Genomic DNA, 72,089 nt, shown 5'->3' with positions numbered 1-72,089 from the left:
TGACAAAAATTTCATTTTTGACTGTCTGTTGACTTTTTTGGTCAAACGGGTCGTCTGTTGACTGTTTGAGCTGCTGACGGTGCGTCTGAGTGAATTGAAGTTTGAAAATTTGTATGATGGTACTTTGAGATATATGGATGTGTATGAAATCCATTTGAGGTCTCAAAAACTTGTTGCTCCTGTAAAAACAAGAAAAACCCTGATTAGGGACTGTTTGTGTAGGATACAGTTAAACGTACCTGATTTTTGTGCAGTGTTGAGTTTCTGCTAATCGCGTGATATTCAGAAGACTTCTAGCACAAAAGATCTTGGAATTTTGAATTGTGAAAGATTGATTTTATTGATGGTACAAAACACTGAGAATTGTACTGCCAGCAGTTTGGCTGTCGACTGACTGTCCAGGTATTGATGTAGCAGTTAGAGTGAAAAATCAACAGTCAAAGTTAATTTTCTTTTGTTGTTTTTGTTTTATGTGAAAAATGAAAGTTTATTTACATGACTTTTTAAAAAACACAGACATAATAAATAACTAATATTTACGGTATGCGGGCAAAATTACCGATAATAACCCTGAAAATCATTTAATGCACCGAAATAGGAATATTTGACAGGCAGAAAACACACAAAATATTATCTTAGTAATTAAGCAATATTATGACAAGTAATACAACATTTAATACTGACAGTACAAATATTACATACTATATTGAACAGTACGACGAATAAATGGTACATTTAAGAAATAAGAAATACGGCAAATTTTAAGAATGATGGTTAATGACCCATGCTATGAACAATAACATGTAGATGATTGGGAGTGCAACCATTGCAGGTCCACACTCTTCAGGACTATGCAGGCAGAAGAAAGTCATGATCACCGTAGCAATGGTGATGACTGTAAGAAACAGTGTCTCTATCCACTTTGCCATTCTTGTTAGGGAAGAAGAGAAAATAGATATGAGGTAGGAATTTGAAAGATGAGTTAGAATTTGATGTGAGATTTTATAGAAGAAAATGAGAGGTATTTATAGAATGGAAAGAAGGATAGAGACGTTGGGGAATGATGTGATTCCGTACAAAAGGAAAATTTGAGTGAAAGTAAGATTTGAAAGAAAGTGGAGATAGTGTGGGGAAAAAGAGAGATTTGATTTTTGAAAAAGAGATTTGAAAAGATTTTTGAAAATAATGGAATATAGTACAAAAATTAGTGGGAAACAAAAGATAATAATAATCTACTTGTTACAAGTACAGTCTGAGTTTCCTGATTCTGCGCCTGCAAAAAGATTTAACTCTGCACCAATTGTGTCAGTACTATTTATCTGTAAATAAATAAATAGCATGTGTGAAGTAATAAACAGTATTTGGCGTTTGCGTAAGAATAAATTCAACTGCAAGCCAAATTACTGTATAAGAAAAATTCTAAAAACTAAGTGTTTCATATGTCAGGATATTTGTTGAAATAAAAATCCATGATTATATGAGACTCTTAATTTTCAGATTGGAGTTTTCTTGAAAAAAGATGCGGGCAAATTTTGGGGTATAACAGTTGCCCCTATTCAATCTTCTTAAACCTGAAGAGATTGTCTGAAATCTGAAGGTAGAAGATGATTGAATATTTAGATGCCCTGAAAATTTGCACTTACCTTGATCAGAAGAGATGTTGGAAGTTGCATTTGAATGTCGTCTGCGAAATGTTGTTGGCAGATTGAAACATTACCTGAGATGGGCTTTCAGATGCCACCTGGTGAATGGGTTGATGGTTTGTTCATCAGAATGAATCCATTGATTATATCTTGATGAAGGATTTGAAAGTATTTGTGTTGACTGTTTCGGAACCGTCCAAGGTTACCGCTTTAAGTCTTGGAAGATAATCGTTACGGAACTTGTCCAAAGTTTTTCCGATTTAGATTTTGGAAGTTGATCATTGTGGAACCATCTGAGGTATTGCTTTAGATCTGCAATGTTAAATCGTTCTGGAACCGTCTGAGGTATCGCTTTAGATCTGCCATGCTAGATCGTTTTGGAACCGTCTGAGGTATCGCTTTAGATCTGCAATGTTAGATTGTTTTGGAACCGTCTGAGGTATCACTTTAGATCTTGCAATATTAGATCGTTCTGGAACCGTCTGAGGTATCGCTTTAGATCTGTAATGCTAGATCGTTCTGGAACCGTCTGAGGTATCAACTTTAGATCTGTAATGTTAGATCGTTTTGGAACCGTCTGAGGTATCACTTTAGATCTTGCAATATTAGATCGTTTTGGAACCGTCTGAGGTATCGCTTTAGATCTGTGATGTTAGATCGTTCTGGAACCGTCTGAGGTATCGCTTTAGATCTGTAATGCTAGATCGTTCTGGAACCGTCTGAGGTATCAACTTTAGATCTGTGATGTCTGTTTTTGAGTTGGTAAGTGATCAGAATGAATCTTCGGCTTGATTATATCTGAGAGAACTGTTCATGGAGTTCAGGTGAACACTGCATGTGATTGAGAACATCTTTGTTGAAGATATCCGTCTGCCTGAAAAATCAAGTTAGTGATATGCAATGTTTATGATGCATGTAATGTGAGATATTCCCGAAGAAATATGCATGTGATGTTGTGTATGAATATGCGTATGAATATGCGCATGATGCATGATGTATGATGTATGAATATGAATATGTGATGTATGAATGTGATGTATGAATATGAATATGAATATGTAATGGTGAATGTGATGTATGAATACGAATATGATGCGTGTCAAGCTTCTAGTTGGAAAAATAAATTCCCACTAGTCATCTGGACATGAATGTATTGTGATCGTTGATGATCTTTTGTCTTGTTTGAGTACCCTCGGCTGGGGAAATTCTTTGAGAACCATGGTATTCTGTTGAAGGATCTTTGGATATCTCTTGGGAATGAAAGGTAGCTGGAAGCTCTGATGCCCTTTCAAATGGGAATGAGGAAGATGCATAATCCTCCGATGCACTATCTGACCAAGTCCGGGTGCGGGGATCACGCCTTCTGAAGATAGTAATCTGGAACAACCCTGCTGGGGGATAAGACTTCTTTTGAAGAGAAAATCTTTTTGAGAAATTTGCTGAGAAATGCGCTCCTCTTGGGGATTTTCTTCTGATGGAATGATGTCCAGATAATTGGGACATTTCCTGAATGCTATTCCTGTTTTTCCTGGTAAACATCAATCATATTCAAATGCACATGTTCATTCAAAATTATCATTGGGACGCTTACGTATTCAAAACAGAAAAAGTGAAAATGGTGATTTTTGAGCCTAAGCTGCATTGATTTTTGAAAAAAGAGCCATGATAGGCTGGTTAGCATAGGGAGACAACAATCCTAGAAGTAGGAAACTGTCAGAAAGTTTTGGAAAATATTTATGAAGATAAATAGCTATGTGAAAATGATTCAGTCAAGTTTCAACTCTGCTATTGCCAATCTGTCTTCGAGCATCTCATCCCTCTCTTGTTGGAAGAAAGTGATTGGACTGATCGGTGTCTTTGAGGTGTTGAATCTTGATGGTGAGTAGGCAGCTGAACGGAACACAGTTGTATGCTTCATTCCCTAACTTTTGCCTAGGCGGCCCTTTCAGGTTTTCAGCCTACCGGGATAGTATTTGTTTAGTCTCTAATTTTTGCCTGGACCGCCCTTTCGGGTTTTCAATCCACCGAGACGCTCATTTTTTGCCTAAGTTGCCCTTTCAGGTTTTCAACTTAGCGAGCTGTTTTTTTTTCTTTTTAAGAGAAGTATTTTTTGACTATGTCAGCATTCACAGGGTGTGGGAAATCCTCGCCATCCATGGTGGTAAGCAACATGGCTCCGCCGGAGAATATTTTCTTGATTATGAATGGTCCCTCGTAGGTGGGAGTCCATTTGCCTCTGGGATCACCTTGTGGTAAGATGATGCGTTTGACAACCAAGCCACCAGTTTGGTATACTTGACTTTTGACTTTTTTGTTGAAGACTTTGATCATACGCTTTTGGTATAGCTGACCATGACAAATAGCTGCGAGCCTTTTCTCATCAATCAAGTTTATCTGGTCCAACCGTGTTTGAATCCAATCGTCTTCGTCTAGATTGGCTTCTTTCATAATCCTTAGGGAAGGAATCTGAATTTCAATTGGAAGAACTGCCTCCATACCATAGACTAAGGAAAATGGAGTTGCCCCTGTTGAAGTACGCGCAGATGTGCGATAACCATGAAGAGCAAAAGGCAACATCTCATGCCAGTCTTTGTAGGTTACTGTCATTTTTTGTATGATTTTCTTGATGTTCTTGTTGGCAGCTTCCACCGCGCCGTTCATCTTTGGCCGATATGGAGAAGAATTATGATGTTTGATCTTGAACTGTGTGCAAAGTTCAGTAATCATTCTGTTGTTTAGATTTGTGCCATTGTCCGTGATAATCCGTTCAGGGATGCCGTACCGACAAGTGAGATTGTATTTGATGAACCGGGCCACCACATTTTTGGTGACAAAAGCAAATGAAGCTGCTTCTACCCACTTTGTGAAGTAGTCAATAGCGACCAGGATAAAGCGATGTCCGTTGGAGGCAGTAGGTTTGATTTCTCCAATCATATCAATACCCCACATTGCAAAAGGCCAAGGAGGCGTCAGGACGCTTAATGGAACTGGAGGTACATGTACTTTGTCAGCGTATATCTGGCATTTGTGACATGTTCGGGAGTGATGATGGCAGTCTGTTTCCATGGTAGACCAGTAATAACCTGCTCTCAGGATCTTTTTAGCCATTGTATGTCCACTGGAATGAGTACCGAAGGCACCATTGTGTATTTCTTCCATGATCTGTTCTGCTTCCTCCTTGTTTACACAGCGAAGTAAAGTCGAGTCATGGTTGCGTTTGTATAGGGTTCCATTGCTTAGAAAGAATTTGGCAGCAAACCTCCTTAGAAACTTTCTGTCATTAATGGATGCCCCTTCAGGGTACTCCTGAGCTTCGAGATATCTTTTTACTTCATGGAACCATGGTTTTTCCTCGGTTCCTTCGGTATTGATCTCATTGCAATAGGATGGTTCATCTTGCCTGTAAATGTTGATCATAGGCGCCTCGTTGTCCCATCTGATTTTGAACATGGATGACATGGTAGCTAAAGCATCAGCTAGTTGATTTTCCTCGCGTGGGATGTGTTCAAAAGTGATTTCTTCGAAGTAAAGAATCAAACTCAGCACATATTCTTTGTAAGGAATTAGATTCGGGTGCTTCGTGTCCCATTCCCCTTTGACTTGGTAGATTACCAAGGCCGAGTCTCCGTAGACTTCCAGGAATTTGATTCTTAGATCGATTGCAGCTTTAAGACCCAGAATACATGCTTCGTATTCGGCTATATTGTTAGTGCAATTGAAGCATAATCTGGCAGTGAACGGTGTGTAACTTCCTGCGGGGGAAATGATCACAGCTCCGATGCCATTGCCAAGTGCATTAGAAGCTCCGTCAAAAACCATAGTCCACCGGGATCCTGGCTCGGGTCCTTCTTCTGGTCCTGATTGTTTGTAGTCATTGACTAGCATAATGTCTTCGTCTGGGAAGTCAAAATTCAATGCTTGATAATCATCCACTGCTTGATGAGCCAGATGATCAGCTACCACACTTCCTTTGATTGCTTTTTGTGAAGTGTATTGAATGTCATATTCTGTTAAGATCATTTGCCATCTCGCTATTCTTCCAGAGAGAGCAGGTTTTTCGAACACGTATTTGATGGGATCCATCTTGGAGATTAGGAAAGTGGTGTGATTTAGCATGTACTGTCTTAGTCGGCGAGCTGCCCAAGCTAAGGCACAACAAGTTTTTTCGAGTAGTGAGTATCTTGTTTCACAATCGGCAAACTTTTTGCTAAGATAGTAGATTGCGTGCTCCTTTCGGCCGGATTTGTCATGTTGACCTAGTACACACCCCATTGAGTCTTCTAACACAGTTAGGTACATTATCAGAGGTCTGCCTTCCACAGGTGGCAACAAGATTGGAGGGTTTTGGAGATATTCTTTGATTTTGTCAAAGGCTAACTGGCATTTGTCATTCCACCTTTCCACTTGATCTTTCTTCAACAGTTTGAAGATTGGCACACAAGTAGTAGTCATGTGGGCAATGAATCGGGCGATGTAATTTAGACGTCCCAAGAATCCTCTGACTTGTTTCTCAGTACGAGGTATAGGCATTTCTTGAATGGCTTTAACCTTGGCGGGATCAACCTTAATACCTTTGCTGCTGACGATGAAACCTAAGAGTTTGCCGGATCTTACTCCAAAGGTACACTTATTTGGGTTCAGTCGCAACTTGTATTTCTTGAGTCTGTCAAACAACTTGTGTAAATGACCCAGATGTTCTTCCTCGATGTTGGATTTTGCAATCATGTCATCGACATACACCTCTATTTCTTGATGAATCATATCATGAAATAGCGCTACCATTGCACGTTGATAGGTTGCTCCTGCGTTTTTCAGACCAAAGGGCATTACTTTGTAACAAAAGGTTCCCCAGGGTGTTGTGAAGGTTGTTTTTCCATGTCTTCGGGTGCCATCTTGATTTGATTGTACCCTGAGAATCCGTCCATAAAGGAGAATACCTTGCATTGTGCGGTATTGTCAACCAGTACATCGATGTGTGGTAAAGGGAAATCATCTTTGGGACTTGCCCGGTTCAGATCTCTGTAATCCACGCACATTCTGACTTTCCCGTCTTTTTTAGGTACAGGGACGATGTTAGCTATCCAAGGAGGATAACTTACAACTTTTAGGAATCCGGCATTGAACTATTTTTCAACCTCGTCTTTGATCTTTTTTGACATATCAGGCCTACTCCTTCGTAGTTTCTGTTTGACTGGAGTGCTACCTTCTTTGATTGGCAGGCGATGAACTACAATGTCCGTGTCAAGGCCTGGCATATCTTCATAGGACCAGGCGAATATCTCGACGTAGTCTCGCAGCATTTGAATCAGTCTTTGCTTGACGCTGTGTTCTAAATCAGCCCCTATTTTGACTTCTTTCTTTTCTTCGTCGCTGCCCAAGTTGATGACCTCAATTGGCTCCTCGTGAGGCTGTATGGCCTTGTCTTCTTGTTCTAGCAGCCTTGCAAGTTCTCTTGGCACTTCACAATCTTCCTCACTTTCGTCCTCAGTTTGGTAGATCGGATTTTCAAAGTCATGATGGGCAATAGCAGAATCGTTGTTGACTGGATCCAGAGTGTATGTGAATCTGCACGTTAATTATGTGAGTGTGTGTGAAGAAAAAACATAGCTATTAGAAAGCGAAGAAAGAAGGAAAAAGGATCACAAAATTTAAATATGCAAGCGTCCCGTGATTTTATTGAATGCACATGATCATGATATGATAAGCCCTTATAGAAGGACCAGTGTGCTAAGGCACACGGCTTTCAAGCTCATGGTTCGATTGTTCAGGAACCATTTTTATCTTTGCACAATATACACAAAGAAAACAGGAAATGGCATTTACTCCTGGTCAAAGGAGATCACATCCTCAGCTTTCCAGTTGTTCAATCCACTGTTGTGAGCAGGGGGTACCCAGCTGTTCCAGTTGTAGTTGTCTTTTTCATCTTCCACAACATTGATTTCATTAGTGGGAAAATGAGCCGGTGATCCTTCGGGATAAGGGATATACTCTGCTGGATACGAGAGCCCAGGCTGAGATATCTCTGTTGGCTGAGCGAGATGCTCGATAAGGCCGTCCCATGCAGTCGGGATGATGTTTTGAATAGAGACTTGTGCATCTTGAGGAGTGTATGCTGACAGAAAGCAACCCTCGTTATTTGGTATTTTCCTGGCTTCTTCGAAAGCGAAATTGTCATCGTAATGTTCATCCCATCCAGTCGGGACAATGTCCTCCATGGCAATTTGTGAGCTTGGAGGAGCGGAGTATTTCACCATATAGTCATATTTGCCGCTGGGTTCTCCTAGCGTGTCCCATACTTCTTTGGGTGGATTTTGATATTGCTCAGTGACGGGACTTGTGAAACTTTCGTCATTTCCAATTTGATCACCCCATCCAGTCGGGGTAAGGTCTTTCATAGCAATATAAGAATTCTGAGGTGCGGCATACTGATAATTATACTCGCCATTTGGTTCTCCCACAGCATCCCACATTCCCATGGAAATGGGTGGAATCTCATCTGGATATGGCTGAATGATATGGTTCAAGAACACTCCTTCATCCTCAATAGCGTTTACTTCTTGGCTAACAAAGTGTGACATCAATCCTCCAGAACGAGGACCTTGATCATTCTTTTGATTTTCACTATCATAGTCCAGACCTAGCTTGTCAGACTTGTAGGGTATATCGGGAAGCTGTCCCCATACTGTGCAATCACCCTGTTCAATCATGGCTTTGGCATCTTTGAGAGAAGCCATAGTTGTAGTTGGAGTAGCAGGAATATGCTTGGTGGTAGAGACATCTGGAGAGACCACCTCAAATGATTGGCATGGAGTTTCGATGAATTCGTCCTCCAACTCGACATATTTGGAATTGCTTAGGTGACTAACCACATATTCCTCTTCGCCATAGACTGTGACAATCTTTCCTTTTACTGGATATTTTAACTTCTGATGCAGGGTAGAAGTTACAGCGTTTGCCCCATGTATCCAAGGGCGTCCGAGTAAACAGGAGTAGGCTGGGTGAATTTCCATTACGTAAAAGATAGAATCGAAGATTTGAGAACCCACTCTGATTGGGAGATTCACTTTTCCGTATACCGTTCTGGTTGATCCGTCAAAGGCTCTTACCACAACATCACTTGGTTGTAACACAATTCCTTCGAAGTCAAGCTTTTCTAGTACTGTTTTTGGTAACACGTTCAAAGAAGAACCGTTATCTACTAGCACATGAGATAGAGTGGTGCCATTACATTCAATGGAGATATGTAAGGCTTTGTTGTGATTTTTTCCAGCAGGGGTTAGATCCACATCAGAGAAACCGAGACCATTGCTCACGGTTAGATTGGCAACACAATTCTCAAATTGGTCGACTGAGATCTCTTGAGGCACATGCGCAGCTTTCAGGAACTTCATCAGAGCTTTGGCATGAGCTTCTGAATATTTTAGCAGAGATAGCATTGAGATTTTTGAAGCAGTGTGCCCCAGTTGCTCAACAATATTGTAATCACTTTTGCAGATGATTTTCAATATTTCCTCCATTTCTTGCTTTGATGGATCCTCAGCAGTGATCTCCACCAGGGTTTGAACTTGTTCAACTTGTGGCTCTTTGCCTCGAGCGTTGTTATCTTGATTAGGAACTGGGACTCGGACTGGACCAGCAGCAACATTTGGAGAAATTTCTGGTGAAAAGATTCTTCCACTTCTCGTGATCTTGCTGGTACCCACAATATTACCCACAGTTGGAGTAGTTAACTTTGCGGTTTCTTCAGTCGAGGTACTCTGCTTAACTCCATGAACGTAAACATTAGTGTCATATCCCCATGGGACAGCTTTGTCTGAGGAGTATGGAAATGGAGTTGGACTAGCAATGACTACTGATGCCACTTTGAGTGTAGCAGAAATTTTGAATGGAGCCTTAGCAGAGATTTTGAATGGTAAGCTGGAGATCACTGAGGCATCCTCTATTCTCATCCCGTTTGCAAAGACTTCGCACAGCATGTCCATAGAAGGGAGCCTCTCAAACATAATGATACGGCGATCCATCCATTTTTGAATTCCCATCCTCAGATTTTCACAACCATTGGGCAGGCATGAGCAATAAAAGCAGTCGGGGTCACACCCTGGAAAGTAACCAGCTCGGATTAGCTTTCCTTTGACTTCGCAGAGTGGAGTTGATAATTCGTTCACATCATAGATGTAAACAGTGTCCAGGATAGCGTTGACAGTTTTGTCATGCTTTGGCATAGGTGCAGTGATGACATTTGGAGTTTCTGGAGGATCGAACTCAATTTCCCCAGCATCTATCATATCTTGTATTTTATTTTTCAGGGCCCAACAGTGATCTGCGTCATGTCCTGGACAGCTTGAGTGATAGGCACATGTCGCATCAGGGCGATAATTCGGAGAGGAAGTGTTGACATTCTTTGGAGGACCTCTTAAGGTGATCAGATCTGCTTTTAGCAAGTGCTGCAATGCCTGAGAGATTGGCATGTTGATTCTGGTGAAACTTCTTCTTGGTGCATCTGGTCGATGCGTATATTTTGGCTGTTGATCTTTTTGAGGTGCAGATGCGGAGATCAGAACTGCCCCTACAGATTGATGCTGCTCACTTTTGCGACTTTTCTGAATTTGTGTTGCATTGACCTCATTTCTCCCGCTGATGGGCCTTTTTGTAGTACCAGAGGAGGAACCTATTTGAATTTTTCCATTTTGAATGCCACTTTCGACACGTTCTCCGGTTAGTATCAGGTCAGTGAAGCCTGATGATGAACTTCCCAGCAAATGGCTATAGAAAGGGCCAGTTAAAGTGCCCATGAACATGTCAACTAGTTCGCGATCAGATAAGGGTGGTTGAACCCTTCCAACCATATCTCTCCACTTTTGTGCATATCCTTTGAAACTTTCTTTTGGTCCCATAGACATGCCCCTTAGTTGAGTACGAGTTGGCGCAAGATCAGCATTGTATTGGTACTGTTTGTAAAAAGCAGCAGCTAATTCTTCCCAAGTATGAACCTTGGTATTTTCCAGCTGGTAGTACCACTCGATATGTGTACCCGACAGACTTTCTTGGAAGAAGTGAATCCATAATTTGTTATCCGTTGTATGAGGTTGTATCTTCCTCACATAGGATCTCAGATGTAGTTTCGGGCAAGAAACTCCATCATATTTTGCAAAGACAGGAACTTTGAATTTTGGAGGGATAACAACATCCGAGATGAGCCCTAGATCATTGAAATCTAGGCCAGGTACTTTTTGTATCTCCATAGCTTTCATACGGTCTTCCAGCTGTTGGTATTTTTCATCATCCGGTTCGTCCCCAGAATGATCATTTTCTTCATTTGAAGAGAGAGAGGGTTTAGCAGAACCCTGGTTGCTTTGATTGCCTTCTTGTTCACCATCACCGACTGTTTTAGGGATCGGTGGCTTTTTGAACTTTTTGACTGGAATTTTGATTTTCCTTTTCAGGTGACTCACGCCTACAGATCCTTTGGGCTTCTTTTTCTTCTTGATTATCAGGGCTTTCAGTTCTTGTTTCCCCTTTGCCAGTTCCATAATTGCCACTTGAACTTGGGCATTTTGTGCTTCGAGATTCTTGATGCTTGTCTCGGATTCCATCTCTTCTGACTGAAATAAACAGCGAGAAGATGAGAAATCCGTCATGTGAACCTGTTACGCAATGTGTATGACTGGATGCCATGTGTATGCAATGTATGAAATGTTTATGCAATGCATGAAGTGAAATGTGTGTGCAATGTTTCAAGGATCTTAGAGTTTAGATTTGTTAAAGAAGAAACAAACGTTAGTTAATCAATTTATTTCTTTTTTTTTGCTTCTTTTTTTTTTGCCTCATTTGGGCTTACAAGACAGAAATAAAATAAATGATCCTTCAGGTCTCCCGTGGACGCTTTCTCTTTGCCCCCAGGAATGTGTTGATCTGCTGTTCTTCTTGAAGCTGTCCGGTGAGCTCCAATATCCTTCTCTCATAGTCTTGACAGTATGATTTGAAGGTGTCTCTTTCCTCTTTGAGTTGAACCCAAGATTTTTGCAACTCTTCTAGGTCAGTTGGCATGTCCGGGTGTAGAATAACTTGAGGTTCATATCCTTCGACCTCTGGTTCAATAGTCACAGGTAGAACAGCAGGATATGGCATAAGGAGTTTCTGAGCATGAGTGCGGACCCATCTGAGGTAAGGTTCCATAGGAATAGAATTCCATTGCCCCAGAGTTTTGCTTTCTATTCTATAGACACTGCCCCATGCATGTATGAACCTTCGTCGGTGTCTATGAGAATCATTCTCGTAATCAAACACAATGCCATGGATAATCATGTCATGAGGACCGTTGCTCCTTGCATATCCGAATTGGCGTAGAGCTAAAGAGGGATTGTAAGTGATGCCTCCTTTGATGCCAAGGAGTGGCACATTAGGGTATTCTCCATAATGATCAATGATAGTAATGTCTCTTTGAAAGAAGTTGTTCCACCGGATATCTGAATGAGACAAAGACATAATCCTGCGAGACCATTGTATTCTTTGTTCATTTCTCAACACTGATCGGGGAAGATGAGATGTAAACCACCTAGCCAGTAGTGGTATACAGCACATGAGAGTTCCTCGTTTCTTCATGGTACGAGTGTGTAGAGAATGTAGAATGTCTCCCAGCAATGTTGGTACCGGGTTACGGATTAGGAAAAGGTTGATGATGTGTACACTTATGAACTGGTCGGGATTTGGGAATAAAACCAACCCATAGATCAAAAGTGCCATAACTTCCTCAAAAGCTGGATAACTTTTGTTTTCTAGCAGTAGTCGAGCCTTTTCCAATAAGAACTTGGTAAGCAAACCCTTAACTCCACTCTTTGTTTCCCAATTGGACTCGATTTCTGATTTTCGCAGATGTAAAGCAGCAGCAATGACTTCAGGCTTTGGAATCCTTTCTAAACCAGTGAAAGGTAATTGATTTCGAACAGGTAATCCCATTAGTTCAGAGAATTCTTCCAAAGTGGGTACCAACTGGTAATCAGGAAAGGTAAAGCAATGATGTTCAGGGTCAAAGAACTGGAACAGGACCCGTATCATGTCTTCTTCAAATTTTGAGGTAACCAAATGGAGTAGGTGACCATGCCTTTCGGTGAATTGAACATTCCTGGGGAATTCTGACACTAAGTCTTTTAGTTCAGATGGTACCGTTGAGATGTTGATTCGGATGTAATCTCGAGTGGCGGGAGCCATTACCTGCAAAAACAAAGGTAAACTCTTTGATCCTTGAAGTGTTTGGTGCAAAAATGATATGCTTATGATGCAAACATGTGGCACACAAAAACAAATCAAACAAATAGCCTTAGGTTTAAAGGCTTGCATGGAGCTGATAGGTGATACCCTCCCCACTGAAGTTGAGTTGGTTAAAACCTGTCCTGGAATAGCATTCGGGTTCTATGATCCTTGGAAGTAACATCTCAATACGACGCTCGAGCGGCCGATCAAAATATTCCTCGAGGATAACTAACTTCGATCAATTTCAAAGCTAGCCACTTAATAGGCCACAAGTCAAGTTCAACTAAAAAGGTTCTAAGACAAATTAGTGTTTAATGACATTTCGGAAGCCTAATATACTCCTTGATCGTTTTCAAGGGACATCAGTATAAACCAAAGTATCGCACTAACGATGACTACCAGCTCAACCGTATCGGTACATGCCGTACAGTTTCCTTGGTCTATTGTCATATACTTAAGGTATCTCGAGATTCGGGTTAGAATCTTTCACACAAGCAAAATACCCCAACAAACCTTTGAAAAATAGAGCAATCAAGTCAAACAATTGAAAACATCGAAGTGATCTATTCTCTTAAGGTAACCCCTTTTGAAAACATTTTGTTTTTGAAAGTATCTCCCCAGCAGAGTCGCCAGTTCTGTGGACCTCCGATTTTTTAATCCCGGGCCATACCTCTGTTCTGTAGAGATACGTGAACTGACTCTTTTTTATCGTTTAATGCTTTCGCATTTTTGAAATTTCACAGAGTCGCCACCGACCTTTTATTTTATCCAATTAAGGAAAGGTTTATAAAAGAAACAGAAAAAAGACCTTTAAGAAATTCTGGGTAAGGGGGTAGGTTATACAAAGGGAAGGTGTTAGCACCCTTTGTATCCATGGTTATCCATGGGCTCTTAAGTTTGCTTAGCTCACTTGTTTTTCGATCACTTTTCAATTGCTCTGAAATTGCTCATATGTGGTTTCAAATGCTTTTGTAAATTGAATTTTGTAATGATCCGTGTGTGGATGTATACAAAATGCTTGTTTATCTTTCGAAAGATGTTTTGAAAAGAACGTTAACTTTGTAATAATCCGTGTTTGGATGTATACAAAGTATTGTCTTTTTGGAAAGTTTTGTTTTGAAAAACAACAGTGTATGAGAATTTTGTTTGTTTTGATTTGAGCAAGCAAACTAGGAGGTCTACCCTGAGTTGTAAGGTCTTTATCCTATTTCCTTTAAAAATCTATCCTTTCACCGGATATAAACGCAAGGTTCGATTTTGTACTCAAAACAGTAGAATTTTGACTTTTGATTTTGAAAAGAATGAGAAGGGATTACCTTAAGAGGTGCAAGTGTGATTGTGATTGGATTCAGATATTTTATCTTTGAAGTTAGTGATCTAACGGTTCAATTTTATCTTTGACATACACGCAGTTTATATTTGCTGGAAAGTAAAATGCGGAAATGTAAAGTGCGGAAAGTAAATCTACGCTATTACATCGATTGTGCAGGAAATGTAAACTAGCCTATTTACATGAATTTGACATCCTATACATTTATCTAGGAATTTAAATTGCAAGGAAAATAAAAGGCCTGTTTTTGGATTTTTATGATTGATTTTAATTATAATTAATGCATGATTAATTAAATTAAAATGAAGAAAAAGATGAAAATAGATTTAAACCTAGAAATTAAGTTTAAAATATGTACAAAATATTTGTTAATTAATTTTAAACAAAACTAATTTTTTTTGGAATTTTTGGAATTGATTTAAGTTAATTAAAACATAATTATGTAAATAATTATACAAATAATTAAAACTTAAAAAGAAAATTATTCAAAATATGTACAAAATTAGTTTATAATATATAAACAATATTTTATATAAAGAACAAATTTTTTTATGATTTTTTGATTGGTTAGAATAATTAAAAAGCAAATATATAAATATATACTAATTAATTATGCAAAATATTGAAATTTTAAAGAAAAATAAAATATTTTTATTTCAGAAAATAATATATTATTTTAGAAGTCTAAAAATATTTTTTGTGTATTTTTTGGATTTTTAAAACTATTTTTAATTAATTTAACAAAGAAATTAAAATAAAATAGAAAATAAAATAGAAAATAAAAGGATACTGATCCTGTGTGGTTTGATTGAGGGAGTATGATGTGCACGCGCGTTCTGAAGCGTTGGATGAGCTGTTAAGCAAGATCAGGTGGTCCAGAAATTGAGGCACGTGGTATACGTTACACCTGCAAAACACTGGATTAGTGGAAAGTTTTAAAAAGTACGCGCGCTGCTGAACCAATAGGAGGAAGACACGTCTTCGTCTTCAACCTTCAGACAAGGCCTTTAACAGCGCTTTTGTAAAAAAGCGCTATAGTAAGTGAGCCCTAATTCTGCAAAATAACGAATAGGGGTAAACAAGCAAATAAATTTGGCGCGATGGTACCATTCAACTCGTTTTGTCCATACGAATCTAATGGTACTATTTAGAACCTCTAATTTTGCCTAATTTGGAAAGCCCTAATTTTGAAGCTATGAACCCTAAAATGGTAGTTTCGTTTACACGTGTTCAAACTTCAATTAAGTTTCCAGAAATGATCTACACCTCAAACCAAACTTAATAGTATGTCTACATCTTGTTAAGCATGTGTGAATAACCAGATACGAATTGATTTTAGTTTGAACAAATTTGGATCTGTATAGCTCGATTCAGTGAGCTTCAAGGCTTGTAACTGATTGGGATAGTTTCAGTGATGTTCAAGGAAGGTGTCTGAATGCTTAGTTTGTATTGAAATTACAAATTCGAATTTGAATTTTCTTTGAAACTTTTCAAGTGATTACAAGTGTGTATGAGCTAAGCTTTGCTTCTGAACTTGCCCTCCTTTTGTTACTGAACTATGATAGCTTATTTATAAGCATTGAGTGCTTAGAATTGAAGCTAATATGCAACTAGTTGCCTTTGTTGAAATCTTGCATTTTTTAATATTAAAAAAGCTTTGAATTCTTGACCAAGTCCCCTTGCCTTCAGTGCACCTGCCTTGCTCTTCAATTCTCTGCAGAAAGGTAGAGATTCCTTGGGTGAGTCATGCTTGGAAGTTAAGCTACCATTTATCCATCCATTTTTCTTTTAATTTAATCTTAAAATAAGACAAAATTATGCCAAAAATGGATAAAAAAACGTGTGGGCTTAGTCTTGGTCGTGGGAGGCCCATATCATCATGGAAATGATGTTTGAATGCTGAAAACTTGGCCCCATTTGGAAAAAATACATTTTTGAGCAATGTTGATTTCATGTATTTCCCCAAAATTTAGCCAACTTCAACAAGGTGTAAATCCTTCAATTTTTGTCATATGAAGGAGATCTTGCACTTTTTAGAAACCTCAAAGAGTCCTCTAACCAATGTCTTTGGTCTCATGTCAAAATGATTTTTGATGCTCCTTGTGTGTCCTTTTGAAAAAAGTGTCTTTTTGTTGACTTTGAAAATGACCGGTAATGTCTTTGGTCATATTTTTCAAATGGTGAATCCAATGACCATGGGATCAATGGCATTTGAAAGATAATTGAATTTCCTTCAAAATGAGCTTTGGTTTGAATTTTTTGGATGAAGGATGAGAGAGTTATGATCAGTCAAAGTTGAGTTGATTTTTCAGGCAAAAACCCTAATTTTGAATCTTAGGGTTATGTTGATTTTTGATCTTTCCTTGATGAATTTTGATCATCCAATGATCAAATGATGAATCCTTTGAAAAAATATGGACTTTGACAAAAATTTCATTTTTGACTGTCTGTTGACTTTTTTGGTCAAACGGGTCGTCTGTTGACTGTTTGAGCTGCTGACGGTGCGTCTGAGTGAATTGAAGTTTGAAAATTTGTATGATGGTACTTTGAGATATATGGATGTGTATGAAATCCATTTGAGGTCTCAAAAACTTGTTGCTCCTGTAAAAACAAGAAAAACCCTGATTAGGGACTGTTTGTGTAGGAGACAGTTAAACGTACCTGATTTTTGTGCAGTGTTGAGTTTCTGCTAATCGCGTGATATTCAGAAGACTTCTAGCACAAAAGATCTTGGAATTTTGAATTGTGAAAGATTGATTTGATTGATGGTACAAAACACTGAGAATTGTACTGCCAGCAGTTTGGCTGTCGACTGACTGTCCAGGTATTGATGTAGCAGTTAGAGTGAAAAATTAACAGTCAAAGTTAATTTTCTTTTGTTGTTTTTGTTTTATGTGAAAAATGAAAGTTTATTTACATGACTTGTTAAAAAACACAGACATAATAAATAACTAATATTTACGGTATGCGGGCAAAATTACCGATAATAACCCTGAAAATCATTTAATGCACCGAAATAGGAATATTTGACTGGCAGAAAACACACAAAATATTATCTTAGTAATTAAGCAATATTATGACAAGTAATACAACATTTAATACTGACAGTACAAATATTACATACTATATTGAACAGTACGACGAATAAACGGTACATTTAAGAAATAAGAAATACGGCAAATTTTAAGAATGACGGTTAATGACCCATGCTATGAACAATAACATGTAGATGATTGGGAGTGCAACCATTGCAGGTCCACACTCTTCAGGACTATGCAGGCAGAAGAAAGTCATGATCACCGTAGCAATGGTGATGACTGTAAGAAACAGTGTCTCTATCCACTTTGCCATTCTTGTTAGGGAAGAAGAGAAAATAGATATGAGGTAGGAATTTGAAAGATGAGTTAGAATTTGATGTGAGATTTTATAGAAGAAAATGAGAGGTATTTATAGAATGGAAAGAAGGATAGAGACGTTGGGGAATGATGTGATTCCGTACAAAAGGAAAATTTGAGTGAAAGTAAGATTTGAAAGAAAGTGGAGATAGTGTTGGGAAAAAGAGAGATTTGATTTTTGAAAAAGAGATTTGAAAAGATTTTTGAAAATAATGGAATATAGTACAAAAATTAGTGGGAAACAAAAGATAATAATAATCTACTTGTTACCAGTACAGTCTGAGTTTCCTGATTCTGCGCCTGCAAAAAGATTTAACTCTGCACCAATTGTGTCAGTACTATTTATCTGTAAATAAATAAATAGCATGTGTGAAGTAATAAACAGTATTTGGCGTTTGCGTAAGAATAAATTCAACTGCAAGCCAAATTACTGTATAAGAAAAATTCTAAAAACTAAGTGTTTCATATGTCAGGATATTTGTTGAAATAAAAATCCATGATTATATGAGACTCTTAATTTTCAGATTGGAGTTTTCTTGAAAAAAGATGCGGGCAAATTTTGGGGTATAACACATACAAGTAGCAAAAAGATATCTTGGCATGGCCAACCAGTTAAATGCTGGGAAGAAATTAAACTTAGGCCAGTTAATTCTAGGATTTCTTTATGAGAATCTTGGTGAAGCAACGAACCTTGTTAAGAACTACAAAACAAGATCTCTTCTTTTCGCTGGTCCTTTCTGGTTGTTGCAACTATGGCTTAATGCCACTTTTGAGGCTCACCTCCCATATAAAAATGTTGTGGATGAAGAAAGTGCAGCCATAAAGGATCGAACAGTGGAAGGAACCAGATTGGCTTACCTAACTCCAAAGGAAGAAAGTGGCAAACTTCGTGAAACCTTCCTGGAATTCATAATGATGTTCGCTAAACGTTATCAATTCACTCCTTCGATGGCTCCATTCATACAACGTAAGGTGGGTCCCGAATGGTTTACTTGAGAGTTTCCAGCAACTTCTCCTAATCAACAAGCTGAATCTATGGCCATCTGGGAAGCTTTCCTCATCCCAAAGCTGTATCACCGACTTCGATCTTCAAAAAGTCATTGCTGTCTCCTTTGCTATCAACCAAATCTGGTTTCAAGACAATTTGGGCTGGTTCAACTCAAACCAAAGTGTTTGTATGACAAAAGGAATCACATGTGTCTACACACTTCACATCTGGCAGAAGATGAATATGAATCAAAAATCTCCCGATATGTTGGCATCACCACTTTGTCTCCCATTTCCTTCGAACCTGCTTTTTACTCTACCATAGATTTTCATCAATGGTGGACAGAATATTACTCTACGCAAATCTTTAATGCTGAAAGCCTTACTCGGGAACTAACTGAAGCTTTTGCTGATGTGCAGGAGAATTTTCAAAAAGGTACTTCGACTCATATTAAAGAAATCCAAGCATTTCAAAAGTTCTTTGAAACTATCTACAGGCCTGATGACCTTAGTCGGACCGTTCGTGAGACTGCGGTCACTTTACGTGAAAAGTTTTCTGCTAAACTGGATAAGTTGAAATTGCCTACGTCTGTTCGACCTGAACTACGTTATAAAGTGGCTTTTGAACTTCATCCTTCAAAATTTCCTCCACTTCCTAGTGCTGATTTTGGGGTGGCCTTAAGCCCTCCTTTTCCAGACTGGTTTGTGTGTGGGAATCTCATAAAAATTCTTCAGGAAGAATCTAAAAAACGCGCTGAACGAGTGGTCCCGACTAAACATACCTTGGATACTTTCAAAGGACATCTTCATATAGATCTTGAGCACGTTCGCGTCTTGACTCCAATACCCGAAGGTTGGGGTTTAGACAATCCTTCGACTAATTTTTCCTTTTTCATTGAAATACTGATTTATATTTTGTTCACAGTTGTTGCTCGAAAGAGACAAATCAAGGAAGCCCCTGTACAAAAGGGTTCTGGAACTTCGAGGAACACCAAGGCGAGTGGGAGCGATTCTGTCACCACTGGCAAGAAGCCTACGGTACATGGATACCTTATATTTTAACTTGTGAAAATTAATGAATATTACTCACTTGGTTTTAATATGTACTTTAGATCTCGAAACCTCCAGCGTCTTCGAAGCGAAAAGTTCCTCAAACAGCCGACTCGGACGATGAAGATAAATTTCCTCCTCGCACCAGACAAACGATAAAGAAAAGACAGAAAGATGCCACCCCTTCAGCCAAAGGAAAGGGATCTAGGACTTCGAAGCTCACTTCTTCGAGTGACAAGGTATCTTCTGAGGACTCGCCCTTGAAGGCTGCTAGTACTATCCCCATCGTGGAGAGTCATAACTCCAGTCCAGACAACATCCCAACCAAGGTATTTGGGTTTCACAATTTAATCATTTCTTTACATTCTAATTCTAATGATTAAGTTCACATTTTACCTTGTAAATGCAGGATGATGCTGGTACCGCTACTTCTGATCTCAAAGCCTCAAGTTTAAACATTGACCTTGACAACCTTCGAGGTAAATGTCCGCTCTTTCGAATGACAGGTGAAATTTCTGCCCCTTTTTTTTCGTTTTGATAGATTCTAACTATCCATCGCAGGTGTTTCTCAACATAAATCTCATGTGCTTTCTCCCGTTCTCGAAGACACTCAACCTCTTGCTACTATCATTCCGACTGCGTCTGCTGAAGAAAGCCATTCAAATGATGAGTCTCCACCCATTCATCAAGATGAAAATATGGAGGAGAACCCGCAATGTTCGAATAGTGGTAACGCAACTGGACAACCAACTGGCAGCGAAGACACTATATCTGAACAAGATGCTGCAGAAGAAACTTCCAAATTGCCTACACCTGGTTCTAATGAAACTTCGAACCTTGGGACTACAGTCACTCCTGTGACTACTTCGAAGCAGGCCCCTGCGATGCTTACTCCCTCAGAACTAGAGCAACTCAAGAAAACTGATCCTGTGAGCTTCCTCAAGACCATGATGAGTGTTGATAGTGCTTCGCCCCTTGGGCTTGGAACCCCTTCTAATGTCTTGGCAGGTGCCGGTGACAAGGATGATATTCCTAACCTCCTTCTTCAGAGAAGGGAGAGGTTCTTTGAAACCAACCTCGTCGAAACTCTCAGCAGGGATTCCATTAAATATTATGGTCTAAACAACCTTCTGAAGAAAGTGGACTTACTTCTTGTTCCAGTGGAAGTCTCAGAAGTAATTGTTTTATTGAGTTCTCTTATTGAACAACTCCAATCTAATCTCCTTCGAAAACGGGATATTGACGGACAACTCACAGCAAAAGTGACTTCTCACAGTTCTTCATGGGAAGCTGCTAACAATGCAACAAAGAAGGTTGACACCCTCAAGCTCGAGCGTTCGAAGAACCAGCAAGAATATGAAGATTGTGAGGCGAATATCAAATCCTGGAAACAGGAAATTGAGTAACTCAAAGGGAAGATAAAGGATGCCCAGTCTCGTCAAGTAGAAATCCAAAAGACCAATCAAGATGAATTAACTGAAGTGGCGCAGTCGGGGATTCGACACTTCGAGTCGACACAGAAGCTAGTACCAGAGATCGAAGAACTGAAAAGACAACAGGCATTGATCGAACGTCATATGTCCTTATGGGAGATTCAGTATTCGAAGATAAAAGATAATCTTCCCAAAGATTTTAATTAAGCACTTTGGACCTTAAACTACTCTTCTTGTATTCCGTACTTAGTTTATTTTGTAATCGAACTTCCTCCAAAATCTATATGCAATTTTATCTTTCGCCCATCTAATTTTGCAGTTGTAATGAGTAGTATTTTAGAAATTCTTAAAATTTGCCAAAATATATTTTTATTTGTCACAGTGATTTTAATAAATGTAACCATATGACATGATTACCCTTCGCAGCCCCTTGAACCTAGACTTGACGTTTCCACTTCCCTTAGCCATAACCATCATTAAATGATGACATCACCTTTTTCAAAACTTCTATTTGAGACGTGCGTGCATCAGTTTTCAATCATGATTACTTTTCAACTTCCAAGGCAGGAAACGGCGGAGGCCATAACTTCTCTTGGGGATACCAAATGCAGTCCAATCAATAATCAAGAAATAAACCGTTCCTTCTGCCAACATAGTCTATATAAGGCGTTAGCGTTCTACTCCTTTCTTCACACTTTCACTAAACTCTTATCAATATTTTGCTCTCTTCCTCTTGCATCCTCTCAAACACAGAGTTTAACAAAATCTTTTTTCTTTCTCAAATGGCACAACCCTTAACCTACAATACCATCAGAGCTTGTATCAAGAAAGAGTTCAAACTTTCTGAGGAGGAGTTTGATGAAAACCATATCAGCTTCAACGCACTCTTTGCTAACCAACATCTTCAGTTCTATCCTGAAATCCTGGAGGGATCTGTTTATCCCAACATGTTAGTAGATTTCTGGATGTTTGCGTCTCTGCGCATAGATCCGGAAGGGAGGACCACTATCGTATCTGAGGTTCGAAGGGCTCACATTACCATCACTCCTTCCACCATCTCTGACTTACTGAGATGCGAAAATTTTGGAGAAGCTTTTGATGACAACACCATCAACATGACCACCTATCGTATGTTGAGGACCCTCATGGAAAAGGACCCTTTTAGTAATAAAGTCATCAAGATTTGGCACCAGCTTTTGGTGGGCAACTTCCACCCACGAAGCCATAACCTAGACAGCATCATGATGGAGGATCTGGAGTTTATACTCTGTGCCCTCCGGGGAAAGAAGATAAACTTTCCGTTGCTAATCTTCAAAGGGCTTGTCGAAGCTGTTTCCATGGCTGCTTCTCGCCAAGGTGTGGTCACGTGTCTTCCTTATGGAAGATTCTAGTCCTATATGTTCCTCAAAAAGGGCATAGTGAGAAGAATGCGCAATTCGGGGTCTCTAGACATGTTTGAAGCAGAAAGCTTGCCCCTACTGTCCTTGAAAGGCTTAGAGCAAAGGATTAACTAGAGGGTGCTTTGTTTTGAGGCTTAAATGAAGGTGTTATAGGCCTTAGTTTTTATTATCCAAAATCTTCTGAATGCCTCCTTTTGTTTATCTCTAGTATATTTCTTTTCTGTAGTCCCTTTTGTTATTGGAAACATAATCTTTTCCAGAAATGTAATGTATTCTCCAATCTTAATGAAATGCATTTTGATATTGCTTTGTCTGTGTTTTACTTTACTTACCACATAACATTCTTGAACATGAAACCATTTTGGTGTTTGTTCAACCATTTTGGCCTACGTAGCATCCTTTGAATATTTACGTTTTTTCAATTTTAACTTCGTGCATGCTTGGTTTGTATCTTTTCAGATACTTCCCATTTACCCTTAAAATCCTACGATCTTCTGTCAATTCTTCTATCTCATAAGCGTTATTTGAGAACACTTTCAAGATTCGAAAAGGGCCTTCCCAATGTGGGGACAATTTACCTAACGCCTGATTATTTCGATCTATAGGTAAAATAGCTTTCCAAACTAAGTCATTAATGATAAACATTTTACCTTTCACCTTTTTATTGTATGCTCTGGATACCCTTTCGTTTTGTCTTTTTATCATCTCCAACGCTCGGAGTTTGTCTTTGTCCAAATTCACTAATTCGTTCATCATCAATTCCCAGTAAGTATTTGGAGGAATTTCTGCTTGTATTTGGATCCTGACTGATTGCAAGTATATTTCGACTGGAAGCACTGCATCATGTCCAAACGTCAATTGGAAAGGCGTTGTGTTTGTAGCTTCTTTTGGCGATGTTCGACAAGCCCAAAGTGCTTGGTCCAAAGTTTTATGCCAATTCTTGGGTTTTTTCCCTACATGTTTCTTTATAAGACCAATTATTATCTTATTTGCTGCTTCGACTTGTCCATTTTCCTGAGCATAGTAAGGTGTAGAGGTAAACAGCTTGAACCCCATATCTTTGGCGAAATCTTGCATCTTTCGCCCAGTGAATACTGATCCTTGGTCTGTAGTTATACTTTCTAGGATTCCGAATTTGTATATAATATGTTTTTGAATAAACTCAATCACAGCCTCCTGATCCACATTCACAAGTGGTATCGCTTCGACCCATTTTGTGAAGTAGTCTATTCCTACCAAAATATATATTTGACCTCTAGAAGACTTGGGGTGAATTTCTCCAATTAAGTCTGATGCCCAACCTCTAAAAGGCCATGGTTTTATTATTGAACTTAACTCGTTTGTAGGAGTATGTTGAATACCTGCATGTTCTTGACATTCTTGACATCCGTTTGCAAATTCTATGCAATCTTTCAACATAGAAGGCCAATACATTCCGTATCGAAACAAAAGCCATTTCATTTTGTGCCCCGCTTGGTGCGCACCACATGCTCCGCTATGTACATTTGAGAGAGCCAAATATGCTTCTGCTTCGCCCAGACACTTTAATAAAACTCCTTCGGGAGTTTTCTTAAACAATTCATTTCCCATTAAAAAGTATGATAAAGCACGATATTTTACCTTTCTCTCCGTGTCTGTCGAAGGATCTTTTAAATAGTTCACAATTGGACTTCTCCAATCTGTGTCTGCTAAAGCGTCTATATTCAAAACTTCGAACTCTTTTTTGTTGGCAAAACCTAATTGTGAGTTCTCCAAATCACTTGGGAGAGTTTGGTAGCCATTGCCTTGCCTCTTATTTCGATCAGTTCCTCTAGTTTTTCTTTTGATACCCTGTATCCTGAAGCTAATTGTGCCTGTAACACCCGTATAATTTTAATTTTAATTTAATTTGAATATTAGATTAATAGTTATTATTATTATGGATTTTATGAAAATGATGGAAAAATGATGGTTAATGGCATTTGGGCCATGTGTGAGATTAGTAAGTAGAGGGGGTGTGGTGTAGTAAAGCCCTTACTAATTTAATATTATTTTTCATAAAATAATTAGAATTGGGAAAGAAAGAACAGAACGTGAAAAGAGAAAAGTTAGAACACGAAGAACGTAGAAGAGGAACAAAGAGGGAGAGACCAAAGAGCAAGAATTTGGCTAAGGTAAGGGAGGACTCTTCCAATTATCATCTCTTATTGTGATTATAGATGATTGGTGCATGATAGCTGTGTTGTTGATTCAATTTGATTTGTATGTTAGAGTTAGGCTTTTGAGTCCTAAGATTTGGTTTAGATTTTGGAGTTTTGATGTATGAATTGATAAAGGATGATAGATTAATCCGTATGAATGAATTCTATGAATAATAGAGTGAAAATTGGACTGTTTTAGACTCAAAATCGTGGACTGGTATGAGTAAGAACGAGTGGGTTTTTGACTGTTACGAAGTTGCAGGTTCTGGACATTTTTCTGGTGTTTCACGTATGAAACAGTGCCATACGCGTATGGGATGAGGTCATACGCGTATGAGGGACATTCCCCAAGGGCTATACGCGTATGATACACAGCTGCCCTGTCCCCAAGTACCTTGTGCTGGTGATTTGCGTATGAGAGCGTATGAGGATGCTCATACGCGTATGGAATCTTAAAAAGAGGAAATTGATTATGGTGATACGCGTATGGCGAGGTTGATACGCGTATGAGGTTGTTTTTAGGCCATTTGTGACTCTGATGGAATGCGTATGGTACGCGTATGGACGCGTATGGACTTGATGATACGCGTATGGCTTCTGTATGTGAAATTTCTGTTTTGTGATTTTTCTAGAAAGTTCAATGATGTGTAACTTTCGATCTGTAGGCCTGTTTTGTATGCTGTTTGAGACTGTGTAAACCTTGTGATGTGATTTTGTGGTCTGCTGATGATTGATTGTATTGAATGATGTTAATGTATATATGAACATTCTTAGTAATGATGATGATGAGGAAATGAGTATAGATGATGCTACTCATAGAGTGGAGATGATGAAAGTATGTTATATATATGTTTGCATGCATTCATAAGCATTGGAGAGGACTGAATCCTAGATGATGAGAGGATTTAGTGAATGGCAGAATTCCCATTGTGTGGAATTTGTGCTGGCAGGGCCGTATCTGGATGATGATAGATCGGTCGGTGGGTGATTCCCATTGATGATGATTGGTACCACATGCATAGAGTCAGTTGCATTCATTTGCATGGATTTTAATAACATGACTATATGTATACTCTTATATTATTGTGATGATCTGTGTATGTATGTTGATGGACGATCTAGATATAGATGAGTTGGGTGAATAATATAACTGTTAATGTATTGTTATTTATAATGCAATAATATTTGTTAATTGCGAATGAGACTCACCCTTACACTATATTTTTTAGATTGAGGATAGCGGCTTCGACTCGGTGAGGATTAGCTCATGAGTCAATGTGTCGGTTAGCGTCGGGTCATGCTCTGATAGGTGTAACACTGGGGAACGCTGTTTTTAGTTGATTGTGCTGAGAACCTCAAGGTGAGGTATGGCACTCACATGTTATCTGAAGAGGCTGATGACTGGTGGTTAGCAACCAGGGCTGAACTGGATGCTGATGGTGTAGAAGTTACTTGGGCTATATTCAAGAGGGAATTTCTGAGGAGGTATTTTCCTGAGGATGTCAGGGGCAGAAAAGAGATTGAATTTCTGGAGCTGGTCCAAGGTAACATGACGGTACCAGAGTATGCTGCAAAGTTTGTGGAGCTGGCAAAGTATTATGTACACTACAACAATGATGAAGCCAGTGAGTTCTCAAAATGTGTCAAGTTTGAGAATGGTCTTCGTGATGAGATCAAGCAGGGTATTAGGTACCAGAGGATTCGGAGGTTCGTTGACTTAGTGGATTGTAGCAGGATTTTTGAGGAGGATAATATCAAGCTGAAGTTATCTCACTCTCGTGAGTTAGTTGACAGAAAAGGGAAGAAGCCTATGGATAGAGGTAAACCATATGGTAGAGGTAAGTCTGCTGATTGGAAGAAACCCAGTGGGGGAGATTCTAGTGCTCGTATCAGATGTTACAATTGTGGTGAGGTGGGACATCGTCGGAACGAGTGTAAGAATGATCAGAAGAAATGTTACAAGTGTGACCAGGTGGGTCATATTGCAGCTGATTGTAAGAGGAAGAGTGTGACTTGTTACAACTGTGGTGAAGAGGGTCACATTAGTCCGAATTGTACCAAGCCAAAGAAGAACCAATTGGGAGGAAAGGTTTTTGCTTTGACCGGGTCAGAGACTACTCCAGAAGACAGACTGATTAAAGGTACGTGTTTCATTCATGGCACACCTTTAGTTGCAATTATTGATACTGGAGCAACTCATTCTTTTATTTCGTTGGATTGTGCTATGAGGTTGAATCTTGAGATATCTGATATAAATGGAAGTATGGTTATTGACACTCCTGTGTCGGGTTCAGTAACTACTTCGTCTGCATGCTTGAATTGTCCGGTTGACATTTTTGGCAGAGAATTCGGGATGGACTTAGTGTGCCTTCCGTTGAAACAACTCGATGTAATCCTGGGAATGAACTGGTTGGAGTTCAACCGTGTTCATATCAACTGTTTTGCAAAGACAGTAATTTTTCCCGAAGAGGTTAGTACTGATAATCTGGAAATGACAGCTAGACAAGTGAATGAGGCTATCGGGGATGGTGCAACAGTGTTTATGTTGTTCTCATTGATGAATGTGAAAGAAAAAGTGGCGAGTAGAGAATTACCTGTGGTGTGTGAATTTCCAGAAGTTTTTCCAGAAGATGTGAATGAATTACCACCGGAAAGAGAAGTGGAGTTTTCTATTGATTTAATTCCGGGAACTAGTCCAGTGTCGATGGCACCGTATCGTATGTCGCCGTCTGAGTTGGCCGAACTGAAGAAGCAGTTAGAAGAATTGCTGGAGAAGAAATTCATTCGTCCTAGTGTTTCTCTGTGGGGTGCGCCTGTGTTACTAGTGAAGAAGAAAGAGGGTTCAATGAGGCTGTGTGTAGATTACAGAAAATTGAACAAGGTTACTATCAAGAATCGGTATCCTTTGCCGAGGATTGATGATTTGATGGATCAGTTGGTTGGAGCGCGTGTGTTTAGCAAAATTGATCTGAGGTCTGGGTATCATCAGATACGTGTGAAAGACGACGATATTCAGAAGACTGCTTTTAGAACAAGGTATGGACATTATGAGTATTCTGTAATGCCGTTTGGAGTTACTAATGCACCTGGTGTTTTTATGGAGTATATGAACAGGATCTTTCATCCTTATCTCGATAAGTTCGTGGTAGTGTTTATAGATGACATCCTAATATACTCTAAGGATGAGGAAGAACATGCTGAACATCTCAGAACGGTATTGGAACTGTTAAAAGAGAAGCAACTTTTTGCAAAACTATCGAAGTGTGAATTCTGGTTAGGGGAAGTCAGTTTTCTTGGGCATGTGATTTCTAAGAATGGTATTGCTATTGATCCTACAAAGATAGAAGTTGTATCTCAGTGGGAAGCTCCGAAGTCAGTGTCAGAGATTCGTAGCTTTCTTGGTCTTGCAGGTTACTACAGAAAGTTTATTGAAGGATTTTCAAAGTTAGCATTGCCGTTAACTAAACTAACCAGGAAGGGACAAGCTTTTATTTGGGATGCAAAGTGTGAAGAAGGATTCCAAGAGCTGAAGAGGAGGTTGACTAGTGCTCCTATCTTGATTTTGCCGAATCCGACAAAATCATTTGTGGTTTATTGTGATGCATCACTGATGGGTTTAGGTGGCATATTGATGCAAAATCAATAAGTAGTCGCTTATGCGTCGAGACAACTCAAAGTGCATGAAAGGAATTATCCGACTCATGATATGCTTTAATCCTCAAATAAGATAAATAAAATAGAGTTAATGTCATAAACTAAAAACAGCGTTCCCCCAGTGTTACACCTATCAGAGCATGACCCGACGCTAACCGACACATTGACTCATGAGCTAATCCTCACCGAGTCGAAGCCGCTATCCTCAATCTGAAAAATATAGTGTAAGGGTGAGTCTCATTCGCAATTAACAAATATTATTGCATTATAAATAACAGTACATTAACAGTTATATTATTCACCCAACTCATCTATATCTAGATCGTCCATCAACATACATACACAGATCATCACAATAATATAAGAGTACACATATAGTCATGTTATCAAAATCCATGCAAATGAATGCAATTGACTCTATGCATGTGGTACCAATCATCATCAATGGGAATCACCCACCGACCGATCTATCATCATCCAGATACGGCCCTGCCAGCATAAATTCCACACAATGGGAATTCTGCCATTCACTGAATCCTCTCATCATCTAGGATTCAGTCCTCTCCAATGCTTATGATTGCATGCAAACATATATATAACATACTTTCATCATCTCCACTCTATGAGTAGCATCATCTATACTCATTTCCTCATCATCATCATTACTAAGAATGTTCATATATACATTAACATCATTCAATACAATCAATCATCAGTAGACCACAGAATCACATCACAAGGTTTACACAATCTCAAACAGCATACAAAACAGGCCTACAGATCGAAAGTTACACATCATTGAACTTTCTAGAAAAATCACAAAACAGAAATTTCAGATACAGAAGCCATACGCGTATCATCAAGTCCATACGCGTCCATACGCGTATCACCATCCCTCATACGCGTACCATACGCATTCCATCAGAGTCACAAATGGCCTAAAAACAACCTCATACGCGTATCAACCTCGCCATACGCGTATCACCAGAATCAATTTCCTCTTTTAAAGATTCCATACGCGTATGAGCATCCTCATACGCTCTCATACGCAAATCACCAGCACAAGGTACTTTGGGACAGGGCAGCTGCGTATCATACGCGTATAGCCCTTGGGGAATGTCCCTCATACGCGTATGACCTCATCCCATACGCGTATGGCACTGTTTCATACGTGAAACACTAGAAAAATGTCCAGAACCTGCAACTTCGTAACAGTCAAAAACCCACTCGTTCTTACTCATACCAGTCCACGATTTTGAGTCTAAAACAGTCCAATTTTCACTCTATTATTCATAGAATTCATTCATACGGATTAATCTATCATCCTTCATCAATTCATACATCAAAACTCCAAAATCTAAACCAAATCTTAGGACTCAAAAGCCTAACTCTAACATACAAATCAAATTGAATCAACAACACAGCTATCATGCACCAATCATCTATAATCACAATAAGAGATGATAATTGGAAGAGTCCCCCCTTACCTTAGCCAAATTCTTGCTCTTTGGTCTCTCCCTCTTTGTTCCTCTTCTACGTTCTTCGTGTTCCAACTTTTCTCTTTTCACGTTCTGTTCTTTCTTTCCCAATTCTAATTATTTTATGAAAAATAATATTAAATTAGTAAGGGCTTTACTACACCACACCCCCTCTACTTACTAATCTCACACATGGCCCAAATGCCATTAACCATCATTTTTCCATCATTTTCATAAAATCCATAATAATAATAATTATTAATCTAATATTCAAATTAAATTAAAATTAAAATTATACGGGTGTTACAACTCTCCCCCACTAAAAGAGTTTTCGTCCTCGAAAACATACCTTAGGTAAAGAGCTCTGGATAAGAATCCTTTATCTGGCTCTCTAGCTCCCAGGTAACATTTCTTTCAGCCGGTCCTCCCCAAGCTACTCTAACTAAAGCTATTTCCTTACCACGCAATTGCTTCAGCCTTCGATCCTCAATCCTCACAGGCAATGCCTCAACCGTTAAGTTGTCTTTTACCTGTACATCATCTACTTGGATCACATGGGACGGATCTGAAATGTATTTCCTCAACTGAGACACATGAAACACATCATGCAAGTTTGCAAGCATCGGCGGTAAAGCGACACGATATGCCACTTCTCCCACTCTTTCAGAAATTTGGAATGGTCCAATAAAACATGGAGTCAACTTCTTTGACTTCAATGCCCGACCAATACCTGTCATAGGAGTAACTCTCATAAACACATGGTCTCCCTCTTGAAACTCAAGTGTTTTCCTCCTCTTGTCATGATAACTCTTCTGACGACTCTGAGAAGCCTTCATCTTCTCTTGAATCATCTTAATCTTCTCTGTGGTCTCTTGTACAATTTCCGGACCAATCACAGCACTCTCACCAGATTCGTACCAACACAACAGCGTCCTACACCTCCTACCATACAAAGCCTCAAACGGAGCCATACCGATACTCGAATGATAATTGTTGTTGTAGGTAAACTCAATCAAAGGCAGATAACTATCCCAAGTACCTCCTTTTTCTAACACACAAGCACGCAACAAATCCTCTAACGACTGAATCGTCCTCTCAGTCTGTCCATCAGTCTGCGGATGATAAGCAGAACTTAGTCTCATCTTAGTACCCAAAGCTTTCTGCAAACCTTCCCAGAACTTAGACGTAAACCTCGTATCTCTGTCTGACACGATACTTGAAGGAATACCATGTAGACTAACTATCTTCTCAATATACAACTGAGCTAGCTTCTCCATCGGATAATCCATTCTCACTAGTATAAAATGTGCAGACTTCGTCAACCGGTCCACCACGACCCAGATAGCTTCACAATTTCTGACAGTTATTCTAACAAAGCTTCAAGTCCAGCAATCAGTGCTTCGTATTCAGCTTCGTTGTTGGAGCATAAGGGACCTTCAATCTTGTACTTGAGCTTTGTTGGAATTCCATCAGGAGAAATTATTAGTATTCCAACGCCGGTTCCTTCTCTATGGGTTGAACCGTCGAAGTATAACTTCCAAGGCTTCAATTCTACATATTGTTGAGGGTTTTCAACCACTGCATGGTCAACAATGAAATCTGAAACGATCTGACCTTTCATTGCTTTAAGGGGTTGAAATATCAAAGAGTACTCAGTAAGGGCCAACGCCCACTTGCCAATTCGACTATGCAATATAGGCTTTGATAGCATGTGTTTAATCACATCACAATGAGACGAAACATAAACATCAACTGGCTTTATATAATACTTGAGTTTAATACAAGAGAAATATAGACAAAGGCAGAGTTTTTCTATTGCGCTATACCTAGTCTTTGCATCATTGAGTACTCTACTTAAGTAATAATGGCTCTTTCGATGCCATTATCGTCTTCTTGAGCTAACATGCTACCTATTGTATTATCTGACGCCGAAATATACAGGCGCATGTGTTTCTTCCCACTTGGGGGAGATAATATTGGTGGATGCATCAAGTATTGCTTGATCTTCTCGAAGGCTTCTTGATGTGCAGCACGCCATTCGAACTTTCCTTGCTTTAGTCGAAGTAAAGGAGAAAAAGCTTGCGTGCGTCCACTCAAGTTAGAGATGAATCTTCTCAAGAAGTTTATCTTTCCCAGTAAAGACTGTAATTCTTTCTTCTTGGATGGAGGCTTTGTTTCCATAATAGCTTTTGTTTTATTTTGATTAATTTCTATCCCCTTTTTGTGGACAACGAAGCCCAGGAAATCTCCAGCCTGCACAAAGAAAACACATTTAAGGAGGTTCATCTTCAAGCCATGTTTTCTCATTCTCTCGAACGATTGGCTCAGATGGTCCAGATGACTGTTATCCGAAACAGATTTCACCATAATGTCATCTATGTATACTTGCATGAAAGTTTCTATAAAATCATGGAATATAGAATTCATTGCTCTTTGATAAGTTGCCCCAGCATTTTTTAGACCAAAAGGCATTACAACCCATTCGTAGGTGCCTATGGCCCCTGGGCAACGAAAAGCTATTTTAGACACATCTTCTTCTGCAATGAAGATATGGTTATACCCAGAATATCCATCCAACATACTTAGATATTCGAAGCCTGCGGCTGAATCTACTAACATTTCTGCCACAGGCATGGGGTATTCATCCTTAGGCGTTGCTGCATTAAGATCACGAAAATCTATGCATACTCTTAATGAACCGTTCTTTTTAATAACCGGCACAATATTAGCAATCCATTCGACATACCTCGTAGTTTTGATGAACTTGCATCGTAGAAGTCTTTCGACCTCTGCTTTGATCTTCGAATGAATTTCTGGTGCGAACCTTCTAGGAGTTTGCTTGATGGGCTTTTTTCCTTCCTTTATGGGCAGCTTTAATTCGACCAAATCTCGCCCTAAACCAGGCATCTCGTCGTAATCCCATGCGAAGCAATCTTTGTTCTTCTTCAACAACGCGATGACTTTTGCCTTCAAGGTTGGCTCTAGTTTGGCACTGATGTATGTTACCCTCTTCTGATCTCCATCTCCGAGATTTACTTCTTCGAGTGGGTCTTGGGCTAACATTTTGATATTTGCCCCCATTGGGTCTTTCTCGAATCCTAAAGGTTCTTCGTCGTAGATTGCATCTAGCCTTTGACTCATCTCCTCTCCTGAGATTTCTTTGGCTTGAACTGGATCTTCGAGGAATTGGGGGTTAGGATGTATTCCAGAATCCCTCGTTTCTGCTTCTCTTTGAACCGTACTGACTGTCATGTGCGATAACTCGGCTTTGAGAGTCGTGTTTCTTTTGTTCTCGGCTATATAAGCCGAAATCTTTTCGAAAAAAGATGCTTCAGACATGACCAACGTCGTCATCCCAGCCTGTTGGCCGTATTGTTGGTAAATGCTCCACCGGTGGGGTATCTTCTGGACCGTCCATTATCTCTCTATTCCATTGGAATCCATTAGGATGTAAAGACAAATAGTATAAAGCATTTCTGTTTGGAGTGTATATATCTTCAGCAGCATGGCAAGGTCCTATGTTCGCCAAATTCCTGTCGAAACTAGTTTTATTGACCTGATTGACTTCAGCCATGTAGTGACTTTGATCTCCTTCGATGTTCTCTACTATGCCATCTTCTCTCCAAATGGTTATTCTTTGATGCATCGTCGAAGGCACAGCCGCCACTCCATGGATCCACTCTCTTCCAAGCAAAAGATTGTAATTAGCCTTTGCTGGTATCACCATGAACATCGTTGGCCTGGTGACGGAACCCACAGTTAAATTCACTTGAATTACTCCTAACGTTTTCCCTATCTTGCCTTCATAGTTGGACAGAACCATGTTATGTGGTCTTATATCAGTATCGAACATACCAATTCTCTTCAACATGAATTGGGGCATTAGGTTCACTGCTGCTCCCCCATCTATTAAGACTTTGTTAATGCCAACATTCTCAATCTTGGCTCTTATGTAGAGTGGTTTCAAATGATTCCTCATACCTTCATCAGGCCTTTCGAAGAAAGCGTTCTGCTCTTCGACTGCTCCATTGTTCAGCACATAATAACACACAGGTCTGTGTCTTACCATCTCTTCCTCATCAGCTTCCTCATAATCTTCAACTTCTGTTTCTTGGTTAAACTCATGAGGGAGTACTGACACAACATTGCAATTTAGGTTTATCGACGATACTCCGTCTGAGTCGAAATCATTTGTCATCCTATCGTCTTCCTTCCAAGGGCTGGAATGCATTTTTTCTTCTTCTTTCTCATTTTCAGAATCGAACAGCTTATGCTCCCCTGGAGGTTTATTCGTCCTTGCCCCCTGCATTGGGATTTGATTGCTACTTGATTCTCCAGTCTCCCTTGGTTTGTATTCCCTTTGGGCTTTCTTCATCCTCTGGTGCCTTCTCCATTGGGATCTGGACATAGGATTTTTGCCTTTGTAGTTCTCCAACCTGTACATCTCTCAATTGGAAGTCTGGAATTGCTTCCTATATGCCATTGCAGTTCTACCTCCTTGGTCCCAACTTCGCCATTTGTTGGTTCTGGCACCAGCTTGCATCCATCTATCCCTGGGTATGTCTGCAGGAACTTTGTATGTAACCCTTCGAGCTCTAGGGTGTGGGCTGTCAGGCCTCCTTGATGAGGTCCTGTTATCGAACCCATACAAGTTAGGACGAAGTCCCTGAGTTTCCCGACCCATGTAGAAATACACCCTTTTGAATGATCTCGCTAGTAATTCATCATAAACTGCTCCACACCTAGGGCATAATGCAATCTCAGAGTTATCGTTGTGACATCTGACCAAGAAACCCACCAAGCTTTCTTCAATCCTTGGGTACACCTTCAGCAATAAGTTTCCTCCTCTCCAAGGCTGCTCCATTCTTTCTCGCAGGGCCCTCTCGAAATTGGCTTGAACCCTTCGATTTAGCATAACTGAACATCTTGGGCACATCAGCATTTTTCCACCATTTCTCACATGACAATCCCAGAGATAATCCTTCAGATTGTTCCCTCTTGGTGGGATTTCAATGTTTCCTTTCTCCCTTATCACCCATTTTTCTAGTTCTTCTATTTCAGATAAAGGCCGTCTAACATTAACCATGTTAACAACTGCCGGAAGAGCCTCGAAAATTCGTATCTGCTGAAGCTTCACTGTGAGGTCTTCAGTGGCCTCACTTGTTTTTCCTTTCAGATCTTCAGTCATCTCAGCATCGAAGGATTCTTCAACATCAGTATTGAAGATCGAATTGTCATTTAGGCTTTCAGTAGCCTGCTTTCCGCTTGAAATTATCTCCGACTCAGCAGCATCAATTTCAGATACTTCCACCATGTTGACGTCAAGTGGTTCACACAAGTTAGTGTCAGCCACACTCAAAGGATCTGCGTCAACCTTCATATGGTTCTTGGTTTTGTCAGCAAATTTCAGACGTCCATCCTTGATAGCATTTTGAATTAGATCCTTGAAAAGAAAACATTGTGAAGTTTTATGGCCTAAAAAACCGTGATATTTGCAAAAGCCTCGCTTCTTCCGTTGTTCTAACGGAGGAATTTTTGAATTGGGAGGTACTATCATCTGGCCATCTTTTACTAATAAGTCAAATATCTCGTCACATTTAATGACGTCAAATGTATAGGTTTTCTTATGAAATCTATCGCTTTTATCATTCTCTACTGGATTTTTTCCATTAGAAGGGGTGAGCAATTTGCAAGAATAAGGTGGCGCCTCTTTTAATTCAGCAAGATCTATTTCGACCTCTTCCATGTTGTATGAGTCTTCGGAAGGTTCACCATCAACGTCTTCGGCTTCGACGTATGCTACTCTCTCCTTCTTATAATTTTTACTTGCTCTGGCCTTTTCTGCTTTTAGTCGTTCGACTTGTCGAACCCTGTCTGCCAATTGGGCCATATCCCTTAGGTATTGAGTATCCAGTTTCTTTCGAATTGAATAATCTAGGCCACCTACAACCATTTCAACTAATTCATGCTCTGGGACAGTCGTGAAGCATCTTGATTTCAACAAACGGAACCTGTTTAAGTAATCATCTATAGACTCCGTGAACTTCCTCTTGACGCTAGCCAATTCTTTCAGACTTATCTTGGTTTGACCCATGTAAAACTGTTCATGGAATAATCTCTCCAAGCGTGCCCATGCATCTATCGAATTTGGGGGCAACGTGGTGAACCAAACAAAAGCATTTTTTTTAACGAACTAGGGAAGTATTTAATCCTTAAATCTTCGTTCCCTGCTAGATCCCCTGCTTCCGTCAGATATCTGGCTATGTGCTCCACGGTAGACTCATTGGTGTCCCTTGAAAATTTAGTGAATTTTGGTACTTTGGTACCCCTTGGCAATTCTGTTTGCATGATATATTCTGCTATGGGGGATGTGTAATTTGAGCGTCGAAGCCCGGTATTAAGGCCATTGTTAGCCATTATTCTCTCTATCATGGCAGTGAGATTGTTCTCTGTTGCCAAATTGTCTCTCCTAACCCTATGGACCACTTCGTCAGGATGTTCGTTCCTCCTCACTACAACTAAATTAGGCTGTTGTTGGGCAACTGCTTGCTGGCCAACGTTAGTCGTTTGACTTCGAGTTTCTAAATCTATCACTTGGTTTCGTTCAACTGGTGTTGGCCTAGGTGGCTGTATTACGGTTCGAACTGGTTCTAGAATGGGTTCCCTTTCCTGATAGGTTGATTGGTTGTTTCTTCGCCTATTTTGTGGAACTCCTAAAAAATCCGCCATTCGATTTATTTGAGATGATATTTTCTGGAAAGTTTCCACATTATCCTGGTTAGTCTTGGCAATGTTTGTTGCTAATGGGTTCAAAATCGACCCCAATTCTTTAGCAAGGGTTCCTAACATATCATGGTTACTTGCATCCATTTCTTGTCGAAATGCTGCCTGACTATTTGTAGTGAAAAGGGGTATTTGGGCAGAGAAACCAGTATTCTGTGCGCTTCGACCTATCGAACTAACATTCGGCGAAAATGCTGTCGGGTTAGTTGTAGTGTATGTAAGCCCTGGTCCTCGTAATCCTGTCATATATGAATATGGCATTCCATATGGATTGTTGGGTCTCCATCCTTCGAAGGTGGATGATGGTCCTGGGGAAAATAACTGACTTGCAGCGTTTGTCGAGAAAGGTATCTCGCTTGCGCTGATGAATGGAGGCGCGGTGGTCGAACTCGAAACTGGTACCATCCCTGTTGTCCCTATAGTATTTTCGGGCATCGCCTGGGAACTACCTATAGGTTCAGATCCTGTCGAAACTGGTATAGCCTGCGCCTCTTGAGTAGAAGTCGAAACGTGCGTAGAATTTGTCGCTATTGTTCCTGACCCTTGTGGGGGATCTTGATTTCCCCCTCCACTGGCCGCATTGACCATTTTCTTGTTGTACCTTCGTTTAGGAATCGGTTGTGCACTGTTGGTTAATATACCGTTCCTAAGGTTCATACAAGGTCTTGATATTTTCTAGACAAAACAAAACAATCAATTAATAACAATCTGTTTGACACTGTCCCAATGGGCGTGCCAATTTGTTTACGGTGATTTCCGGTAAACAACCGCTAGTCCTCCAAACTATATAAAATATACTTTGGTTACTCGCAGGATCGACTAGATTGATCCTAAGACATAGTCAAACAAATGTCTTTTGAAATGATTCGATTCATGTTTGTCTGTCCTGACTTCGAGAAAACTTGTTTTGTGATTCAATCTTATGAATGTTCACTTGAAACAATGCTGGTTATACAAGTTAATATAACTTTCGAAGAAATATAAATAAAAGCATGTAAATTGCAGAAAAAGTAAAGTGCAAGAATGTAACGTGCAAGAATGTAAAGTACTTCGAAATGAAATAAAATAGAATAAAAGAAGTGCAAGAATATAAATAACAGGAAGTAAACAAAAGCAGTAATAATGAACAGATACTTTGCATAAAAATGAAGTACAAAGATATTAAACTGGTGTTGGTGTCATACGTACATTTCTCAGCGAACTCGTTCTCTAAACACTTGATACTTGAGTGATTTGTGAGTGATTTGTACAAAATGAACACCCGGAATCCTAACATTAAGACCCTTATTTATACTAATTTCGACCCTAACGGTCCTACACTAATCTGATGCCACGTTGCCCATAAGAATCCCTGGGATGCCATCTGTCCTTGTGCGGTTACACAAACTACTTCGAAATTCAAATCATCCCGCCTGAATCCTCTTTCACGCGTGGCAACGTGTCCAGAATTGAGAATGCCACGAAGACACGTTCAACCTCAGTACTTTACGCATTTTGCAAAAACGTTTAAGTCTTTTAAATATAATCCTCTTCGAATTAGCTCCAAGTTCAACCATCTTTTACTCCAACTCAAACCAACATTCTCGAAACATGGCCATCAGTAGTCATTTTAAATCTCATAAATGGTCATCAGTAACCATCTTTCTTCGAATTATAACTCTTCAAAGGATATTCTTTCTAAACGAAATCTTCAGCCAACAGCAGGATCATTAAGCTGGTATTTAATTAGGTTCTGACTAAGTTAAATAGATTATAAAGAAGAAGCAATCCAGATTCTAGTGAAGCAGAATCTGATTTTCGTATAGAACCTCAGCGCCAAAATTATCTCAGCCTTTGATGCTCTAATAAGACTTCAGTGTCATGTTGACTCAACCTCTGATATTTAAATGGAGCTTCAAGCGCCTTCCTGGAAACATAGTACAAACGTTCACTTGTTCGTACTTTGTGCAAAAGTAGTTTCATCTTATCAAACTGTTAGAATTATGGAGAAAGGCAACTAGAGATTTTAGCACAAGGCTCAAGGCAGCTTGACATGATTTTTTTTAGTCTACTCTAGCATGCTTATGGACGCCTTATTTGAGAAACATACAATGGATAAATTAATTATTCAGACGACGAAGATCCTCATCGTACCAACTCCAACGTCTCTCTCTTAGAAATTGCTTCTTCAGCAAAGACACTTGTACAAGAAAGCTTCCAACATCTCTTTTGCTCCCTCTATATAAGGAGCAGAAGATTCCAAAGAAGCAACAAAAATATACAATAAGAAAACACAACAAGAACAAGAATTGTTTCATTCTCTTAACATAGTTGTTGTGGCTGCACATAGTCTTCAGAGTTTCTTAAACTTGTATGCCTTTGAAATCTCAAGAACCGAGGTATTTGTGTGTGTTGTATTATTTGTACATATGATTGTATATCACGTACATCTTGTACTCCTAAACATTTTGTTTAGAGTTTGTAAAATTCTCAGACTTAGTGTTTGAGCAAGGAAGTCTCTTTCTAGTGTGATTGAGTAAGGAAGTCTTGAATAGTTGGTTTAGGAAATGAAGCCTCTTTCTACTTTGATTGAGCAAGAAAGTCCTGAACAGTTGGTTTAGGCAAGGAAGTCTCTTTCTAATGTGATTGAGCAAGGAAGTCCTGAACAGTTGGTTTAGGAAATAAAGCATCTTTCTAGTGTGATTGAATAAGAAAGTCCTGAACAGTTGGTTTAGGCAAGAAGTCTCTTTCTGGTGAGATTGAGCAAGAAGTATTGGACTGGTGTGTCTAAGAAAATTATAATCAGGTTCTGATTATAGTGAAAAGCTCCAGTGTGACAAGGGGACTTGACTACTCTCGTTATAGAGGAACCGAGATAATTGTTGTGTGTGATTTATTTTTTTCTTCTACACTTTAACTTATTCCGCTGCTGCATACTCTTGCTTAGAATATGAACTTTGTGAGATTCAGAAGTTATTGTTTTGAAAAGGCAACAATTATGAGATACACAATTCAACCGCCCTTTTGTGTATTTTTCTCACCTTCACTTTCCATTAGATCACAATATATGCTTAACACTTAACAGTGGTACAGAAAAAGATCCTAAAGAGAAAAAGTATACTAGATGGGAGATATTGGTGATAGTCAGTGGCACTAGTATTCCACATGATTATAGTGCTTATGAAAAAAGTAACTATTATGCTAAACCATATGCATTCAGTAGTGATTCAACTCATTTTGAATGGTGGAAGAGCAAAAAAAATTACACATACATCATTGGGTTTGATGATGAGCTACGGGACATCCTTGAGGATGTCATTGATATTCAAGTAAATGGTGTGAGAATGGTTGCTGATAGAAAAGTTCTCACACCAAATCAAAAGACATTGTACATAAAACACAACAGAGTAAGAAGTATTATTGTTGATGATCTACCTTACTCTGAATATATAAAAGTCATAGGTAAGTCAACTGCCAAGACTATCTTTGAATCATTATGTGCTACCTATGAAGGTAATCAGCAAGTGAAAGAAGCTAAGGTCAATCTTCTGGATCACCAATATGAACTCTTCAAAATGAAGGATGATGAAGACATTGAAACCATGTTCTCCAGGTTTCAAGTTCTTGTATCAGATCTTTAAATTTTGAATAAATACTTCTGCAAATCATGTCAAAAAGATTATGAGGAGTCTTCCTATAAGATTTAGCGCTAAAGTTACAACTATTCAAAAAGTTAAAGACCTGAATACTTTAAGTCTCACATTCTCACGTAAAAAATATCTTTCTGATATGTATAACATTAAAATATATTTTAGGGTTAAATATGTTTTTGGTCCCTATAAATATCTCAACTAAAATTGAATGCAAAAGTAATTTTATAGGGACTAAAAATCAATATAATTTTTATAGGAATTAAAAGTCATTTTGGATAATTTATAAGGACTAAAAATATATTTAATCCTTAATATTATTATCAACATTTTAACTATTTAAAAGTATTCATCTTTCTAATACTTTTCACAAAAATTTTCATTAAATCTTTGGTCTTAGGCTCTTTCAAACTCAGAACCTCAAAGGGAGCAAATCCTTGAGACCCAAGCACCCTCCCACTAGGCCAACCCTCTCGAGTTTTAAGAGACAATTGAGAATAATGAAAACTAAATAGAACCTAAAATATCTCGAAGTAAATATATAACGTTGAATTTGTGATAGATAGATAATATTGAAGTTGTATCAAAAATAAAATTAAAGAATAATTAAAATTATAAATAACAAATAAAACACAAAATTTTATACTGAAATAATTTTATACAAAATGTATCCTGCACTACCAAAATTTTATACACTACTGAATAATTTTCTCAATAACCAATAATTCAGTGAATTAACATTACATAATTCAATGCAATTAACATTATAATGCAATGGGTTAAATAAGTTTTTGGTCCCTGTAAATATCTCCAATTTCGTTTTTAGTCCCTATAAAAAAAATGTCGACATTTAGTCCCTATAAAATTACTTTTTCGTTCACTTTTGGTCCCTGTAGAGGGACTAAAAGTGAATGAAAAAGTAATTTTATAGGGACTAAATGTCGAAATTTTTTTTATAGGGACTAAAAACGAAATTTGAGATATTTACAGGGACCAAAAACTTATTTAACCCTAATGCAATTAACTACTAAATCAAATAATGACACTAAAATTATTAGAGTTTCTAAAACGAAGCAAAAACCACAAGGAGTTTTAGTATTTTTATCCAACTCCGTGATGATCTTCTTAATTTCACTAGCTCGAGAAAACAGTTTATAAATCTGCTCTTCAGTAGTGTAAAATGACATGTTCCCAACATAAATCTGCTCAATCCCAACATGAAGTTATGCCGAGAGCTCCAATTTCAACAATCACTTGAGTTTCTCACGTATGATTCCTTCAAATGATCCAATAAATCCCATCATTGTGACAAGAAAACAAGCAAAGCTAAATATCCTCAGAACAATCCATCTTTTAGTCCAAGCTCCAATTTTCTTCTGTACAAAGTACATTTCAATTGGGAAATATATAGCCAATGGCCAGAAATTAATGCCTCCTAATACTCCAAGAACTTGGTTGAAGTAAGGAAATAAGATTGCAAGTCCAGTGGTTGAAATCACATAGATTGTTCTGAAACAAAATCTAAAAGGATTTATCTCAAAAGTTGGTAATAGAGGAAGTTTCACTCTGTCGAAATCATTCACAAAGACACTATTGGGAAATTTTTTTGAACACCATCTATCAGCAGCACTATATATTGGTTGACTGAATATCTGTTGAAAAGATCATACAAATGAAATCATTGAAAAGTGTAAATGGTTTAGTATGAAGTATGAACAAAAATTGATTGGTAAGAGTAGTACCTGATATCCTCCAACCAAATGAATGATAATACAAACATTGGCAATGTCAATAAGCCAGAAAGGCTCGTAAAATCCAAACCCTGTCAATAGATTTCCTGGTGCAGCATTTCCAAAAGCTGCATATCCAAAGCATCCACAACATAGGTAGAAGAATGTTGTAATGCCGATTGAAGTCACTGAGGCCTTTTTCATGGTTTGGTTCTCGGCTGGAGGAGACTCTAAAGTGTCCTGTACTCAGCAAAATTCAATAATTTTGTTTAATATGCATACATAAAAAAATCACCCTTTACTCATCGAATTTGAATATGAAATGTTGAAGGTACCTGTATCTCAAGAAGGAGCATTGGGTATGGATAGGAAAAGCTAATGTCCCCAATTGCCTGGAAGATTATCCATATTTTGTCAGCAACATTAGCAGTTTGTACTCCTGTCAAACTTCCCATAATTCTTCCATTTTCTGCAAATATGAATCAAGAGGCTTAAGGTAACAAATAAATATTACATAATCTTAAATTGATAGAAATTGAGCCTTACGTATGACTGTTGATATGCCAAGTCCTAGTCCAATGAATGAATATGAAAATGACATTATTGCAGAAATAACTGAAACCCAAGTCATGTTATGGAGATCTGGTATGAATGACATTCCAATCTGAACAAGTCCAAACAACACCATATATAAGTTACCACCATAACTACAAGGAGCGTTGTGTCCTTCCTTGTGATAACAATTTGATCTCAGAATAGCCCTGTATTATTAATTAGTAAAATAAACATGTGTCATTGGCTTGTTGGAAAAAAATAGGAAATTTCTTTACCCACCTCCTATCCTTCTTAAACACCTCTGGCGAATTTACCAAAATACCCCTTGTTTCGGAAATGAATTTCCGAAAACGTACTTTTTATTGAAAAAAAAAGGTGTTTTCGGAAATGCACTTCCGAAAACACGAAAAAAAAGGTGTTTTCGGAGATGCATTTCCGAAAACACCCCCCTTTTTGAGTTTTCGGAGATACATTTCCGAAACACCCTCCTTTTTTGAGTTTTCTGAGTTTTCGGAGATGCATTTCCAAAATATTCCAAGACCAAATTGGTCTTGGAATGTTTCGGATATACACATCCGAAAGAATTCAATAATTATTAAAAAATTAAAATCAAGGTGAATCAATACAATTAATAGGTATAAAATCAAGGTGAATCAATAAAATGAAGGTGAATCAATAAAATCAAGGTGAATTAAAATTTCCTAAATAATTTTAAAGTTAAAAATTATTTTACTAACTTATATAAATCAAAAACATTTTAATTTTATAAGTAAATTTTGAATTACATAGAGTTAAATATAAAATTTCTTCATTAAATAAAATTAAGACAAAATCTTTTTTTAATTTTTTTAAACTAAATAAAAAATTATAACTCATTTTTAATTAGGAATCAGAATAGAAATATATAAATATATAATAATAATTATTAATTTTGTAAGTGAAATATATAAATATATAATATATAAATATATAATAATTATTATAAATTAAAACACTATTTTTTTAATTTTTATAATTATTATATAAATATATAAATATATTTATAATTAATATATAATAACTATTATATAAATTTATAAATATATAAATATATAATAATTTTTATAAATATATAATAATTATTATATAAATATATAAATTAAAACACTCATTTTTTAATTTTTTTTGTAAATATATAATAATTATTATAAATATATAAATAAAAATTTATAACTCATTTTATAAGTGAAATTATTTTAATTTTTTTAATTAAAATTATTTTAAATTTTAAAATATGAATCAGAATATAAATATATAATAATTATTATTTATAACTCATAAATTATATCAAAATATATAATTATTATAATTCATTACTCATAAATTATATCAAATTTATGATATATAAATTAATTAATTTCCTAAAATTAATTTTTGGGATTTTTAGATTTTTTTTTTTGTTTTTTCGGAGATGCATCTCCGAATTAATCAAAATCCCAATTTTTGGGATTTTTTCGGAAATGCACTTCCGAAGTCTGGAAAAATTTAGAAAAAAAATATTTCGGAAATGCATTTCCGAAGCAGGGTAAAATGGGGTTTTCGCTGGGGTGACCCCCATAGGGAGGTGGGTAAAGAAAAAATCAAAAAATAAGAGTAAATATGGTAACTGTCGAAGAAGTACCTCAAACTGGTTGCTGTGGTAATTACATATGCAACACTAGTTACATACAAGCTCAAGAATTGAAGGAAACCAGCAACGTATGTTCTTTTCGTACCTGAACCAACATTAAACTCAAATTGAAGTTATAACTGTTAGGATAGCTCATGAAAAGTGTATCTATGTTGTCTATAGTGATTGCACAAGCACATAGTAAAGAGTTGAATGTGTTCTTACCAAGATTGACTCTAACAGCATCGATGTAAGAGTAGTTTCTTTTCCCAGTTACAGGGTCAGGACTTCTGTAACAATCAGACAAAATGTTTGAAGAAATATAGGTAGCTATTGCACAAGAAAGCAAGGCAATTGGTCCTCCAATCCATCCTAATTGAGCAATACTCCATGCCAACGACAAAACACCAGAGCCAATAACAGCTGTGATGATGTGAGCCACAGCACTTTTCAGATTTCCTGCAGAATTTATGGCAAGAGCAAAAAACTTCAGTATTCCAATTCAAGATATGTTGTTAATCTCAGATAGTGTTACATAGATGATAGAGTTTGAGTATATAGATAAGTTTACCAGTCCTTTTGGGACGTCCATCATCATCATAAGCCGCAGAAGCACTTGTTGTTAGTTGTAGAGAGTTTTGCACAACCTTCTTTATCCAAGCATATAAAATTCAATGGATGCTCGTGAGTTTTCTGCACATGACATAAAACATTCACGTTACTCAGTTAAAATCTCTTCATCTTCAAATGTATTGAAGTTTACCAATATACATGCATGGAGGTCCTTTTTACCATAATTTACTCATGATAAATCGTGAGACTCTATGTTATAAACCGTGAAACAAAATAAACAAAGTAGTCATTGTGACAAAGTAAATTTACATAAGACAAAAGAGAACTCTACTCACCTGAAATTCTTCTTTGCCTCTTTTCTTTGTGTCTCTTTTAGCACTTTCTTTTTCTTGTATTTTTTCTGACCTTTTAAAGTGAGTTTTTTTTTTTTTTTCTTTTAAAGTGAGTTTTTATTCTTTTAAATTAGATATAAATTCTAATGCCCCCTCTATTTCTCTTTTTTTTTTTTTCAATGTTTCTCTCTCTCTCTTTCAACCGTAACATTAGAAAATTTAGCATAAATTCTACTGCCCCGTCTATTTCTCTTTTTTGTTTCAATGTTTCTCTCTCTTTCAACCGTAATATTATGAAATTTGTTGTGAGATTCAACTATATCTCCACTTTACATTGAAAATTAATTAAGATTATGAATCTTTTTGGTAAAAATTAATAGTAGATAATATATAAAAATTAAAAAAAGTAAATAGTTGATAAGATAATTTTTAACTGACACTGATAGAAGATAATACATATAAATATATAACACGTCACCATTTTTTTTTCAAATGTTGATTATAAATTTAATTTTTCATTTTAAATTCATCAAATGATTAATATATTCAATTTATAAATACATCAGTTATTCATTAAATTTAAAAACTATTATATATATTAATTATTTAATGAACTTATAAATAACAAATTATATTGATAATTCAATAATTTTAAAAATGATTTTTTTTAAAATATAATAGAAATCAATTTTAACCTTGCATAGGTCGACCCATCACATCTTGACATTTTGAGTTAAAATATAAAACTAAAACTTTTTAACAAAATAATAATTCAATAAAACTAATATATATTTATTTAAATTGCATGAGTTTTATAGATAAAAAATTATTTTTAAAAAATTATTTTGGAAAAATCATTTCATTATAAAAATTTAAGTGTTCTTTTCAGATTTTGGAAAAATCATTTAAAAAGATTTTTACCAAAATTCCTAAAAAGAAAATATTAAATACCAAATTTCTAATTATGTACTCCCTCCGTTTTTTATTATAAGTCGTTTTGGAAAAAAAATTGTATTTAAATATAAGTCGCTTTACAATTCCAATGAATAATTAATGTTACTTTTCCTATTATATCCTTAAATATTTATTATTCTCTCTCCTTTCAGTTATATAAATTTATCTTCCATATGTCATTAATGAAGGATAATTTTGTAAAAATCTTCATAATTTCTTATTTTCATACAACAACTATTATTTTTCTTAAACTGTGTGAAAAGTCTAAAACGACTTATAATAAAAAACGGAGGGAGTAATAGATATTAAGACTTTATTATGTATAAAGTAAATTTTAGATTAACTAATACACATTCTAAATGGATATTATTGTTTAATTGTTAACAAAAATAATTTAAAAATTTTTGACATTTTTTTCTATAAAAGCAATTATAATTTATCAAAACATAAATAAATTTGAGGCTATAGGTGGGCTTTCTTGCCTAACCTTAGGGTAGGTTCTGTGGCCTTGCATTATTGTTACTAGTAATGTTAATCAATAGCATAAAGTTATGAGAATATCTCATTTCAGTCCTTAGATCTCTTAGTTATCTGACGAAATTTTAATTGTGCCCCTTGATTTCATAGATGCATATTCGGAAGCATCTTCTTTTTTAAAAAAATTTAGTTTTTTCCGTAGGTGTATCTACGGAAGCATTTTATACTAGTGTAAGTTGGCAAAAACTACAAATAAATTTAGTTCAGGGATTGTTCAGTAGGTACATCTACGGAATGACTAAGCGCCAGAATATACCGTAGATGTACCTACGGAAGCATCTGATGTAGTTTGAACCAGCATGATCACTCCCCCATTGTCACATTTCTTCTTCAACACTCACTCTCACCACTCTAAAAAATCCTACTTCATCAATATCATTTTCCACTCCAAAGCTCCAACATTTTGTTGCAACAAATCAAATGGAGCAAGAGTAGGGGTGTTCGCGGTGCAGTTTGGGTGGTTTTGACGTAAAAAATCATCCGAACCGCAAGAGAAAAAAGTGTGCGGTTCGATTTGGTTCGGTTGGATTTTAGAAATAAAGCCGAACCAAACCAAACAAATGCGGTTTGGATTGCTTTGGTTGATTCTGTTTTTTTTTTAAATATTAAGTCATACATACACATATAAATGACAATATAACTTTGTATTTAGTCATTTATGTGTTATCAAATAGTAACAAAACTCATCATATTTGGACAATAACTTTTTATTTAATATACAAAAATAAGATTAGATAAAAGTGGAATAAAAAATATAAAATAGTAGCATAAAATAATATAAAATACATTATAATGAAAAAGAAAAAAAGAAGAATGAAAGAATAGAGAAGATGAAAAAGAAAGAGCAAAAGAGATGAGATATTAGAGAAAAAGAGGAGCATTAAAAACGTAATTGGAAGAGAGAACAATAGAATAAAAATAATAAGATGAAAAAGAAAGAGCGTAAGATATGAGAGATTAGAGAAGAAGAGGTGATATGTACTTGAAAAAGAAGATGAAAAGAAGACGCGATACCGCTAAGCGAGATTTGAGAAGACTTAAATTAAAACCTTAAGTGTGAGGTAGGGTAAATCATTCGTAATTGTAAGGTTAAGGCAATAAGTTCGAGTTTGGGTTAGATGCGGGTTAGGTGAATGTCGGTTATAATGTAACGCGGTTTGGTTTGGTTTGTAAATTACAAACCGCAAACCGAACCGAACTGTGCGGTTTTGTTAAAAAATGGCCCAAACGCATCCGAACCAAATGCGATATTTTGCGGTTTCGATTTAGTTCTGTTCGGTTTTGCAGTTTTGTATTGGGCCGGTTTGGTTTTGAACACCCCTAAGCAAGAGAAGACAGAATTTCAGGTAAATCTTTATCCATTACATTTCCCACATTATGCATGAATTTTCTGCAAAAAAAAGTTATTTTGCTTCCGTAGGTACATCTACGGAACGTGTTGAAGATGAACACGTTTCGGAGGTGCATCTACGGAAGGTTTCTATGTTGTTTTTTTATAGCAGTCTTGTAATTTTGTTATTTCTATTATTGGTTACGAATAGGTATGGTGCACCCCGATAATATCTCAAGAGAAGTAATTCCTTCAGTCGATGTTTCACCGAAGGTTGAAGGGGTAGTCATAAAGGCGATCGATGTCGAAGGTGACTTTAATAACAAGCAAGAGTTTGATGATCGAGAAAGCATGCTCACATGGACTCGTAGGATTGCAACTAACCTTGGTTTTGGTGCGGTAATAGGAAGATCGGATAATGGTACGACAAGAAGAAACTCTTTCGTAACAATGTTGTGCGAAAGAAGCGAGAAATATCATCCTCCTCTAAGAAAATTTAAAAGAGACGACACGGGTACTAGAAAATGCGAGTTTCCATTTAAAATCTGTGGTTACATGGTGGCTAGAAAGAAGTGGGGATTTAGTGTTATTTGTGGTTTGCATAACCATGACATGTGCGGAAAATTACAAGGACATCCTAGTGTATGTCGGCTCAAATTGCAAGAGAAGACATGTATTAATGACATGTCCTTGAATTTTGCCCAATCGAAAAATATACTTGCCACATTAAAACGGAAGGAACCCGACAACGTATCACATATAAGATACCTGTATAACATCTGGTACATCAATAATAAGGCAATCAGGGGAGATAGAAGTGAGATGCAACAACTGTTGAAGAGGTTCGATGATAACAAATATGTGTCGCGGTACAGAACTTGTGACGTTGGGGTTACGGTTCGAGATATTTTTTGAACTCATCTGGATTCGATAAAGTTGTTCAACACTTTCCCGACAGTGCTCCTTGATTCTTCCTACAAGACCAATAAGTATTGACTTCCATTATTTGATATGGTTGGTGTTACATTTACCGATAATACATACGCCGTTGGTTTTGCTTTTTTGGAGTGTGAAAAAGAGGATAATTTTAGGAGGGCATTAGAGGTGTGTGGGTCACTTTTGAAGGAACAAGTCGAGATGCCCAAGGCGATTGTTACGGACCGCGATACTTCTTTGATGAATGCGGTGGCAAAGGTATTTCCTTCTTCTAATGCATTACTTTGTCGATATCACATAACATGTAATGTGAGAAGTAAGGTTAAACCCGCGGTCGGGAAGAAACAAGTAGAGACCGAAGGTAAAAAATTGGTGAAGCCCAGTATGATTGTTGAACAAATAATGGATGCATGGACTCGTATTGAAAATTCTTCGACAAAAGAATTATACGTCGATTCCGTCTTTCAATTTCGGAAAGTGTGTGAAAAGTATCCGGATTTATTGAAATATGTTGAAAGAACCATTCTTGATAAGGTGAAGGAGAAGTTTGTGTGTGCATGGACTGATAATGTCTGACACTTTAGGAATACAACCACCAATAGAGTTGATTAGGCACATGCTAGTTTGAAAATTTGGTTGGCTAATAGTAAGGGTGACTTGTGTCGAGATTTTGACACCGTAAATATCATGATCAAAAACCAACATAATGAGATACAAACCATATTTGGTCGGAGCATTATAGTGTTGGAACATCAATTTAGGGACAACATTCTTTATTCTCAATTGATCGGTAATATGTCTTAGGCCGGGATAAACTATATTTTTCACGAGGCCAAACGAGGTGAAACTGTCGATTTCGATAGTGTAAAGTGTATTTGCACTATTACTAAAACATATGGTCTCCCGTGTGCATGTGTTATTGCTAAAAAAGCGAGATTAGGTGAGCCAATAAGAATGGAAGAAGTTATCCCTTATTGGAAAAGACTTAGTTTTTATGATGATGGTTGTGTCGAAGGAGAAAAATCGAATATCTCTATTACTTCCGAATTGAAAGCAATACAAGAGAGGTTTTCGAAGGCTGATGACAACATGAAACTCCACATCAAAGAACAATTGCAGAAGATTGGATATCCCGGAACAATCAACATGAAATTACCGTCTCAACCGGTTAAGACAAATGGTGCTACGAAGAAATTGAAGCCTACACCGAATGATAACTCGACTACATGGTCTCCTTCTTATAGTGAGCATGTCGATAAACTTTTTCCCGACTCACCAACTCCTAAATCTCAAAAATCTCAAAAAATTTCAAACAAAGATGCTCGCATATGCAAACCACCTCCGACACCTATTCCACTAAAAATTCCAATCATCAAAGAGGTGCATATTCCATCGAAAATTCCATTCATCGAAGAGATGCCAGTTTTTATGCACCCTTACATCGAGCGGATTGTAGATGTTGCCAGGGACGGTAATTACGGTTACCAAGCCGTCTTGGAGTCTCTTGGTAATGGAGAGGGTAGCCACACGGTTGTCCGTCATTAACTCATCCAAGAGTTGAAGACGCATAAAGAAGCGTGCACGCGATTATATGGAGAGGAAGCTAAATTTGAAGCGGTTAAAGAAGCTCTTGTGCCTTGGATGGGCCCTTATGCACCGGTGTCAAAATGGATGAAATTCTCGGAAATGGGACATCTTATTGTATGCGCCTATGATATGGTGTGCATTGACTTGACGCGTTATGGTTTTTAGGAAACCTTTTTCCCACTCTGCACCGCATCGCCTACAAATTCAAATGCTCGCATCATGTGTATTGGATGGCTTTCAAAAGCGAATCAATTTGTGCAACTTTATTTGAAACCGGGATGCCCCATACCACCTACGTCATAGGAATGGGCGCTTCATCATACCGAAGATGCCGAGACGTGGCCAGATCTTTTTGTTGATAGGATGCACGAATTGAAAAGACTAAACAACATCGAGAAGGAAGCGGATAAGGAAGAGTCAAAATTGGAACCACCAATAGATTTTGGTGGCGACAGTTCTTTTGATGTATTTTCTAGTTTCAAAGTTTAATGTATGCACTCTATAACATTTTGATGTAATCAATTTTTGTCAAGTATTAGTTTATGTGTTTATGAGTTTTTCTTTCTACTGCTACTGCTATATTATTCTGGTCTGTTAAAAAAATAACAAGGAAACTTTTGTAGAAAATTATGGGTTTTTCCGTAGGTACATATAATTTTGAAAATTATGGGTTTTTTCCGTAGGTACATCTACGGAAGAAAAATATCTAAGATCCTTCCGTGGATATACCTACGGAATGTTCTTTGACAGAGAATCTGTGGTCCATATTCACCAAGGTTTTCTATAAAGTTGGGGTTTCTAGTGTGTTGTATTACACACAAACACAAAAATTTCTCTATATATTCGTGTTCATGGCATCCCCTAGGCCATCATCATGGATGCGATCATCATCCAAGCGACCCGCTTCTGAACAAATTATTTTCAAAAGGGATGTGCATGTTGTTTTCTCTCCTCTCAAACCCCTAATGCAGATGAAATTTTGGCACATCAATTCCTTGGACTAACTAAAAAAGGTCTTTGATGTCTTGGTTAGCAAGGGAGTACAAACTTGGAGAAGATGTCAAAAGGATTCAGAGACTTAGAACAAAGACCTCACTTGAGACCGGAAAAATGGATCGTTGGTGGGATGAAGTGGAAAACGACATTGATGTCATTCAAATGATGCATGGATCAAATGAAATTGTTTTGACTATTGTAATTTCTAAGATGTAATATTTAATTTTCTGGAGGAGTTATCAATGTAAGATTTTAATCAATGAATGTTGCTTTTCTCGTTACAAATGTTGTTTTTCTGGTTTACTGGTTATGGTGTTATTCTGTAGATGTACCTACGGCATGTTCCGTATGTGCATCTACGGAACATTTTCATGCAAATGTAAAAAAAAGGTGTTTCCGAAGTGTTTACCCAGAATTTTGGTAAACAACCGCTAGTTTCTCATTGTGCTATATCGTGTTTTTAATATTATTTGACTTGTGTTTAATGCATAAAAGGAAATATTGAAAAGACCAAAGCACATAAATTTAAGGAATTGACAAGAAATAGAAGTCAACAGATAATGACAGGGAATGAAAGTACTAAAAGCAATAAATATTTGTTAAAAGAGAAAGGAATTTATTGCATAATTAAAGTGGTACGCATACGTACATTTTCAGAAAGTAACACTCGTTTCTCACTTTTTTGCACAGAGATTTAGAGTATTCTTTTGTAACGTAAAAATGCGGACCCCAAAACCTACAAACAACACTGCTTATATAGATTTCTAAGAAAAATAAATATCCTAACGGTCGACTAAGCATCTGTTAACACATGTCTCGACCATGCAGTCTTTGTCTAGGAAGCTTCCACGTGTCCTATGAAAACTTTTTGATCTTATCCATTTCATTTCGACTTCGATTGTCCCTTCTGGATGGAAAGTAGGCGAACATTCCCAACTTCTAAGCATATCATTGGTACAACCTTACCTTCGACCACATATTCTATCTGAGGTTGAAAGCTTCTCTGACTTAAAAAGCTTCTCCGACTTCCCTCTCTTCAGACCAACATACTTTCAACATTGTCCTAAAATCGAAATTCTAGGGTAATACGAAGGTACATCTACATAAACAAATGGGTATTATTGGAAGCACACGTAGTGCCTAAGAGAACTAAGAGGTGTAGTAAGAGTTTTCCAAAGTTATATATCATGGCCTTAATGAAATAAATAATGAACTTAATATATGACTTCTAAAGAAAAGTCGTATAAACATGTAAGAAATTAATTACCTTGCAGAGGGGAAATAATAGAATTAATAATATATATATATGATATTTTATAAAAAATATATATATTTTAGAAAAAAATCCAAATACATAAATTATGATTGATGCATATCTATCATATAAGAAAAGTCTTCCTTTTTCTCATCATATAGGCTGCCACATCAGCATCTCTCACCCCAATTTTCCACATCAACTTCCTCAAATTACACTTTGGCTTATCATATTTATGTCCATTCACGTTCCAACTTCTAATGTTCTCTTTCTAATGTTCTCTCTCTATCTCAAAGAGCGAAGGCCGCACCTCCTTCTGCTACGACCCCAATCCTTCTACTCCGGTAGGAGCTTAATCGCATCAACCAACTCTAATCCAACGATTTCCTTTCAATTTCAGTAATAAAACATTTCCCTAATTTCTCTCCTCTTTTCAATTGCTTCTTCGTTCTTCTTCACCCTAATCAGTGGGAGTTCTTTAACCATTGAAGTTTGAATGATGTCAGTGGTGGAGATATCTATGGACAGTTTTGAAACTGACGTGGTTACTTAATATATGTGAGTTACGTTTGATGCAGGGCTTTGATTATGAATTTAGACACCAGTTAGCTTGATGTATATGGATGCTGGGATGATGTGACGGTGATTGAATCCGAATGGAACCGTCCCTATTTCGAATAAGGTCTGAACTGAGTGTATGTGTTTATGAGTTTTATATGATTTTTTCCTTTGGAATGTCTATGTTGTATATGTATGTTTTTTTTGCTTTTGATGTGTGAAACTGTTTGAATGCGAGGCTGCTAGGGATTAGGAGATAGTTTGGATTTTCCGTACATGATGGTATGGTTGCAAGTTAGTAAACCGAACTAAAACTTTGAATTTGCTAGGATTCGTTTAAAATACTCGACAGAGTATCTAAGATAGTATGGACAGCCCTTTAGGATGTTGGGTGAAAACTTCCATGAGTCGCTTGATAGGTTTTGTATGGTATATAGGCTGACTGTTAGTGGATTTAAATGAAGTGCAAGAGTTTGATGTTTGTGTGGACTGGGATAGATACGATACAAGCTGCAGTTCTGATTTGGTTTTTTTGTTCTCCTGCAGATTTTGGCACAATGATGCAGGGTGGGACTAACACTGATTGGTTTATGTGCAGATTGAACAAGTGTGTTAATTGGTTGTTGTTAGGAAAATTAGTTAAATGTTAGACTGATTCAATTAACAAGTGGTGAATTTGTCATTTTATTGTGATGAAAGGTGTGATGGTTGTTTCAGAATAACTAACCTTAGCAAGTGCTCACTTTGTCAAGTTGTATACTCTTTCGAGGCATCAAGAAGGAACTCCTTGAAGCCTTCCCCGCCCACTGAAGATGCAAACCATAGACATGGGCAAGGGAGCAGTAAAATTCATCATTTAAGTAGTCGGATGAATGTTCTGCACTTAAGTTCTACTAAGTGAATGCCTAACATGGTAATTTTTTGGTTTGAATTGTGTGTGTGATGCATTGAGTACTATATATATATATATATATATATATATATATATATATATATATATATATATATATATATATATATATATATATATATATATATGGCCCACTCATATCATTGACCACTGTTTATGTTGTGTTATGTTTCTAGGTGTGAATGTGATAGAGAGGCCCTGCATACAAACATGGAGCCTGCATATTTATGGGGTATTGGTGTCCATAGAGATATTACAAATGTGCTACAAGATTGAAAATTTCTTAGCTCCTCTTTTGAGGCCAATTTATTGTTAGAGGTAATTTTATTGTTGAGGATTTCATTGGTAACGTGTTTATTGGATGGGTCATTGGATATTGACCTTTAAATCATAAGTTATAGTAAGTAATGTTGTTTTTGTTTTTTCACAGGATTCTATAATTGCCATGTCTACAGCTGCAAAGGCTCTTCCCCCTCTATCTATCCGAGGAGATTTCAGTGTTCTTTATACTGATGCTGCTACATATGCTCCTTCTCTTTTCTACACATTTTTATAAATGGGTCCTAAGGCTGCTCTTTATGCCATGATATTTTTCATTATCAGGGAGAATTGAAGATTGTGGATTTCAGATGATCGGTTCACACATTCAACCGCAGGAGGACCATGTGCAGCACCCTGGATTACCTTCCACCCGAGATGGGTAAGTTTAGATGACATGAATTTTCCATATTAAATATGTTTGTTTCTCTATATAATGAGCCTAAATTCTAGATGTTTCAACAGTGGAGAGTGTAGAACATGATGCAAGTGTTGATATATGGAGCCTTGGCGTTCTTTGCTACGAGTTTCTTTACGGAGTCCCACCTTTTGAGGCTAAAGAACATTATGATACTTATAGCAAGGTAGCAGTCACTAAGTAGTTGAGATTGTATCATCATGTAATTGTACCTTTGTGTAATTTTATAATGTTTTGTTGTTCAGAACTGGCTTTGAGATTCAGTAAAGTAATTCAAGCTCATGACCTGCATCCAGGTGTGGATGTTTGTATTAAAATTATAAAGAACAACAAGGATTTCTTTGATCAAAGCCTTGATCAGATCAAACTCCTTAAGTATGTCAATAAGCATGCTCCTGGAGACAAGCATCACATTTTGCGATTATATGATTACTTCTACTATAGAGTAAGTTATTTTGTATACGCTACCGATCTTATTAATACTATTACATTTTCCTTTCATTCAATTGTAGTGCAACACTAGATACTACCTTTCCTAGGAAATTAACATTAATATAATAACAACATACATTGGACTTTTCCACTCACCCTTCCTTTCAGTTGTCATACTACAAACAAATCTATTTGTCCATGTTGATGGTGTGCACATAATTAGTCAAAAATCACGAGGCCACTTCTGCGACATCAGGCTATTCAATCTCAAATGAGGAGGTTTGCTCAGTAGATTGAATATTTCTTAACTGATCAATAATTGAGTTTGGCTTGATCTTTTCCATAAAACTGTAATTTACCATTTATAATTATCTTCCTATGTATCTTATGATTGTTATAATCCTAGAGAACATCCTTAGTTTACAATTATCAATCTGTATTCTTACATTCGATTTGCTTATGGTGTTACTGGCCTCACTTCTTTTCGTCGCATTTAATGCAAACAAAAATAGGGCTTTCAATAATGCTTCAGAAAGTTTTCTTGCTGGAGGGTCTCATAACCCTTTATTAGCCAATGATACTAACAATCGAGGAGAGTTCAACAAGGAGAAAACCTGAATCTTTTCGAAGCAGTGAAAACGATGAACTTTTGGATTTTGTTTGTTTCTATGGCATGTGGTATGGGATCAGGACTCGCAACGGTTAACAATATTAGCTAAATAAGAGAATCCCTTGGATATTCAACTGTCGAAACAGGTTCATTGGTTACTTTGTGGAGTATTTGGAATTTTCTTGGCCGCTTCGGAGCTAGTTATGTGTCGGATTATTTCTTACACGCGAAAGGATGAGCAAGGTCGTTTTTTATGGTGATCAATTTAATGGTTATGAGAATTGGTCATGTCGTAATTGCTTATGTACTTCCAGGCACTCTATACGTCAGTTCGATATTGATTGGTATTTGTTATGGCTCTCAGTGATCCCTAATGCCTACAGTCGCTTCTGAGATATTTGGTGTACGACATATGGCTAGCATATACAACACCATCACTATAGCAAGTTTAGTGGGATCTTATATATTCTCTGTAAGAGTACTTGGTTATATGTATGATAAAGAAGCATCAGAAGAAGGAAATATGTGTGTTGGGACTCATTGTTTTATGTTTCCCTTTCTGATTATGGCTTCTACCTCTATTTTGGGTTCTCTGGAGAACATTTGTAATGAACTTGACATTGATTTGTGTGGATGAAATATAATTATGTGTAGATCTTGAATGAATGAATATTAGTGTATTGGATTCAGGGTGTCGTGTCCTCATGAATGTCACTTTGAATAAAGTTTGAATGGAATGGAAATTGCGATGAATCTAGATAAATCCTTGAGACCAACCTTCTCCATGTACATTCTGCAACGGTTAGCATTTATTTGTCATAATAACATTTATTTTTATTGATAATATAAAAAACAGATAATACAAAAAGTGTGATTTGGAGGGATTTTGCTCCCCTCCCCTCCTCTCCCCTCCACTCCTCTCCTAAAAATTGAACCAAACACATTTTATTATAAACATTTCCTCCTCTCCCCTCCCCTCCCCTCCATTTATCTCGAACCAAACACACCTTAAAGTAAATAGAAAAAATAAAATATAAGTTAAAAAAGACATTGTCTTAGTATGGTTAATTGATAATAATGAAGGAGCGGAACTTAACTAATTTCGACAATAAAATATTAATAGGGGTAACTGTAACTTCAAATAAATATAAGTTGGGATGATAGAGACTTCGACTATGATATCTTGGTAATCCGTCAAGAGTCGACATCAATTTGAAGTCTTGTATTAAAAAATTATTGTCACATTAATATTAAAGTTGAACATAAATAGTGTACCAGTATAATTGTATTGGCCCTTGTACTTGGATAAGATTATCAAGGCTAAAAAAGAAAGGGCCCAGAGGAAGTAATACAAAGTACTATGAGGATAGGCAAATATCGTAAGCCATCCGAAGGAATTTATGGAGAGTACCAGTATAATTCTTAGATCGTCTGTGATTTATCGTATGGGGCCCATGGTGGGCTTGGGCTATCCAATGCGATTTTCAAATATCCAATGAACATGGGTAATGACGTGGCCTTATACGCCAATGATAGGAGGCAAAATGTCATGTTTCTTGCTTTTTCTCCCTTTGAATTCATGTGTGTTTTCAGCATTTTAGTTCATCTTTGTGCGTTTTTTACTTCTATATTTGTTTTCAGGGAATAAGTAGTCAGTGGAACGAATCGGGACGTGTTGTCTGACACATGTTTCCAAACACGGCCCGTGTCAGTACCTTAGATAGTTACGAATTCCTGACTTCTTGGCTAAGTTTGTAACCTTTGGCTTATGTAACCTCCATTTTCTTCATGATTAGTGATAAGCCGAGTAGGTTTTATTGTACACCGAACTGGGTTAACAATTATGTATGTTCAATTACTTTCCAGCATTGTTTTTAAATCATGGATATCTGGTCATTGTATGTTGTTCAGAGATCAATGTCTCGACATCTCATAGGACATCTGAGATCTGAAGACTAGAATTTCACAAACAAAAGGCGATGTGCATAATCAATAACTGAATAATAATATAGATTCAAAGAAATTACATTAACATCACCCGATCATATGTCCCAATCAAGAAAAAATAGGTTTACCATCAAATAAAACCTAACCTAGGGGAAATATAGTTAATCATGTTGAATTAATTCAATACTAGTAGTTTAGATTATAAGGACATAAAAAATCACTAAAGAAGGAGCTCTCCAAATGGCATCGGTCTCCAAAAGCTCTAAAATAGCAACAATACGTCACTTTTAGGTGTTGGTAGTTGAATCCCTAAAATATCTTCTCTCTTTCCTTCATGAAGCAGTCAGAAAAGTGTGTTAACGAAAAGTTGTAACACGGATGTGCTTCCTTTCAACGCGGCCGTGTTGCTTCATTATCATTCCAACACGGACAAAATACTTTATGGCACGAGCACATTAGCTTGCAACGTAGGCGCATTGGCAGATAGTGCGGCCGCATGAATTCCAATAGTGAACAACGCACTTTTGTCTATTTTACTTTTATTTTCCAAACTAAGTTCTCTTATCCATTCAAAAGCTCTTTTTCCACTTAAATGCTTCTAACTTGCTCAAATATTGTCAAAATTTGATGATTTCTCTTGCTAAATGACGTGTGTTGATAGTCTGTCATCATAACCCCAAACATGAATTATTGCTTATCCTTAGGGGTGGCAAAATGGATGGATTGGATGGATTTGGATTGGATTGTTAATGGATGGATCAAAACGATCCATTAATCCATTAACAATCCATTAAACTTTCTTTTGAAAAATCCAATCCAATCCATCCACCAAGGAATATAATCCATCCATTAAGGTATTTCTAATGGATGGATATTCATCCATCCGTCCGTAAAATTAACTTAAATATTTTATTTTTATAATTTTTCAATTAATTTTACAAAAACAATTTTTTTATGAAACTTTTTTTAAAATTTTTAAAATTATAAATATTTATATCTGTATCTAATTCTAAATCAACTAACATCTTAATTAACTTTACATTTTAATTAACTTTCTAATACTAACTTCTCCATTAACTAATTCTATTGAAAATAAAATTAACACAATGCATACCAGTTACACTAATTTAACGTGAACAAATTAAATAAATCCATTAACTAATTCTATTGAAAAGGAAATTAACACAATGCATACCAGTTACACTAATTTAACGTGAATGGCAGTAAATTAAATAAATTCAATGAGAAAACAAACCACTCTCTACATATTAAATTAAATGTACATAGTATATTGTAGTATACTAGTATCTAAAATAGTAAAATTGTTGATAAAGAAACAAGTTTTATGTCCTGATCTCATGTTTACATCACAAACAACAAAATTTTTTTTTAACAGGAAAGAAAATCAATGGCTGTAAATATTGTGAGAAACAAAAATGTTAAGAAATTGTTTAATTTTAGATTTTTCATGTATTTTAGTAAAAAAATTAATACAATAAATAATAAACTAAAATCCAATGGATTTATAAAGTAAGATGGATGGATTGAATCCATCCATGTAGTTTAATGGATGGATTGAATTAATCCATTAAATTTACTTTTTGTTAAATGGATGGATTGGATGGATAAATTATTGGATGGATTGGATGGATATTCTCTTAATGGATTTTATTGCCACCCCTACTTATCTTCAAGTAACCAGTCTGCTCACTTAAACTTTGTTAGAAATAAATTACAAACCTTACCACATGAATATCACTTGCTTTTGCTGATCGAGAAGTTTGTTTCCTCCTTTGTTTTAACTAAATCAGATTAGTTCTTCCATCACCAGTACTTAACCTATCTCTCTACTCACCATTATGCACTCAATTGCAAGGGTGTTCACTCAATTAACATACAAGAGTACAAATCAGTGAATTTGTAAAGTATCTGCAAAATCTGTCAAATCATCATCTTTAAACACACAAATTTGAGAACTTTTCGGATTGTATCGTGGCTTATGTCAAGGTGGGATAATTTTTGGATAATCGGCTTAAAACTTAGATTTAGGTACCTTTTTGTCCTTCTATTATCTTCTTCCTTTCATATCACTCTTTCTTTAATATTGGATACTAAAGAATTTTCTAATTCTTGGTCTTTTTATTTCATAATCTATTTTTAAAATGCCATATTTTGACATCTTATTTTTCTCTTTCTTTTTCATTGACCAATTCTTTAGTACCCCTAACCCCAAACTTAAACGTTGATAACTTTCAAGAGCACTCCAAACTTAGTGATTAGCTTATACTGAAATTAATATCTATCTACCTATCGGGAAGATTTTTATCTCTCAAGTAAAAGGCTTAAAATAGGCTAGGTCCATCATAATTGTCCACCATAAGGCTCAAACTGATTAGCAATAGATCATTCATAATACAAGGGTGGTTTACAAGGTTGCATAGTTTTCACAAACAACTGCCTCTACACGTGTTTATCAGATCAACATAATTAAAATAGATAAAATGAAAAATCTAGATATTACAATTGCATGGATACACTCAAAAAAATAAATAAGTAAACAATAGAAATATTTGGGCTCAAACCTAACTTGCTTAGATATCTGGAGGTTAAGTACCAGCAGTGGCTTCCCTTTTCATCGTCATTTATGACTCAGCAAGGTTACTTCCTTCTTGATCACTATCTTTATTTTTCTTATGATTGCTTTTCTATTCAAAGGTAAGGTAGTAATTAAACCAAAAATGAAACAGGCACAAACATAATTTATTAATCAAAGAAAACTAAGCAGTACAAAATTAGGGGTAGAATAATTTATTAATTTTAGTAGCTTCCCCTCTTCCTCGTATTGGTGCATAATGGAAATAAAATAAACAAAGGGAAATAAAAACAAAAATAGCCTACTAAACTAGAAACTATCATCTTGGCGCATAGTCATGAAGTCGGTTACGATCCTCCTGGTGTTGTTGATTTTGTCTCTCCTAAAGGGAGCATCTATGTTCGCCTGTTTTCCATGTTTTTATTCTGCTCAATAAAATATGACTTCATTGCTACTGAAGTAGTAAACCTCCCTTACATTCAGGACCGGTACATTGCTGATCATAAAAAATTTGGTACATGGCTCCAAATCTAGGAAGGTTGATGTATAAGTGCGGTGAAACTTCATATGCCCAAATGGTCATGCCAAATGCAAACTCTTCCAACATGTGCATTTGTTCATGCTGTTGTTGATGCCGCTGGACTCCTTTAGTTTGTTATTGTATTACAGGCCGATAGACATCTTCATCTCCTTGATCTGCTTGGCCTTTGGCTAATTGATGTGTGGTGAGGGTCTTGCAAATGAAACTTTCTTTTATGGGCAACATGAGGTGGATCATCACATCATCTAGGCGCATCAGAACCCCTGCCAACCTACATAAGTCGTTAATAACATAGAAATGCCCCCTAGTTCTTTGGGGGGGGGGGGGTATCAACCATAAATTTGATGTTCCAAGCAATTAGCATCCCCATATCAATAGGCTCCTCATGCAATATTTTCATCTGACACCTTTTTACCGTCAACTTAGATTGGGTAGAACATGCTTCCAGAGTTTGAATTAAAAATGAGGCCCAAACTAGCCTTAAGTATTGGAAGCATGTCTGTAACCTTAAGCTTAGTGTACCTATCCAGCGCTATTACCCACTTGATGAACTCTGCCAACGTTGTTTGACTCATCTCATCAGACAGACGTACCTTCCTACTCTATTGAATGTTGTGCTAGGAGGTGAAGAAGAGAGTTGATGGCTTGAGGAGAATAATCAACGATTTTAGCTCGAACATATGACGTGTAGTCACGACGAGTCTCTCGGTTTGCAGCATTAGCGTAGAACTCAAACTCAATGCTCTCATTTGTCTTCTTAATCAGCTTATTCAAGTAACTTCACCCCCCTTGTCTCCACCGCAATGCTAAACCCTTCATACCCGCTCAAATGCTCGCTTGTTAGGAAGCTAGAATAGAACCCTAACAAACTAAGGAAAAACAGTGAAATAAAAGAGACAGTAAAAGCTAACTAAGAAAATAAACTTCATTTCATTTGATTGATATCTCAAATGTGTCAAAGACGTACTGTATTATATAATGTCACTAATGGATAATCTAACAAAAGACCTAAACACTAAAAGCCCACTTAATTGATAATTGAAAAGCCCAACTAAAATATAATAAATAATATGATTCTACTCTCTATCATCATCGCTCCTTGACCACTATGTACTTCCTTATTTGAATGTATTTTTTTGTGCTTACTTCATTTGCGAGAACAAATAGGATGGGCAAGTTGGAGCAGCTTGAGATGGTTGAGGAGATGATGACGATTGACCAGCAACACGACTTCCTTAACCGAAGCTTCATCTTGGCAGTCATTACCAATTCTAATTGGCAGTTGACTATTACTAACGAGCTTGACTCCCTTAATGCTAAAAACACTTGGGACATTGTACCTCTCCAACTTAACAAGAGACCTGTGGGCTACAAGTGAAATTTCAAAATGTTGAGAGATACAAAGCTTGTTTAGTGGAAAAGGATTTAATCAAACTGAAGGTATTGATTACCTCGAAACTTTTAGCCCAATGGTCAAAATGACTACTATACGCATTCTTTTATCTCTTGCCGCTTCTAACAATTGGTATCTCAACCAATTAGATGTTAACACAACCTTTTTACATATGGAGATTTAAAAGAATGTGTATATGAAATTACCCCCTTTTCTAAAAGTTTCCAACAATTCGTAAGTTTGTAAATTAAAAAGATCAATATATGATTTAAAACAAGCAAGTAGATAGTCGGATCAAAAACTCACTACTAATCTTACTAGCTTAGAATATGTCCAATACTAATTCCTTTACTGTTGAAATAATTTGGATTAAATTAACAACTTAAAATCAGTATTAAATAACATGTTCAACATAAAACACCTTGGAAATTGAAAGTAGGGTTAATAGTCATTCACTCCCCCTGTCATATAGGCGAGTTTTGATTTTTCCCTTTAAAAAAAATTTTGGATTACCCCCCTATAATTTTAAAATTTTTAAAATTCTAAGTCTTTTTCCCCTAAGAGGATAAATTACCCCATATAAAATATTTTTTTTGATTTACCCCCCTGGTTTTTACACGCTTAGGGGGTGCCCAATAATTATAGGGGGTAATCCAAAACTTTTTATTTAAAGGGAGGAAAATCAAAATTCGCTTGTATGGCAGGCGTGAATGACTATTAACCCTAAGTATTATCTCAATAAGTGGCAAGGTCCTTCCATGGCATCTCCATATGCTAGAGAAAAGACAGCCATGACCTATTGGAAAAAACAGGCCTCCTTGGTGCTAAACCCACATGCCACATCTATCCTTCCTTCAAATCACACTTAGAAAATGATAATCATCTTTCTAATCCCATTCTTCTTAGTATGACCGGCAAACTTATTCAAGCTCAAGTCATCTACCTCATGCCAATCCAAACAGAAAAAAAGAAGTTGCCTACATTTTTACAAAGGCGCTTAACCATGACCAATTCTTTGTTCTGTGCAGCAAACTAGGAATGCTTTGTATACATTATCGTTTGAGGGGGTTGTTAAAATAAGTTAGCTAATTTGATGGACTTAAGTTTGTTATTAAGAGTTTGTTTAATCTTAACAAACTTTCACTATTTCTATCTCTTCTGACAAGAAAAATACAACTCTTTGCATGTAAGAAAAATGCATTACTAATTTCAACACCTAACAATTATAAATAGGATAAGAAAATAATTTTTCAAAGACATTTTTATGTGATTTTCTGTATACTGTTTGTGAATTTAGACAAACAGATTCATAAAACATATAGGCTTCAATGCATCTACGCCAACTCAAATCCAAACCAGTGAGCTCTAATGGTATATACCATGCACTTGTGAAATTGAAATATATAAACTGAGCAAACTATGTTGATTCTTGTAGCATAGGGCCTTAGTACAAGTTAGACACTAAAAAAACATACAAATGATTCTAAATATAATTATTGATGTTGCAAAAAAAACTAACAGAAATAGATAATACATAAAATATCTTTTAAACGTAGATGCATATTTCACCTTTGGAATTTAACTAAAAAAGTGAAATTGTGCCGAAGGTGAATTTTGACGCAAAAATCTAACTATTTTAGTAGGTATGGATGAAGATCCTTCTTTAAATGTTTCTCTTAACTTGGCAATTTCTTCGTCTGACATGGTATGATGTTGCGCTAATATGCCATCAATCAGTATATTTGATAATCTAGATGATATTCCATTCGCTTTTATTCCCAACAACTTCAACTTATGCAAAGAATTGAGTTTAACCTTCAATACATTAGGAATTATGGAGAGAACCTAAGCAATGAAGAATGCGGATGAATCATGATTATTGATCAATTAAATGAATAGTCAAGGTATGAACGAGAAAAGCTATACCTGAAGAGTATTAGAACAAACGGTCAATGATTCGATACCACCAAGTTCTTGCAAAGAGTTCAGTAGAATCAAAGGATCTTCGTCATAGCTCCTAATTTTATCCATGTAAATCGTCACGTCTTTAAGAGAACCGAAACGACTCCCACGTAGTATCTGAAAAGGAGCACCAACAAAAACAAAAGTACAAAGACTTGGCGTAGATAGCTCAATTTTGCAATCGTTCGAATTATCAGAATCATTTCTTATTTCTAATACAACAAGTGTGGTACTTGATATGCATAGATTTTGTTCCCCCAAAATTTTAAACGAAGAAATAGCCAATCTTTTCAAACTAGGAAAAGTTGAAAAATGATCAACTCCGCCAAGTAAAGCGCCAAACCCTAGAGACAAGCTAGTCAATAATGGAAAATTTAATGAACTTGGAAATACTACTGCACTAATTTCAGTAGAAACACAAAACTCAAGAGATGTTAAACTGTGACATGAAAAGATAAAAGCTGGCAGAACATCACAATGGACATCGAAAGATAGTCGCTGGACATTATGCGAAAAAGCATAATTTAAAATCCTTTCGAACAGGCGATGATCCATGATAGCCACGCATTGAAAACTGAGTGTGTGCAGTGAGGTGAAGGCATGGCGACCAGAGAAAAAATGACGGACAAATTTGATGAAATTGGCAATCGTTTTAAACTGAAAAGAATCTATATTAACAGTGGGAAGATAGTTCCAGATATCGTGCCATCTTGTGGACAAAATACAAGTTTGAACAACTTGTTTGGCACTCAAAAAAGAGAGAATGTGAAGAAGAATACAATCTGGTAAATTGCTGAGTCTGTCTGCATTAAAATTTCTTCTTCTTGTTTTCATATCTCAGAACCATGTGAGTCAGGAGCAATTGTGCAGAAAGCTTCGAAAAACAAACCCTAGTTTTAACAAATAGGGTTAGATGTTTTTTATAACATTTCTAACAAGTACGAATTTTAATAATTATCAACCGTTTGTTTTAATAACTTTAAAAATTAGATTTTTATTTTATATTTTTAAAAATAACTTTTATAAAAAATATATGAAATTTTATTTAAATTCATTTTTATAATTAAAAGATACTTTTAACATCTTTATATATTTCCTATCCAATAAAGTTAATTTGAGAACCTTTTGAAAATTATTTTTGAAATTGTATTTCCCTGTAATTTATGACGATGTGAAGTATGAATGTTGTTGTGTGACGTTGTTACCAAAATGATGCAAGTATAGATTGCAGATTATTATGACGAGGATGTTGTTGTTGCTGACACTATGCTGGTAACGTGCAGGAAATCATGAATGAAGGCTAAATACCTTCGATAGTCGAGTTGGTGTCTTCGCTCTGATACGTAACACTGGGGGTGAACGCTAATTGTTTTGCTATTTATTTTACTGTTGGATTTTAAATTGTTTGTTGAATTCTTTTATTACAATTTGTTGCTGATTATGTTGGATTAAGATGTTATGACATTTTTTGTTAGATTGAACTATGTTGAATTCCGCTGCTTAATTGAAAGTGGTTTTTAAAGACTAATTATGTCATGTTCGGTTCATCTGAGTTAATAGTGTTATGAATTTGTGTTTAATTATGACTGATTTTTGATGTCAAATGATCGGAAGCTTAAGTAGGAGAAGATCACCGAGCTTGAGAATGGCAAAAAACTTAAATCAGAAAGAATTATCGAGCTAGAGCAAAGCTAGAAAGTCGTGGAGGATAAGGCAGTCGAGTTTGAGAAAACCTTCGCCGAGCTGAGAGCTTAAAAGGAGACCTCAGATTCCAAACTCAAAGCTACCATTGACGACTTGTCTAACCGGTAGAAATCGGTGGCAGACAAATATGAGGAATTGAGGGAATCCTTGAGGAAAGCTCAGGTTGAGGTGCTCTGTTGAAAGTATTTTGGGTAAATATTTTCTAATATATCGTATCCACAGAGACTGAGTCAATAGTACTGCCGTTCTATAGCCAAATTATAATGAGTGGTAAAAAGCATTGGTTTTGATTATTTAGTCTAAAAGTGCGTATAAGAAAGTAATAATTAATTGACTGGAAGCTTAAAGAATGAGTAACAATGGTGATGAATATGTTGAGTTCTAGGGTTCATCAACCTATTCGTATGCAATTGATCAATTAATCCACAAGTGAACCATTATATAAGTTATTATCTTCATTCATCCTCAAAACTGACCTCATGTCTAAGATCAATTTAGAACCACCTCTACCGGTATGATATTCGATCTCTCAGACTAACAATAAGGATAAAAGGAATTAAACACAATGATTTACGAAAACTTATTCATAATCCCATCTCTGCGAATTAAGAACAAATCAATATAAAAACCTAGGGCAAAAGTATGAACCCTACCTCTCGATTGATAGTTCAACAATGATATAAAATAAAAGCAAGGTTCTTTATTGATAATAAAACTTAAACAATTGTTCACAGGAATTAATCAAAGTTATTGCATCTTCATAGGTTAACTCAACACAATGGGGTTTAGCTCTCCATAGACATGAAGAACGCACAAAACTTCATAGAGGGATTCATCTTAATCAAGGGAAGGTCTTCGATTGATGTTGAATTCTCTGTCAAATGTTGTTTTCAACTCTGGAATATGAATGCTCTCTGAATTTCGCTCACCAAAGATCTGTCACTTATGAGGATTAGGGCTTCTTTTTATAACAAAGTTTCTTTTTACGAAGCTCCCGCGGCGCGACACAGGTTAGCGAGGCGCGAACTGGGACCTGAAGGTGTAACACCCTTCTAAAACCCCCGCGGAAAATATAATAATAATAATAATAATAATAATAATAATAATAATAATAATAATCAGAGTAAACATGAAATACAAGGATGTCACAATTTCTTTAACATAAAATACCATAGTCATTTGTCATGCCACATGAGGAACCATTTAATATAAACAAAATTCATGTTCAACACAGCGGATTATAACTCATAACATTGCATATTCATCATCCATGCAAGTTACTACAATACAATTATAAAACAACAAAGCCAACAGAGTAATTCGTCTCTAAACTAGCGTTCCCCAGTGTTACAATCAGAGCATGACTCGACACGAACTATGGACTAGCCTACGAGCTATCTGTACCCAATCAAGAAGCCGCTACATCCTTAATCTGAAATCATCAAAGTAAGGGTGAGTTTCATTCGAGTTAATAAGCATTATGCAGTCATAAGCAATAAAATCTCATAGTAATTATCATCCACTTAATCATACATATAATCGGAATTATTACAACAAGCAAGCATCAATTCAACAATATTGGCCATCGGCCCACAACTCATCAATTTCATCAATGATCAAGTTATATTAACAACAACTCCTCAATACATCAATCACATAAACACACCAAGGCATAACACTGGATTTCATCCAATCATGTTATAACCAATGCATATGATTCAACTGACACTATGCATGTGGTACCAATACATGGGATACACCCATCCAACTGATCTATTTCATCACCGAGATACAGTTTCAACCAGCACAAATTCCACACAATGGGAATTATGCCCACCAATTTGATCCATTTCATCACCGGGATCCATCACCGAAAATGTATGCCAATGAATGCAACATATAACATGCTTACAACATCACCAATCCGATGTAACACATCGTTTCATTATCATCACCAATTCATCACCGATAAGCATGCATAAGTCTAGCATTCATACAAATATATCACACGCATACATTCACCACAATCCACATGTTAATATTAACAGCATATTAACATTCATAATTCATCAATCATCACCACAATTATACATTGTTATATCCATCATCATTGCACACAATGTAACAAATTGTCAAAGCAACCCAACAACATAATCATAAAACATATATCATCTACGACATGTTATATACTAACATCACTCAATGGATATCACAATCTCATCACCAACACAAATACATGCATCAATAGTCATATATATAAGCACATATACATATACTATCTTTCAATTCATTAATAATTAAATCGAGTTTAAAAAGTAAAGTTGGCTATTGCCCATTTTATCAATTCATCAGATAAAGCATCTCATTAGCTTCGCAACGCCCAAAACGGCACATAAATCGGATACTCAGATCAAAAGTTATGAGTTTTCATAGATAAAACATTTTTAGAAAAAGTGCTGCAGGAACCGGGTTGTCCCTACGTGGGAACCGGTTCCTGGCAGCTTCAAAGTCTCGTCTCTGGATTTTACTATGGGGAACCGGGTTGTCCCTACATGGGAACCGGTTCCCAACTGCCCAGAATCCATATTTCTCTGTTTTTACAAGGGGGAACCGGTTCGTCCCACATGGGAACCGGTTCCTACGTACCTGCACAGCCAGAATCAATATTTTGACAGCTTTTACCCTATCCCATAACCCCAATTTCAGGTACATACGAACATAGCACACAATTACCATCAGTTTGCACATCATAACATATTTCAGACAAGTTTTATACAAGTATTAACACATATAACATGAATATCAACAAAATCATGTAATTCATACAATTCATCAAAACCTAACATAAATCCCAAACCCGACACGTACGATTGAACTAGATAACAATCCTAATCAATCATACTACCTACAATCACATAAGGAATACTAACCCGAAGAATCCCCCCTTACCTTAGAGTCGAATCTTCGAAGGTCTTCTTCCCCTTTGGCCCTTCTCACTTTCACGTGTTCTCCTATTTCCAAAATCTGCTTCTACTGCTTCTGCTTCTCTTTTCCCAATTCCTTTATTTATGAAAAATAAAATAAAATATTATAATGGGCTTGCTTAGTTAACACCTCCCCTTCTGCTACTCACCACTCTAAGCCCAATGCCAATATTCCATCATTTTCCAAATAATTCCAAATAAAATACTAAAATTCCAATTATTTAATTTAAATCCAAATTAAATTAATAAACTGAAATTATGGGGTGTTACAACTCTCCCCCACTAAAAGAGTTTTCGTCCTCGAAAACATACTTCAAGTAAAAGTCCCAGATAAGAGTACTTCATTTGACTCTCCCATTCTCCGTTAACACCTTCTTGGTCGAGTCTCAAAATTCATCTGACATAACCAATCATAAGCATATCTCATGCATTCAATTCAGTTCTTACGTTGCATTTGACCATCCCCAGGTGTACCACTCGCTATAACTCCAACGGTTACCAACAATGAACTTCGAGGTGCGATCCATACAATACGCTCAATAACTGAATAATACAATTACACAATCCATGGTATGAGCACAACTGATCAACACTGTAGTAATGGATTCCATTTATCCACGTACCAACCTTAGGCACACTCTTCCAATTGAGCGATAAAGTAATACTTACACTTACTCAAAGCAAATTCCCGAGTTACTTCATCTATTAAAAACATTCCCACCATCGGAACGAGCACACATCAGTAGTTATAATTACATAGCTCATCATCCTCAATATACCATTGCTTACAAGATAGCTCAACTGAGTCCCACTCTCCACTAAGAATCAAATCAACTTCGTCCTTCGTAGAGTATAATCCCTCATTACATTCATAAATTTACATAACACCTTACAACAGTACAAAATTATTATGGCATTACATAGTATCAACTCGTTGTCTTAACTTCTCCGAACACATACTCATTAACTACATTCAACCATAATAGGATATCTGTCATCTCGGCAATTATTCAAAAGGGTTCTAATCCTTTGGCACGACATCCTTATGTCTACGAGATTCCAAATCCAACCTATAGATCAACATATATTCTCCATGTAGGATTCCGACATATTAATTCCTCACTGCTCACGAGTGGCACTCATAACACCAGTCTACATCATACTTTCGCTGTACGACTTCGACTACTCGTCTTAAGTCACCGTCCAATGCTTTGCACCCCTTCATATTCACTTTCTCATAAGTTCCCACAATATGGTGAGTGGTTATTCTCACATCTCAGCATTCATCACATCTTATACCATTAAGGTAACAAGCAATCTCATACCATCTATATGATTCCGCCTACTATCAACAAGAGATTAAGGGTGATCAAGTCCTCAATTTGTCAATAGGTAGCCGACAATCATATTTAAGCATAAACCGTTGTTACTACATAATAGTGTCTTTTCCGAGTTTGCACCCAAACTCATTAGCATTGTCATAGTCTAATAATTCTCTATGGTGTCCTTCTTATAGAATATTCCTTTTCAACTCGGTAACATCTGGAACACAAACGCGATTTCCGAACCTCATTACACCATCCTCGTCAATTCTGAATTCGCCGTCTTTACCTTAGTAATTCAAGGTCGACTTATCGATCAACTCAACATCAGCTTTCTGACTTTCTCTAACCTCGTCTAGAATACCATTAGTCAGTCTCAGCATACCCAATCCAACATTAGTAGGAGCACCTTCACATACCAAACTTGATTCTCTGAATTGTTCAATTAAATCCAACTCTTTCACCATCAGCATCGACATTCTTAGAGGCAACCTCGAACCATACAAATAATGTCACTGCAACATCAAAACAAAACCATGGCTGCCAATTCTAAATCATGAGTCAGATAATCCCTTTCCTGCGCTTTCAATCATCCCGACGCATAAGTTACTACTTACTGATTTTACATCAATACACCATCCAAACCCATCAACGACGCATCACAATATACCACAAATGGTTCCAAAGTCTATTTCACTTTTTCTACTGATTCCTTCATCACTCAAATCCATCAATATTTAAATCATCTTTATCCGCTTATTTATTAAGGACATATTCTACTCGACTTCGTTCCGAACAATCGCGGTAATAAGCATTCCTATTTCAACACTGGTCTAGGCTTCTTTATCCAACATCATAATATCTCCTCATAGGACCACTCTTTGGTATTTATAACTCTTCCATAAGGTATAACATAATCTCTCCTCTTCATGGGTTCAAACGGTACATTAATCCGACACTCAGAGCTCAAGACATGTATGTTCCCAATCGTTACTCAAGATACAATACCGACACCATGCAACAAAACTATATACCACGTCTCTAAAACTTCTCCATTGGCACATTTAATCTCTAAGATTGCTTCTCAACAAGCCTCCTCATTATTCTTTCAATTCGTTCAACTCCGACGCTGAAGTCTCGTGCGGTACCAATGAACAAGTCTAGTTGTAAAGACAAGTGTAACCGTAACTTCACCTCTTTCTAACATCATCCTGACACAATTGAATATGTTACAGCTGCTGCAACCATTTTTATAACAAAGTTCATCTCGTTAGCTTTCCGATGCTTCAAACGGAACTCAAATCGGATGTCCAGAACTCCAGTTATGAATTTTCGAAATTTCATAACGATTCACCAATTTTCCTGCGATTTGCTTACGGAAATTCTGCTCCAAAACTCATCCTTTTCAAATTAATCTCGTTATTAACATCATCTTATCACATCTCTTCGCTTCCAAACTTCTTATAACTTAAACAACACATTTCACCGTTGAAGTTCGATTTCTGCAACATCCTGAAACCAAATTCATGTATGCCATCATCAACCTTCTTATCCTTGAGATCATACTCGTGTCTTTGCATTACTCACACTTCGAAACTTTCTCAACAACATCGATAACCTCTACTATCATCTCCATTACTTACTAGTAATCCTATTGCATAGTCTACGACAATACTTCCTTTAATCACTGCTTCAACAGCGACCTTTCACATAGGGCTACTCACACAACAACATCACAGTCCATCAGTAGCA

The 72,089-nt window shown here is 36.8% G+C and overlaps 1 protein-coding gene and 1 pseudogene across 1 annotated transcript; one reads left to right on the top strand and one right to left on the bottom strand.

Moving 5' to 3' along the window:
• Nucleotides 1–41,462: 41,462 nt before the first annotated feature.
• LOC131658635 (probable amino acid permease 7) lies at nucleotides 41,463–44,940 on the bottom strand. Its single transcript, XM_058927907.1, has 8 exons — nucleotides 44,917–44,940; nucleotides 44,717–44,792; nucleotides 44,371–44,604; nucleotides 44,158–44,251; nucleotides 42,489–42,703; nucleotides 42,278–42,411; nucleotides 41,955–42,182; nucleotides 41,463–41,864 (listed from the first exon to the last, which is right to left on the bottom strand). Exons 1-8 carry the CDS (start codon nucleotides 44,938–44,940, stop codon nucleotides 41,463–41,465), a joined length of 1,407 nt encoding a protein of 468 aa, XP_058783890.1.
• A 9,793-nt stretch (nucleotides 44,941–54,733) lies between these two features.
• LOC131658634 (probable transporter MCH1) lies at nucleotides 54,734–56,528 on the top strand (annotated as a pseudogene).
• Nucleotides 56,529–72,089: the final 15,561 nt, after the last annotated feature.

The sequence above is a fragment of the Vicia villosa genome, linkage group LG3 (assembly GCF_029867415.1).
Source record: "Vicia villosa cultivar HV-30 ecotype Madison, WI linkage group LG3, Vvil1.0, whole genome shotgun sequence".
Lineage (NCBI taxonomy): Eukaryota > Viridiplantae > Streptophyta > Magnoliopsida > Fabales > Fabaceae > Vicia > Vicia villosa.
The sequence above is the reverse complement of the archived record's forward strand: the minus strand, read 5'-3'. Positions and strand labels throughout refer to the sequence as shown.

Bases quoted from the DNA above. Each gene is read 5' to 3' on its own strand.
- LOC131658635 (XM_058927907.1), bottom strand. From the start codon at position 44,940: ATGGTAAAAAGGACCTCCATGCAT. The intron at 42,704-44,157 runs GTACTTCTTCGA...TTAATAATACAG, and splicing joins ACCACAGCAACCAGTTTGAG to GGCTATTCTGAGATCAAATT. The intron at 41,865-41,954 runs GTACTACTCTTA...TCTTTTCAACAG, and splicing joins ATTTGGTTGGAGGATATCAG to ATATTCAGTCAACCAATATA.